The following is a 72,089-nucleotide window of genomic DNA, read 5'->3' on the forward strand; positions in this document are numbered from 1 at the left end:
ACATACTATATGATTCCAACTATCTAACATTCCGAAAATGGCAGAACTAGGGAGACAGTAAAAAAGACCAGTGGTTGCTGGGGTTTGGAGGTTGGGAAGGATGAATAGGTAGAGCATAGGTAGTTTTTAGGTCAGTGAATTACTCTGTATGATAGTATAATAGTGGATGCATGTCAAAACCCATAAAATATACATTTGTCAGAACCCATAGAATGTATAACACAAAGAATTAACTTTAATGTATCAAAGTACCATGTTAGTCCTGATAAAAGCCCCTCAGTGGCACCCTACTGTAAACCAAATAAAGCCCATGCTTTGCTTAACAGTACCCAAAATCTTCCATCATCCGGTCTCTTGCTCTACCCACTCTGGGTTACCAGGAGTTCCCTAAATAAATTGTCATGTTCATCTACTGTTTTTGCCTGCCCAACATCCACTTTTCCTTCTTCTGCTAACATTACCATTTTCCTTCAGGAAACAACATCTAATCTACCTCAGTTTACATGATGTGGTTGGGGCTCCCTCTCCACATTTGTATTATGGGTCAGGCACATGATTCAAGTCAGTTCAGTCAGAAATAATCTAGAAATTTTTATTAGAAACTTTAAGGAAAACAAGTTACTTTTCCATTGAGACAGCTCAAAAATTAAATTGAAACCTGAGTGTTTGTGACCATCTTTGCCACCTCATGTAAAGATCCTGTTTACATGAAGCCAACAAAGAAGAAGGCATTGCCTGGAAAAGACTAGAAGGCCAGGCTTAATGGCGTCCCTTGAATGCCTGGATCCAGCTGATTCTGAAGTGGTGTGCATTTCCCACCCACACAGACTTTACAGTGGTGCAACCCAACAAATTTGTTCTTTATGCTTAAGCCAATTTGAATTGGTATTTTCTTACAATCATGATTCAATGTTTTTCCATGCTTCATTCTATTTCTCCTCCTTACCTTCTTTCACTCTTCCAGATTCAGTTCTAGCACCACCTTTATAAATGTTTCTAGACTAGTTCTCATTTTCACTCTGGCTAGAAAAGGCTCCTCTCTTCATGAAGACCCACAATACTCTATTGTGACGTCCAGAATATGCTATCTGTTCTGCATGAACAGATTGATTTCAAAAGCATGTTTGACTAAATACACTGATGGGACCATCTGATTTGGATACTAAGAAGCCAACAAATCCCAAGTATTCATGATAACATACATTTATAGTAATTAAAAATAAAAAACACCCTCAATATCCAATAATAGAGGAATTGTCAAGTAAATTTTCATATATCCCTGTGTTTAATATAATGTCATCAAACACATTAAACCATCAAAACTAACATTTATAAGGATATGTAATAATATGGGTAATTACTACAATGAAAAAAGAAACAAGGAAGGAGACAAAATTGTAAGCACACTATGACCTTAAGTATGTAAAAAGGATTGGAAAGAAAACCATAGTCATGACAAAGCATTATCATTTGTTAAGCACTTAGTGCATGCCAGGTGCTGGCATGCATTTTCTCATTTAATCCCCAAGGACCCTATGATGTAACTATAATTATTTCAGTTTTATTAATGCAAAGACAGACTTGAGAAAATTAATCAACTTTCCCAAAATTTCACAATCTCAGGTATAACTGACACCAAGGGCCATGCTAATTATGCTATGCCACCAGTAAAATTATTCACCAAGTTTTTGAACAATTTTTAAAATATCTGCTTTTCTGTAGTTTCTAAATTTCCTAAGTTAGAATTATCTTTCTAATTAAAACACACACACACACACACAATACTTTATTTTTTTAAAGAAGGAAAAAGCATCCAAATGCAAACAAAATGTTTTGCTTTTCCTTAAAGTGGAGTGTTAGAGTGACACAGCAGAGCATCAGAGAAGAGCCAGTGGAAAAGAGCTGACAACTGAGTGCAGTTAGAATTCTCAAGTTTCTTCATTTGCCTTTCAACAAAGTCTCATTGCCAGAAATTGTGTGAGTCTGTAGTGTTTAACCTTTGGGGGGTCATGAGTCCTCTGAGAATCTGTTGAAAGCCATGAACCCTCTTCCCAAGACAATACAAGAAGCACATGCATGCATCCACACACGCACACATTCTGCATACAGTGTCAGAAGACTGATAGATGCAACCACACCTATGGATGTGCCCCAGGTAAAGGGCCCTTGATGTAAGGTAACAGCATAAGGAATCAACTTTTGTCTGATTTGTTGAAGCTTAGCTCTATCTCTGGCATTACCATCTACCAGGGATGTCCAACCTGTGGCCCATGGGCCACATGCATCCCAGGATGGTTATGAATGCGGCCCAACACAGAATTGTAAATTCACTTAAAACAGTATGAGATTTTATGTGATTATGTGTCACAATGTATTTAATATGTGGCCCAAGACAACTGTTCTTCCAGTGTGGCCCAGAGACACCAAAATGTTGGATACCCCATTACACGATAAACTATAGATGTCAGTTTTTGCAAAAATGCCTTCTAAGGCAGTAGGGATGTACTATGAGGTCTTTGTTGGTGGGAAGATGAATTTCAACAAAATTTACCCACATTCTTTACTGAGTCCCTGATAAGTGTCTGAGGATGACTAAGAGGCAAACCTACAGGCTTTCATAGATATGAACTCACTAGGGAAGTCATGAAAACAACACAAGGGGAACTCCCAGGAGTGTATTACTTTACAGTTGGAAAGCATTTCACACCCTTGATCTCAGTTGACCCCCTACAGCTCTATGAAGAGAGAGAGGGTCATTAGCCCTACTTTGCATATAACCCTGGTCTCACTTTCAACTTCACCTACAAGAGCTGACTATATTTGGCCAAACCTCAAGCTTGATGCAAGTGCAATCCCTTTCACCATTCCACCGAGAAATCCAATTTAATTAAGCAGGTCATAATTTTTTTTAGAATTATTGAAGATTTATGAAGTCCCTGGGAGAGTCATCGCACATAATACACAGCTCCACAAAATTCCAGATAGATCTCTCCTGAGTCTCTCCTCCTCTCCACTCCCCATATCTGCCCCACAACGTCCATAACTCTCCTTTCCCTCTTTTATAACATAGAGTAGCTTCCTTCTTTCACATGAATAAGGGGCTTATTAAGGCATCTTATCAACAAAGCTGATGTTTTCAGACATTTGCCGGAACTTTTTAAATTTGTTTTGTTTTGTTTATCTTGCCACCCAGCATCCACCTCACTTTCTCATGGTAACAGCCCCCATTTTTCTTTGGGGAGTCATTCTTCCCCAATTCCCAGTCCATCTTGTCCCAGAAGAGTTGATACCATGATCATATGACTCAGGCTAAGCCAATCAGAGCCTCACATTGCCTTGGTCATGGTTATTGGCTTGGGAACACATTAGTGACTCTCCAGATTCAAGGAAGCCCCTTAGACTGTCAGCTGAGGTCGCTAAGATAAAGGATTTGATTTAGTCAGAAATGAATCTTAGAGTATATAAAATCTAGAGTTGCTGTCACCATCTGTCAAAAAATAAAGCCAGAGACCAAGGCTACACAGTAAACATAGCTGAAAGATGGTATGGAACCACGTCCTGATGATATAATTTGGGCCAGATGTCAGCAATTCTGAAGCCAACTGTAGGAATGGTGGCCACAAAGATATATCCACATTCTATTCCTTGGAACATGTAAATGTTACCTTCTATGGCAAAAAGTGAATATTATCTTACATGGGAAAAAATGTGATTAAGTTAAGAATCTTACAAGGAAGAGCTTATCCTGGATTATCTAGCCCTGAATGCAACCACACGTGTCTGTGTTGGAGAGAGGGAGATTAGATACAGACAGAAGAGAAAACACAGGCCTACAGAGGAGAAGCTGATAGGAGGATGAAGGCAGAGATTGCAGTGGCATGGCCATAAGGACTCCGACTGTGGTTCCAAGGAATGCCAGGTAGCCGCCAGAGCCAGAAGGGACGAGGGCCCCCACAGCCTCCAGAGGGAGTGTGGCCCTGCCTGCACCTTAATTTCAGACTTCAGACTTCAGGCCTCCAGAACTGCAAGACAATAAATTCACCAAGGTCGTAACAATTAAGAAACTACTACATTAATGCTATCCCTGACTTTTTATTTTCTGAGCCAATAAACTCCCCTTTTTTCTTAGGCTGTTTCACGTTGAATATATTTGTCACTTGCAGTAGAAAGGCTTTTAAATGACACAGCTGGTCTATCCTTACAAATGAGTTCTCATATAGCCATTAAGATAAAGTTTTTCACCATCTCTTTACATACAAATGAGAAAACTTTTCAAAAAGATGAAATGATTCTCTCAAGGTGATATTATAAGTACATCCAACACAAGATTCGCAAGTATAAAAACCAAGATTTGTAACTTGACTCAAACTTAGTTCTTCTGATCCATATGCCATGTTCTGCAGGGTATATTTTCTTCATATACATATGGGTCCATATGATACAGACAACAGCATTATCACCAGCACTATTACCTGAAACAGTTAGCTGACTGACCCATCAAAATACCAGCCAAAGAGTGAAGTACAAAAGACCATTTTAAGAGTTTTAGTGCATCCATTCCGTTATGGCCTCTAAACTCCAGGCTTGGAATAAAGAAAACTACATGGAACATTTCTTTCTGAAACACATTACCTTCGGCCTTTTCCCAATTACCTTCACTGCATTGTGTTTTAAGGTCATGTTCTTGACTTTTTGAAGAAATATTTATTACTACTTTTACCACAAAAATATTGTTAAAGTCATTACATACTCCCCATTTGAGTATTCTCTATGTAAATCTCATTTGAATAATTATTTTTTATTTTTTTATTCTTGTTTATTCTGTTACAGTTTTCCCAATTTTTCCCCCTTTGCGCTCCTCCATCCAGCCCACCCTCCTCTCCCACAGCCCATCTCCACACTATTGTCCATGTCCATGGGTCACTCACACATCCAGTAAGTACTTACAATCCAGTACTTACGCAGTCCAGTAAGTGCTAGAAAAACCTCTTACTTCCCCCAAAAAGAACTGGTATGCTCCTGCCATTTTGATAATGAAGTGTATGTCATTGACAGTTTTCTTTTTTGCTTTGACTTCCAATAAGTTTACAAAATGCAAGTCCCCCCAACATCTATATTAATTAATCCTGACAGTAAATATGCATATTTATGTTCTTTTTCCCTAGATATGATTTTTATCTTTTGTTTAGAGTGGAATCCTACACGAAGTATGCGATGGTTAATTTTACGTGTCAACTTGACTGGGCTGTTGGGAGCCCAGATCTGTGGTTAAATGTTATTTCTGGGTGTGTCTGGGAAGGTGTTTTTGGATGAGATTAACATTTGAATTGGTAAACTGAGTAAAGTAGATTGCTCTCCCCAATGTAGGTGGCCCACACCCAACCCATTCAAGGCCTGAATAGAATGAAAAGCTGTGTGAGAAAGAAATCTCTCCCCCTGCTTCATTGTCTTCAGAGTTGAGACATCAGTTTTCTCCTGCCCTTGGACACCCTGGGTCTAGACTGCTCAGCCTCCATAATCATATGAGCCAATTTCTTTTAAAAAACTGTGTGTGTGTGTGTGTGTGTGTGTGTGTGTATTATATATATATATAAAATATATATAATTTGTTTACATATATACATAAATGTATATAGGTATATACACATATGTATATATGTATGTATATACACACATGTATATATGCATATATATATGCACACACATATACAGGGTGGGAGAAAGTAGGTTTACAGTTGTTCATATGGAAAATAATACAGTAATAAATACTACTAAAAATAAACTCTTTCACATACTCACAACTGTAAACCTACTCTTGCCACACTTCATGTATGTGTGTGTGTACATATATATCTTCTATTATATATATGTGTTATATATATAAGACACACACAGGGTCTTCTATTTGATAGATAGATAGTCTGGCAGAAATAAGGCCTGCTTGAGTGTGGTTGGTAGGGTATATGTGTGTGTGTGTGTGTATATATATATATACACACACACACTTATACATACACACACATATGTGTATATATAACACACATATATACATATATATGTATATACACACACACATATATATATGTATTTGCATAAGTGTATGTGTGTGCCCACATAGTTTTGAGTACAGGGTGGTCTCCTGCTAGTGACATCTTTACAAGGTGCTTCCATTCCCTCAAAATTAATTCTCATATTTCCTATTTTCAGGCAAGGAATATGAGGCTGAGATAGTTCAGGCAACTCACCCAGCCCCACTGCTAGAAAATATTAGCTCTGGGGCTTGATCCCAAACATTCTGGAGCCAGGAGATCCTTGGACTGGTTGAAGGGAAGTGTTGATCCAAGGGAAAAGAATATACTTTCCCTTTAAAGGACTCCCTTGCTATCACCTAAAGTATAACAACCTTCGATGTGAGTGTTATACATCCCTGCATAACTGCCTGTAAGGGGAAAGAACAAGATCCTCTTTGAGCTTCTGATCGCTCTCTGGTTCCACAAAGGAGCTCAGCAATGAAGCCAAGAGCAATCTGGTGTCAAAGACCTTCATTGCTCATCCCTTCAGGGTTGCACCAGTCTAAATGACACCTTACTAAGAATTAGAAGAGCTCTTGGGGACTTGAGGTGCCCCTGTGTCTTAGTGAGTTGGTGACTGTAAACAGTGTGACCTCAGGGCCCACTTGTCCCAAACCAGAGGACTTTGCTGGTGCTAGGCAGGCATTGACTTTAAACTTCACAATCCTTTCCCCTTTTATTTCTCTTCCTCCTCCCTTTTGGATAATTTCCCCCTTTCTCCTCTCTAGCTGCTTCTCCTCCTACACCCCATCTGCTTTAGGATGGTCCTTCTAAGACCACAGTTAGACACGACATCTAGTTGACTGGCTGACCCTTATTCTACCATGCTCATCCCTAGAATTTAGAGCTCCCTTCTGAAGTCTATAATTCAGCACAAGCATCTTAGTCTCAAACACTGGGTCCTCCCATGAAAACACTGCCAAAATCACAAGCAAAATAAGAATTTTTCACACAGTGAGACCAACTTCCATTCCTGACGCAATGCTTGGGCCCAGCTCAGCCAGGGAACCACTGTTTTCAGCCAATCAGCCCAGAGATATAATGACATTTTTAAATAACAGCCAATATTGAGAAATTAGTCTTTATTGTTAAAATAGTTTTTGTCAGGAATCACAGGCCCAGCTCATCAAGCAGTGGATTTGAGAAAGCACTTCCTATACAATAGCATGAAACCACCTGTTCTGAAGCAAACCATTTCAATCATCACTTAATGCTCAGAGTCAATTAAGTAAACTGCGGATTAAGAAAGGAAAAGAGGAGCAGCCAACAAATAATTTTCACACATAACTGAAATGAATCAGAGCATTTAATTCAGCATTTCTTCTGATCAACTGTGAAAAACTGATGCAGCCGCATGCACTTATGGTAGCCATAATAAAGCATATTCTTTTGTGCTTACGGAATAATTTAGTGTGCTAAACAGCCAGCTGACTCTCCATTTGGCTGCCCTGGGTTGTCAGAAGCAAGAGGTAAGAGGTATGTTTGTCTCTCCAGCTGACACAATCTAGGGGGTCAATAAAAGTGTTAGGGCACTGAGCAGGCATGGGCTCTCACTAAATTTGGAGCCACTGTTCGCCTGCATTCAGTCTGGCCCACTCGGCTAGGCTTCTGCCCAGGTGTCTCTGGCCTCTCCTTAGGTCTGTGTCTCTTGACAGCAGTTGTGGAGAGGGTTTGTGTTCTTGCCCACTGGGGTTCTTGGGCCTTGTACAAATTAGGGGGTGTTTCTGAGCATGCTGTGAGACAATTATGGAGTTACCCTATCATGATCTCCAGGGTAATTCTTTTTGGGGTTTTTGTTTTGTTCTGGGGTTTTTTGTTTTACTATTAAATTAAAATCATTCAGATGTAGCAATTATATGAAGTACTTTCATGCAAATATAAAAAGCTTCTACATGGTATGCCTCTCCTAATTATAAGATGTGTGCTTCACTCGAGCTTAGTTTAAGAGGCCTGTCTACCCTGAAGGCACATAGCACCTCATGGTCTGAAGTCCCACTCAGCCAAGAAAGCCTCCTAAGTTAATAAGCTTTTAGTAGTCATGTAAAAGGAGTGACCATCTCAGGTTAGATTTAAACAATAAGACAGTATAAAAATATATTATATTTCAAATGAGCAACACAGGAACACAGTCATAAACAAAATAAGAGAGGAAATAAAGACAAAATGATCTCTCTGAGTGGCTAAAATATTAGTATAGCAGACATCTGTAAAATCTGAATAGAAGATAAATATACTTGTATCTGCAAATTTATTTTCTTTGAAACATATATTTTCACTTTACAAATAATGGTTGCCTCTGACTGGAAGATAGTTTTCTACTTCTTTAAAACTTTTTCCAGTTTTAAATAACGCATATGTAGTGTTTTCATATTCAATATCACATATATAGCATTAAATTCCACAGTGTAGACACTCACATGTAAAAACAATTGACTTACTAGGAATAAAATACAACATCTGCAGTAGGAAAGTAAACAACAATGGGAAAGTGAGCATGTATTATTTTACAGCATCTCTGAAGAACTAAGCATAGCCTAATATTCTAGAGGTGGATCATGGATGAGATACCATAAAAATTCCCAATATAGAATCCAGAGCCCTGGGAGAGTGAGGCAGTGTGTGGAACTCAGGACCTCACTCCTGCTCCAGGCCTCTTCTCCAGCCTGTATTTGGGGTGTTGGGATGGGATACATCTGGGGAAGACTCCCCATTGCTTATTGAAGATGTAAGAGCTCCCTAAGGAGGCTACTTCTTCCATAAGAAGAAAATTATGGTAAAAATATAAATTAAAACAACAATAAAATGTCATATTCCACCATCCCACAAGATTGGCAAAACATTTAATGTTTGAAAATAATGAAAAAAAAAAGAGTTAATAATGGGTGCTTGTGAGGGTTAAAGGAAATGAGATTTTCTTGTAGAATCCTGCCAGGAATGTAAGTTGGTTTAGCCATTCCAAAAGGTAATTTAGATTACTACATTATTAATCCATTAACTGGACATACACACATACACATGTACAGCTCAACCATGTCAAGTGGAGGGTTGATTATTGCAAGAGTGATGTAAACAATATTTTTCACTCAGTCTGTGATATCACAAAAAGCACAAAAATAAAGATCGTGAAAATTACATGGTACAAAACTGATAATCTGCTGGAATGAGAGAATCCCTAGTGATTATGGTAAGAGATCATTAGCTAACTGCCTTTTAAGAACAGAGGTTAGGTGGAGAATGGAAGTCAATCAACCAATTTTGTTATATTAGGACTCATAATATTACAGTATTTGCTCTAGAGAAATATTCACATCTAAATACAAGATTGCTCCTCAGAGCACCACTTGCAACAGAATGAAAACCACCTAAGAGCCCATCAGTAGAGAGTGCTTAAATGACAACAGCTACAACAGCTTCATACTATGCGAAAAGAATGAGGCAGATGTATACATCCAGACATGGGAATTCCTCCAAAATATGTTATTAAATAAAAACTTAAAAACAAGCTGCAGAATGATAAGTTCAACTAATACCACTCATGTAAAAAATGTATTCATCTCAATAAATGTGTATAAATTAATTTTTAAAGTTATAGAGAAACTGTCATGTACCGCTTAACAATGGGGATGTGTTCTGAAAAATGTGTTGTTAGGGGACTTTTTATTGTGCAAGCATCATGGAGTGCACTTACACAAACCTAGATGGGATGTAGCCTGCTGCACACCTAGGCTGTAGGGTACAGCCCATGGCTCCTAGGCTACCAGCTTGTGCAGCAGGCTAATGTATAAAACAACAAGAGATTAAATCAAAGTACAAGCCAAAGTGATTCAATCAAGAAAAGCGATAAACATGAGATATATGGGGCTGTTGCCGGCGTAATATGGCAGAGTTGTACAGCAAACATTTTTTTTATAAGTAAGAATAGACTAAAATAACTATAAAAGTATAGTAAATACATAAACCAGTCACTGATTATCGTTATCAATTGTTAGGTACTGTACATAACTGTGTGTGCTGTACTTTGATATGCCTGGCAACGCAGTAGGTTTACACCAGCAATGTCATTATGCTTTGCTTTATGACGTTTCAACCTTACAACATGATTACGACATCACTAGGTGGTAGGAATTTTTCACCTCCATTATATTATAATTTTACTGGACCACCTTCATCTACGCAGTCTATGTATGGTTGACCGCCAGGGCATTATGCTACATGTGACTGCATACACCAAAATAGTAGCAGTAGTTACATCTGAGGCAGGGGATGGGATAAAGGTGGGCGGAGGTGTCAAAAAGGACTTTAATCTGTAGTGTTCAACTTTTAGAATTTATGATGAAAATGTGTTTGTGTACAGCAGGTCCTTGCATAATATTTCATTCAAGTGGTTTCATTATAGCATTTCATGAGGAAGAAAAAAATCAGTTCCCATCCAGGGCTGCTGTCTGTGTGGGATGCACACACCCTCCCATGTCTGCATGGGTTTCTCTCTGGGGACTCCTGTTTCTAAGTCCCTTCACAAAGTTGTATGCATGCGGTAAGCTGGCATGTCTACATTGTCCCAATCTGAGTGGGTGTGGGTGCACCCTGAGATGGAGGGGGGCCCTGTCCAGGGTCAGGTGTCACTTTATGCCCTGAACTGGAATAAGTGGGCTGGGACAGGATGATTTTACTCATTTTTATTAATCTTTTTTTAAATGTTTGTGTAGTTCCCATTTATTTCAATGTTTAATCTTAGAAGTGTTTGAGATCTTTATTTAGAAGTTTGGTGATGTTTTTGTGACCAGAAATTTGCCATAGGAGCTTAACTCTTGTTAATGTCGATTAGTTCGTGGTAAAACTGGCTTTGTTATATGTCGTTTAACTTGAAGTTGTAGTTTCCAAGAACCTATTGATGACGTTAAGTGAGGACTTACTGTATTTCTCGTGCAATTAACATAATATTTTTAAAAGAAAGAAGCTCTTAGGGAGGTGGGCACAAACCCAGGTGGGCTGAACTCCCCAAGGAAACTCTAGGGTGGGTTTACTTCTTTGGTGCTTTCCTTGAGAACTCTGGAGTAAATCTTATTTAGCAAAGAGTTCCAACGCTTGCTTGTCTGTATTTTAATTTCCTTATAACTTTCTCCTGGTTATTTAGTAAAGAAACCTTTATACCTCAAGAAAGAGACGAAGAGGGGAAGGGGAAGAGAGAGAGAGAGCAGGAGAGAGGAGGATGAAGAGGAGAAAGCATGAGGAGAAAGCACGAGGAGAAAAAGCAAGGCAAGTTGGGGGAAGCTAGAGAGACACAAACTCACCCTTGTACCGTGCAAGAGAAAAGGGCTCCTGCCTCAGGATCCTGGCCCTCTCACTTAACTGCTAGTGAATTTGAGCAGGTGTTTTTGTTTTTGGACCCTGGTATTTTCTCTTCTGTACATGAGAGAGTTAATAGGAAAGCTTAGGCAAGCTGGCTAGCTTGGTATCTGATGCATAGTAGGGAGTAAGAAAATAGTGCTTCTGACAGGGCTACGTACTGGGAGGTGAGGCCATGAGGGCAAGGTGCTTGCTCTTCTACGTTGAATATGATTAATCCACCTGATGAAGGCTGACCAAGTCATTCTATCTGTTATTTGACAAAGAGAAGGAGGGAAGGAGATTTCATCAGTGAACCTGAGCCTGAGATCTGCAGAAATCCAGATATAAGATGCATCCGTTCCTTAGGTTATCGTTATCATCGGACTTGACATTTGCAGCACCTGATAATTTACAAAGCATTTTCCTTCCATTACCTAATGTGATTCTCACAACAACTTGGTTAGGTTATATGGGCAGATAATGTTTACATTTCCAGAGAAGAGGGGAGACTCGGGCAAGCTAAGTGATTTGCCAGGGTCACAGGAGTAGAACAGGGATTCAAACTCAGTTTCATGTGGTTACAAAGCCTGTGCTACTTTGACTGCACCTCTGTACCTCCCTATTGGCCACTTCAATAATACGAGCGATGCATGCAGGTAGGGTGGGCAAGGGGAGTGTGGGGGATGGCAGTGGGGGCTACAGGACAGTAATTTCTGCATTGTCTTCCACGACACTACTAGTTTACCACACACCACTTTCTACTCCGAGCTACTCCAAAGAAAGGACAGCAGACACCGGCTTCCTTTGTGGGAAAACTCCCGGTTAATTCAATCTTGTATATAATCGAAAACGATCATGCTTGCATCTTCCTTATCTGCTTTGAGATGCCATTCATGCCAGGCCATTGTCTGCCTTTTTCCTTGATAAAATTTTCCCTCTTTTTGCAACTCTCCACTCCTTCTCTGAACACAAGACACAGAATTGGTTTACCCCATATTTGTTTGGGCACCTCTGAGTCCTTGGAGGATATTCTGAGATCATGTTCCATCCATGAGTCGTTTTTTTCCAAGATCCCCTTTTAGTGTCAGAAGCAGACTGTTCCTTAATCTGTGGGGGATTAAATAGATTTTCCTTCTCCTTATGTGTGAAGTGAACTGTGACCACTTGGCTTTGGTGCCTTTGTTTCTGGCCCGCAAGAACAGAGTGAATTTGATGAGGAAAAAACTTTTGGGCTGGTTTTCAAGAACCCAGTGAAAAGTTTTAAGATTTGTATGTTCTCAGATGCTGTCACATACTATCAAAGATGAGAAAGGAAGAGGAGGAGGACAAGGAAGGTGAGGGGGAGAGAGAAAGAGAAGAAGGAAAGAAGGGAGAAAAAAGAGAAAAGCCTCTTTTATATCAGAAAATGTTGACATTTTAAAAAACAATGTATTTTTTCTGCCTGTGCAAAGCATCCAAATCAGGACCTATAAGAGTCAGCCCAGAGTCACGTTTCCGTAATGTCTTTTTGCTTCAATAATATGCTAAAGTAGTTATAAATCCTTTGTCTGAAAGAGGGGAAGGAAAGACGAATTTTTCATCCCGGCAACTTGGATAAGATAGGGAGCCAAATACCATAATGTCTTCATAAGTCCTTCAACAGGATTACTTGAGACTGGTTTTCACTGCCAAAGCAAAATAGAGAATTAAAGCAGTTTACTGCATAAATTAGATGAACTTGGCCCAATTTCATCAAAAAAATAAGAATTTGGGGAGCTGGAGGAAGTTGACTTTCTTTGCCTGGGGAATAGCCTCATTCCTCCACTCCGTTTATCACTGGGTATCAAGTTCCTTTAAAAAGTAAAGTAAGCAGGTAGGGATGTATTGTAACTTATGGATATTTCTATTTTATTGTTTCAGAAAATTAGCATTGAGTATTAACTATATGCTAGCTACTTTACATATATCATTTCACTTAATTCTCATGATACCTCCCCAGAAAAAAATAACCTGTATTTTTATTTGAGGAAACTGATGTTCTAGAAGGGATTTACTAAGCTGCTCAAGATAATAGAGCCAGTGGGTAGGGGGAAAAAAGGATTTGATCTCAATTCTACAATTCTCATTCTCTTTCCCATTCTTTCTCTCTCTCTCTCTCTCTCTCTCTCTCTCTCTCTCTCATACACACACACATTTTTTATTGTATGTATCAAAAAGGGAGCATGTAAAAACTAATGGGAAATCCATGTGTTATACATATAATAAATACACTTTCACAATGGTTATTGTACAAGGCATTTGTGATGTGCGTTGTCATGAAATTATGCCATGTATTCAGCCTACACATTCAAGAGATGAATGTGTAGGCTGAATACACATGAAAGAGATTCCCGTATCACTCTGTTTTATAGACATATCAAATGGAGTGCAGGTGACTTGGCTTAGGGTGTCATGAGCCAAATGACAACTCAGACTAAAAGCACCTAAGCTTTTGGCTCTCTGGCCTTAGTTTTTAATGTGTTATGGTTTCTCATTATAAAAGACAACCCCCTCCTCCACCAGGGTTATTCTAGACCAAGATACCATAGACTATTTTGTTGATTGCTAAGCAAATTTGACTTAAAACAGAGGAGGGGCGCTTCCTCAATGTGGTGTGGCAGTTAAGGGAATTAACCTAAGGGTCTAACAGACTGAATACAAATTCACTCTCTGCCTCTGAATGGTCGTGTACCCAGGACAAGTTATTTACTCTCCCAAGCATCCATTTCTGTACTTGAAATGTGAGGATAATAAAAGTACCGCACTGGTTTACTGGAGCATAAGTGAACACATTTAAACCACTTGTTCATGATACCTGACATATTGCAGTTATCATTAGAGGCACCCTCTGACAAAAGAAATAATGTCAAGCTTTTAAAAAAATTGGTCAATGAACATACCTTCTTAAAGTTAAGCAGAATATTAAAATTATTCTTCCAGAAAGCATAATCTCTTAGGACTAGTCTGTGTGTAGTATAGACGAAATTACAGAGTTGAAACTGAAGTTAATTTTTATATTCATAATTTCTCTTTTAGAAAACTCAACACATGAACCGTCAATACAAAGTACCAGTCATAGAACAATTGTGTCACAAAGTCATTATTTAATCTGATATATACTAGGAAGCAATTTTCTCATTTCCAATTTTGTTCAGTTAAATAGCTAGTCACCATCCTGTGTCTAAAAATATTATATAATCATAGATCAATATTATATAGCTTCTCCCTCCAAGAATGCATAACAATGACTTTGTTCCTCCTATAATTTAACTAATAATACTTTTATTGGGCTTTAGTTATGGGGCAAAGCTATAGAGAATATACTTAACATTTATTACAGCCTATAAACATAAATTAAGGAAGGAAAGATTTAAGAAAAAAAGGACTAAGTGAATAAAAAATTATGTGAGGTGGCCTTTTGTACTGCTCTCACCCAAGTAAAAAATAAATTTTTAAGGATGAAACAAAGAACATTAGCGCCACCTGAAGGCAAAAGTCTATTTGGAAAGAAAGATAGATATGAATTGTGGGAGAATATTAACACTAAAATGGGCAGCAGAGATGGTCTAGTCCCGTGTGGTCATAAATGGTAGGTAACATGCATGTAACTGTTGAGCACTTAAAATGTCGCTAGTCCAAACTGAAATGTGCAGCAAGTGTAAAACACAGATTTCAAAGACTTACTATGGAAAAAATAATGTAACATCTCATTCATAATTTTTACATTGATGACATGTTAAAATAATATTTTATTATTATGAGATTAAACAAAAATCTTATCACAATTTTAACTCTTTATTTTTATATTTTTACATAGCTTCTAGGAAAAAAGTTATATATGTAGCTAATATTATTCTTTTTTTAAGTTTATTTATTCTTGTTTATTCTATTATAGTTGTCCCAGTTTTTGCCCTTTTGCCCTCCTCCACCCAGCCAACCCCCTATTCCCACAGTGAGTCCCCACACCATTGTCCATGTCCATGTGTCGGTCATTCATACGCTCACATTATCTTTCTATTGGCCAATGCTGATCTTGCTCTTGTCACTCACGATGTAGGCCATGGACCAGCAGCGTGGGTATCCATTCATTGCCTGAGAGCTTCTTGGACATGCAGAGAATCAGGCCCCATCTCTACCCTACTGAATAAGAATCTTCATTTTAACAAAATTCCCAGGTATCTGGTACGTATATTAAGGTTGAGACTTGCTGGTGTAATCCAACCACCTTGTTTAACTAGTAAATGAACTGAAACCCAGAGTGGGTAAAACAGCTCGTTCCTGGCTTTCTAGCTGGTTGCACTAAAGCCTGATTCCCCAGTGGTCTTAAAACTTCCAAATACCCCACCCTCCACTGCAGACCCTTCTGTCTTTTAAAGTAAAAACAAAATAGACTGCTGCTTCACCAGCAAAAAACCAAAGCATATTATTATAAAAAGATTAGAAAATATTGTGTCCTCAGGAATATTTATAACAGAATTCTAGGGTATTCTTTAGCACTTGTGCAACTGAGTCACTCCGTAAGAATGTAGAAAAGCTGTGCTTTCTGAACTATTCCTTCAAAAAAATACCCTTTGGCTGTGGGAAAAAAGGCCAGAGTTTGTAATCAATAATGTGCCAATCACTGAGTCAGTAAAAACAACTTAGAGACTGACTCCTTTAAGATAAGTAAGAAGGTGAAAGAAGGAATTTCAGTTTTGTGACTCAGCTCCTTGTGGGTGGGGCTTACTCATTCTTTGGATGTCCAGCTCCACACACCAGTTTAGCACACAGAAGGCTTTGAATAAATAGGGTGAACATACAGATCAGTTTCCTAGATTAGGTTCTAAACCTCAGGAAATGTTCCCTCCTTTACATTGTCTGCTAACAATGTAAAGAAATTCAGGAAAACACTTAAGTAGGAAATATAGCTAAAATTAGTGCTTTTTGTTAAAATTTTTCTGTAATTAAGCAGGTTATTAGGAAAAAATTCAAATAGATACCAACTTGGATCATGAAAATATAATTCATTGCATAAAAAGAGGAGGTTCCAGGTAAATTAATATTGACAAACAATTCCAAGGAACAGAAGTTGCTAAAATATTTTCATTCACTTTTGTAAAGATTTTTACTAAGACAGATTAATCAAGCCTAATCAAGTTCCAGTATACCATGTATATGGCTCAAATGTTTTTTTCTCCTAAAACATTGCTTTTTTGTGTGCCAACTGGAAAATGTAGATTTACTTAGGAAATGAATTTCTGTTATATGAATTGAATATACTAAGTAGACTAGGAAGCACATTATTGAAATGATTTTTTAAAATGATGTAAGTCATATAGGAAGGAAAGTTTAACTCCCACTCTCTTCCTTTCAATTGTCCTGTTTCCTCATGTTTTATCCATTACTCATGTCAGGTTTTGTTATTAACCTAAATAAAATAATAGGACATCAATCCTGCTTGTCATATATAATAACAATGACTGTTGCACATAATTATTAGGATGGTAATAATAAGCCAAAATATTAACTTATATATCCTTAAATTGGCAATAACACTATGCTCAGCCTTACATTTCTTCTATTGATATCTTGAATAGATACCGAATGATTTATTCATTCATTCAACATTATTTGTTGAGCACCTATATGCTGGGCACTGACAAAGGCACTAGGAAAATAATAACCAATAAACCAATCCCTGCTCTCCTGGAGCATTTATTCTCATGCAAGAGACAAACAATAAACACATACATGGTACAACAGAGTCTGATGAGTGATGTGAAGAACACTAAGGAGGGAAATGCTAAGGAGGGGGTGTTGCTATATATCTGATGGTCTCTGTTAATTTTGAGTGGGAACCTGAAAAAAGCAAGGGAGGAGGCAATGCAGATATCTAGGGGAGAGCTGCCTGATCAAACGGAACAGAAGCGCACAGGCCCTGAGTCAGGGGCGTGCTCAGCAGGCTGAAGAACAAAACAGAGGCCAGTGTGCAGGCAGTGGAATGAACATGGGCAAGAGCAGGAGGAGATGAAGTCAGAGAGGTAGCAAGCGTCAAACCAGGCAGGATCATGTACGACTTTGGATGTGCCTTTAAGTACCAGGAAAAGCCACTAGAGGGTTTAGCAGAGACGTGACATAATCAGACTTAGCCTTTAGAAGGAACCACTGTAGCTGCTGTGTTGGAAATAGATTTTAGGGAACAAGACAGAAGTGGGAGTTAGAAGATTATTATAATAATCCAGGCAGGAAATGAAGGTGGCGTGACTTGGACCAGGTCGATAGTAGTGGAGAAAATGAAACGGAATCAAATTTAGACATAGTTTGGAGGTAAAAAACTAGCAGGCTGTTCAGGTGGATTAGACGTGGTGTATCAGAAGACTTCGAATTTTGGGGGGTAATGGAGATACCAGTTCATGATGAAACAGACATAAGTAGATTTGGTTGAGGACAAGGGTGAAGGAGGAAAGATCAGAGATTGGTTTTAGAGATAAATTGAAGATGGTTTTAAAATATTCATTCTTAAAAATTAGATAGACTAGGAAAGAGTTCAAGGGAAAGGTTGAGGCTGGCGTTCTTCTTTCAGCCCCTGAGACATGAGATCACCAAAGAAGTGAGTGGAAATGGAGCCGAGAGAGATCTCAGGACTGAAACTTGGAATATCCAACACCGAAAGGGGCTGATTGTGGTTTAACTGTTAAGATGTTTAGTGCTGTCATCCCCCATCCAATATGCTGGCTCCTGAGGGTATAGCCCAGTTTATGTATTCCTCACTATACACTTTGCCCATGGTGAGTGCTCAATAAATATTTGGTAAATGAGTGAATAAAGTCAGTGCTAACTTAGTACCAAGCACTGTTTGGAGGGGTTACCAAGATAAAGAAAGAGAAAGTATGGAAAGACCATGTGTGACATCATTTCCGGTCCCCATCACTCAGCACTTCCCATGGGAGAAAGAATGACTCACCTGCTCAATGAATTTGAGAAAGGAAACAGAGAGTAGGAGGCCCAGCAGGTTCTGGGCTCTTGCTATTCCTAAAACATAAGTCTGAAGTTCTAAGTAAGATTGCATTTGGGGGCTAGGAGAGCCAGAGAGGAGTATAAACTTCAAATTGCCCTCCAACTTCAGTGTGCTGTTGTGTGGTCTTATGCAACTGGTTTCTTTTCCTTACACTGCTTTAAATGTTCTCCCATATCATAGCATGCATCAGTCCTTTTTTCCTTCTTATGGTCCAATACTTTCCATTATAAGGATATGAACATTTTATAGACAGTTTTATAGAAATGTTTACAGACATTTGGATTGTTATGTACCTTTGACTATAATAAATAATGTTGCTATGAACACTCATGGTCAAGCTTTTGTGTGGATATATGTTTTCAGTTATTGTGGTTATATACCTAGAAGTGAAACTGTCAAATGATATTTTTATGTTTAACTTTCTGAAGAAATTCCACAGTATTTTTCAAGGTACATGCTCCATTTTACGTTCCAACCAGAGGTGTATGAGGGTTCTGATTTCTACACAACACTTGTTATTATTTGAATAGTCATCCTACTGGTTGTGAAGTTATAGCTCATTGAGATTTAGGTTTTCATTTTCCTGATGGATGGTACTGTTGAAGATCTTTTGATGTGCTTATTGACCATTTGCATCTCTTTCTTTATTCCTTCCCCCTCCACACACAGATTAGCTTGGATCCTATTTCAGTTGTACTGGTTGGCCATATATTTGTAAAATTAACTTGAGACTTTAAGTCAAACATGATAGTTCTTATCCTTCCCCCAAACACAAAGATCTTAAGAGCAATTACCACTTCATTCCATCTTAACTGTTACTTATTTTATTCCAACTTTATTTTTTACACTTTATAAGTTTGTCATTATTGTTTTTATAAAGCCATTACTTACCTAGTAATTTAAGTAAACACATTCACCAATTACATTGTTTACCACTGTTGACTGCATCTCTCTCTCTCCTTCTGGGTTAATTATCTTCTTCCTAAAGAATGTACTTTAGTATCTTTTACAATAAGATCCTATGAGTAATAAATTTTATTTCTTTCATTTAAAAAAATTTTTGTATTCTTGAATGATAGTTTTTGTATAAAATCTGACAGTTACTTTGCTTTAATATTTTGCAAAGCAAAGTAACTATCAGATTTTGATTCCACATATAAGTGAAATCGTATGGTATTTGTCTTCCTCTCACTGGCTTATTTCACTTAGCTTAATGTTCTCCAGGTCCATCCATACTATTGCAAAGGGTAAATTTTTCCTTTTTTATGGTTGAGTAGTATTCCATTGTATAAATGTCCCATAGTTGTTTTATCCACTCATCTACTGATGGACAGACACTTGGGCTGCATCCATATCTTGGCAATTGTAAATAACGCTGCAATGAACATAGGGGTGCTTATGTTCTTTTGAATTAGTGTTTTGGGTTCCTTCGGATATATTCCCAGAAGAGGGATAGCTGGATCGAAAAGCAGATCCTTTTTTAATTTTTTGAGGTGTTTTGTTTTCACACTGCTTTCCACAGTGGCTGCACAAATCTGCATTACTGCCAATAGTGCAAAAGGGTTTCCCTTTCTCCACTTTCTTGCTATCACTTGATTTATTGATGATAGCTATCCTGACAGGTATGAAGAGATATCTCATTGTGGTTTTAATTTGCAGTTCTCTCATGATTAGTGATGTTGAGCATCTTTTCATATGCCTGTTGGCCATCTCTATGTCCTCTTTGGAGAAGTGTCTATTCACTTCCTTTGTCCATTTTTTAATTGGGTTGTTTGGGGTTTTTCAGTGTTTTTCTTGTGACTGATTTCTAATTTCATAGCATATGGTAAGAGAAGATGCTCGATATGATTTCAATCTTCTTAAATTTATTGAGACTTGTTTTGTGTCCTAACATGTGGAATTTAATGAATAAACTGAACTAACAAGGAAAATGGGAGCAGGCTCATAGAGGGAGAGCACGATGACGGCAAGCGGGTGGGTGAGGGGTAGAGGGATTGAGTAAAAAGGAAGAAAGACCCATGAACATGGACAACAGTGTAGTGATTGCTGGGGGGAGGGGGTTATAAGGGAAATACATGGTAATGAAAAAAGTCCAATAAAGAAATTTAAAAAGAAATATTCTTTGCTATAGTTGATCTAATTATTACTCTTCTAGGTATTTTTTTTTATTTCCTGGCTGCACTTAAGAGTTTTTAATGTGTGTGTTGTCTCCTGTGTTTATTTTTACCTCTGTATGTAGATGTCTATTTTTATTTATTCTACTCAATCTTTACTATGTTTCTTAAATATGAAGATTCACAATTTTAATCCAATTGGAAAAAATCTCAAACATTACCTTTTCAAACTTTATCCATTTTGCATCTTTCCCTTTCCTTTTGGCCTCCTGCTGATTATATATTGGCTCTCTCCCTTACTCTTCCTTGTCTTTTATCTGCTATCATTTTTCATCTCTATCAATTTTTGCTTCCTTCTGGGTATCTACCATAAATTTAGCTTCCAGTTTTCTAACTGGTTATTTAATCACTTTTTTCCTTCTATTTGGTTCTATAAAACTTGCATGATCTTTTCCTAATAGTGCATTCTTTCTCAAGTTTTGATTTCTTCTATTGCATCTTTGATCATTTGAGCATAGTTATTTTATATCTTTCAGGCTTTGATTCAATTATCTGTTTCTTAGTGGTCTGTATTTCTGATTTTTGTCACTCGTAGTAGATTGATCCCAAATGAGTTCCATGCGTTTTAAGGAGCTCATCTTTGATGTGAGTTACTTTTCTCTGACAGTCTCTTCCAATCTCTTCCAAGTGGTTTGGCATTTGCTTACACCAGGCAGAAATATCAAAACCTTAGACCAATTTTCATGTTATTTTCTCATCTGAGAAAGACAACTAAAAATAAAGAGAGAACCTGTGACTAGGAAATTGGATCTAAGATAAACACCTAGAAAACAGACAGGTTGATATTTTTCTTTTACCCAAAGCCCAAGCTACTTCAGACAAGACTTTTTTTCATATGCCTCTGCCAATATGTAGATTTTTTTTCTAACTCATCTTTATACATTTAACCATAGAGGGCTACAGAGAAATTTTATAAACAATTTATTGTTTCTATAAGATGTAGATGGTAGCAGCAGAGTATCACTCCTGTCATAACAAATGGAAAGCAACTTCCCTGGCCAGGTGCTCAGTTTTAAGAGCATCGTCCAATCACACCAAGGTTGTGGGTTAGATCCCTGGTCAGGGCACATATATGAATCAACCAATGAACTCATAGATAAGTGGAACAACAATTAGATGTCTCTCTCTCTCCCCTTCTTTCTTCTTTCCTCCCCTCTTCTTTTCTCTCTAAGTCAATAAATTAAAACAATAAAACAATTAGAAAACAATGGAAGCAAAAAAAACCCCAAAAAACTATTTTAAGACATTTAACAGCTGTAGAAACAAAGTCTAGGGGAGTTAAATCCCAGAGAAGGAAAATTCCTTCCTAGAAAATTGGCAGTCACTTCTCTTCTGCCACCTTAATTCTTCAGGAGAAATAAGCTATAAGTAATAATAGAAAGATAACTGTAAAATTCCAAAATACACAGATATTAAACAATATACTTTGAAATAACACATAAGTCAAGAAAACATTCCAAGAGAAATTTTAAAATATTTTTATCTAAATGAAAATGAAAACCCAACTTATCAAAATTTGTGGGATGCAGCAAAAGTAGTACTTAGAGAGAGATTTATAGCATTAAATATATATATTAGAATAGAAGAAAGATATAAAATTAATAATCTAAGTTTCTACCTTATAAAACTAGAAAATGAAGAGCAAATTAAATCCCAAGTAAGCAGAAAAAAATGATAAGAATTAGAGCAAAAATCAATGAAATTAAAAACAAGAAATTGATGGGAAAAAATCAACAAAACCAAAAGCTGGTTCTTTGAAAAGATTAATAAAGCAAATCAGCCTCTAGCCAGGCTAAGAAAGAGAGAGAACAGAAATTACTAATGTCAGAAATTGAAGAAGAAACATCTCTATAGATCTTATGGACATTAAAAAGATAATAGAAAATTATGTGGAAGCTCTTCACACTTTCTGCTCATTTTTCAGTAAACCTAAAAGTGCTCTAAAAACATTAAGTCTATTAATTTAAAAAAACTCAGACTCATTTTATTGGCAGTGTTGAGAGCAGCAGGGTGGGAAGAAGCAGGTTTCTATTCATGGATGGGGAATACTACGTACAATGACAAAAAAAATGCTTGTTCTTAAAAAATTTGTTGAATGAATAAATATTTGAAGACCTTATCTCTAAATAAGGTCACATTCTGAGGGAGCAGGGGGTTAGGACTTCAACATAGGAGTTTTTGTGGGACACAATTCGACCCATAGTGTGGTAGATGGAATGGAGGATATGTGGCAAGGATGGACTTACGTCATCTACAATGACCTAGAGCAGCTAAAAGCAAAGAGGTGAACAAAGTGTGTGAGAAGCCGGGTGTTCTCCTCTTAGCTCTGGGGAAATAAAGCCTAAGTGGCCTTCCAAAGACTCAAGCAGAATGGTGACCCAAGTTAGCTGGGGAGCAGCAGGCCCAGCAATGGTTCCAAGCTTCACGCCACGCAGGGGTAGGACACTGACTGAATTTTAAACAGAAGAGCCACATGATTTGGCCTTCCAGCTCCTTCAGCAGCAGGGTGGAAAATGGAGGGGAACAAGGTAGAGAAAGGGTGGACAAGACAAAAGGCAGGGAACAATAGAGGCATTTGTAAAAGTTCAGTCCTGGGCCGGAATGCAAACTTCAGTGCCCCTGTAAGCCCCAGCCCTTTGTGAGTCCCCTGCTGCGAGGGAAGGAAGGGCACAAGAACTGGTGTGTGTGGAATGGAAAGTGGCAGAAAGCAATGAGAGAGCAGGAGTTCAAGCTGGAAAGAAAAGCGGCAAAGCATACACCTCTCAAAAGCCCTCTCCCTCACGCCCCACTGCCGCAGTGTCCACTCATTCCCTTTTAGCTCTTCATCTATTAGGAAGCTCCCAGCAGCCTTCAAGACCAAGCTTCCTTCAGAGCTTTCACTGACCACACCTGTTAGAAAGGACCCCTCCCAGCCTCCCATTCAGCCCTTATTCTCTTCTTCTTTGTGGTTATTTTTTCCAGTGGATATGAAATTAGCATTTTTGAACAGCTGTGTGACAGGTGGTGCATAAGGTGCCTTCATTTAGACAATTGTCATTGGGTCTCCTTAAGGAAGATGGAAGCCTGTTGTACAGGTGAGAAGAATGCAGAGAGCACTAAGGCTTGTGGAGGATGTCTTCCATGCCCAGAGCTTTCCACACCTAATGCCACTCAGCCCTCACAGCAGCCCTGTGAGATAGTTTTGACTTTAGAGGCGAAAATAAGCCTGATAGGGTCACACGGCACATTGTAAGGGATGGATCGGTCAGTCTAAACCAAGTATGTCTGGGTCCAAACCCCTCGGCTTCCAGTCTATTATGCTGCCCTAGGAGCCTATGATCTTGGCACAGTGGACCCCTCCCATAGCATATCATGTAAACCCTTGCACAGTGGAGGCTCAGGAAATTTGTCCACTCATTAGTGTATTTATCCAATCATTCCACAGATATTTACTTAGCATTTCCTATGTAACTAGGCACTGTTCTAGGACCTAAGGATACAGTAGTAAACAAAATGACAAAAATCTTGGCCTTTCTGGTGTAAACATTTTCATATGGACAATTTAAAAAATGAATGCATATGGTGTAGTATGTAGTGGCAAAGGCTATAGAGAAATATAAAGGAAGTGTAAGAAGTGGAAGGAGGAGGCTATTATAAACTTAAGATTGGGAAAAGCTTCACTTACAATAGTGACAGAGTGAATAACTAACCACTAGGCTATTGTTATGGGCTGAACATATGTTCGCCTCTCACCCCCCAAAATTGTATGTTGGAGTCCTAACTCCCAGTGTGGCTATATTTGGATCAAGGAAGTAATTAAGGTTAAGAGAGGAGTCCTGACTTTGATAGGATTCATGTCCTTGTGAGATATTCAGTGGCCCGCGTTCTCTCCTTGGTGCAGGCACAGAGAAAAGTCATGTGAGGACATGGCAAGTAGTCAGCTGACTACAAGTCAGAGAGAGAGGTCTCAGCAGACACTGATCCTGCTGGACCTTGGTCTGGGACTTGGAGCCTCAAGAATTGTAGTAAAAAGCATTTGTGCTGTTGAAGTATATAGTGTTTTGTTATGGCAGCCACAACAGATTAATACAGCTGGCGCAGCAAAGAGAGAGGTAAGCAGGCAAAAGAATAATAGGAGAGAAACTCTGGCAGACTGGGATGGGCTGTTTGGCGGAATGTGTAGCTAGCTAGTGCCTTGTAGGTCACTGTTGTGATTTGGCTTTTACTCTGAACGAACTAGGCTCCCAGTGGAAGGTTTTGCACAGAGGAGGGACATGATATACTCATATTTTGAACAGGAATACTCTGGCTACTGTGTCTGAGAATAGATTGTAAGCAGGACAATGGGTGGAAGTAGGGAGACTAGTTAGGAGGCTAGTATAATACATACAGTAGAGTAGAGAGATAGAAGTGGCTTGGACCAGGGTAATAGCAATGAGGTGTTATGAAATGGTCAGATTACAGATATACTTTTATAACATTTTTTATTGTGGAACACAATAAACATACATGAAGTACATTAGACATAAATATACAGCATAACAATAATCAGAAAATAAACACCCATGTAGACACGACAGATCATAAATAGAACATCACTAGAACACTCAGAAGTCTCTGACATAGATAATCTCTTTCCAAACACAAATTTCTCTCCTTTTTAAGTGACCTGCCTTTGATAACAATCATTTCCTTGCTTTTATCCCGTTTTTGAATTTTATATAAGTAGAATTATACAATGTTTAGTTTTGCATCTTAACTTTTTTCAGCCAACATATGTTTGTGAGGTTAATCCATGTTGCATGGAGCTGTAGCAGGTTCATTTTAATTGCTCTTGAGTATTGGATTGACTGAACACAGCTCACTATATTTATCCATTCTCTTGTTGATAGATACTTGAGTTGTTTCCAATTTCGAACTATAACTAACATCTTTTGGTTATTCTTGTCTATGTCTCCTGATACACACGGTTGTGCATTTCTCTAATATACACCCGTGAATGGAATTGCTAGGCTACAGAATATGGTGTCAACTTTACTGGATAATGCCAACTTAATTTTTAAAGTGGTAGTAACCATTTATATTACCTCAGCAATGTTCAATGACCCCACTTGCTCTAGAAACCTTAACACTTGATATTTCAATTGTTTTCATTTTAGTCATTCTGATACAAGATTGTATTCCATTTTGGTGTTAATTTGCAATTCCTTGATTATTAATTGGTTGATTTTTTTGTATGTTTATTGATAATCTTGAATATTTCTTTGGGGAAGTACCAGTTCAACCTTTTGCCCATTTTTCTATTGAGTTGTCTTTGTTTTATTTATTAATTTGCATGATATGAATCCTTAATTGGTTATATGTGTAGCAAATACCTTTTTCAGTCTATGCCTTGAATTTCATTCTGTAGCATCTTTTGATGAAAACAAGTTTTTAACTTTAATGTTTTAGAATGTATTTATATATTCCTCTAATTGTTTTTTATATCTCGACAAAGAAAGTCTTCCCTACCATTAGGTCAGGAGGTCTCCTATATTGCCTTCTAGAAGATATCGGAGAAAATACTCTCTTATATCACCTTTTAGAAGATTTATAGTTTTGCTTTTCACATGAGGGCTTTAATCCACCTGGAATTTATTTTTTTTATTTTTATTTTTTATTCACTAATACATTTTACTTATTTTCCCTGAGTGATTTAAAAATCTTCTCATCTTGCTTGACTCTTTTTCTGCAGCTAAACTAAAACTTAATAGTTTTTCTCCTAAAAAAATGTAATGATATTCTCTCTTACAAATTGTTCCCTCGGATCTTCCTTGTGAGCCTGCTTCAAGGAAATTCATGTGTTAAATATACTTGCTCGCAGTTTGGCCATACCAAATGGTTGTTTAATCAAATTTCTGAACCTCACACTGAGCTGATCTGTCTGCGGAAAGTATGATTGGACAGCCAAGACCACTGGGTAGTCGAAGAGAAGACCACACATCCTGAGCTCCCCAGTCTGGAGTGAGGGGAGGACAGCTGACAACTGGATATGCAGTGTTACCAGACATCACCGGCCCCAAACCATTGCTTCTGCCTGCCACTGCCACAAATACTGTAGGAATGCCATTTTCTGCATACTCAGCTTTAATCCTCAGAGTGTCATCTGGTCCTTTATGGGCAGAGGTTACCCAAAGTCCACATGGAATGCCAAAATTTCCACAAGGCTTCTTGATCTTTCCACAGTGACCAAGATCAGAAGTCGAGCCCATCAACACTACAGCCCTGCACTGACTTTTCTGATTACAGAAGTGACTCCTATACCTTCAACAACTCACACAAAATTTTTCTTTACCATCTGGAGCTTTTCAGGAGTTACTTCCTTGAGGTCACGATATGACTATTTGTCTTTCCGTTGACTTCTATCTCTTGATGGCCAGAATCTCCAGGAATCACTATTAACAACATCAGCAAAAAGAATTTCTTTGGTGGTGACATCAACACCACATTCAGTCTTCATATCCACCAGTGTACAGTGCAACCAGGATTTCTCTAGTGTTTCAGAAACAGCCTGTGTAGCATGACTCATGAGATCCACCTCACTCTGGCCTATAACAAGTCCAGCAAAGCAAAATTTTGAAGCAATGAACTGTTCCTCAGACCACTGTGGATCGTTACTGGCATCATCCTTAAGAAACATCTCCATTTTAGGAGGGTTAAACCTATACCCTTCCTTAACACCAGGATTTCTTTTGAGAAAAGAACCTGTTGCTATTCTTCTACAAATCCATGCAACTGAGATCATTTCACACTTAGGTTCAATTAAAGCTGTCTCCCCACATTTTCTGGTGAAAGCAGTTTTGATACCTGCTTCCTGTAACACCTGAAAAAGACAACTAGTAATTTTATTTGAGATTGCAGCTTTTCCTTCCAGGTCATTCTTTCTGGCTGCATTTCCTGCTGAAATCTAGTCCTTGGACTACAGCAGGACTCTTCCTGGATTATCTAACAATTCATAACATTTTTTAAAAAGTTTTTTTATTTGTTTGTTTATACATTTATTTTTAGAGAGATGGGAAAGGAAGAAAAAGAGAGAGAGAGAAACATAGATGTGAGAAACATCGATTGGTTGCCTCTCACATGTCTCAACCAGGGAGCCCGCAACCCAGGCATGTGCCCTGACCAGGAATCCAGCCAGTGACCCTTTGCATCACAGGACAATGCCCAAACAACTGGGCCACCCAGTCAGGGCCAATTCATAGACCTCTTAAGTTTTACCCTCATAGAGTTTTTACCAATGTTCAGTACCTCAGCTGTCACCATGATCATGGGTGGGTTGGGGGCAGCAGCCAGGCTAGGAGGAGATGCAGTACTCTATAAATGGAGCGAGGAAGGGATTCTGTTTCTTTCTCTTTCTCTCCTTTTCCTCCCCCAACTCCATCTCTATCTTTGATTTTCTCATTTGACCTAGTCCCATTTATGGTACAGTTCATTCTTTCCCCACTGATGGATCATGCAACCTCAACCATATATCACGTGTTTATATATATGGGAGTCTGTTTCTGAACTTGCTATTATGTTCCATTGTCTGTTTCTCTCTATAGCTGATTCCATGCCACACTGACATAATTACTACAGCTCCGTAGTAGTCCATTTTTTCTTTCTTTTATTAAAATTTATTTCTCATTATAGTCGACATAAAATATTAGTTTCAGGTATACAGCACAGTGATTAGACATGTATATGCCTTACGAAGTGGTCAGCACAAGTCTAACACTGTATCAGTCTTCATATCACATAGAGCAAGTCCTCCAGCCTTATTCTTAATCTTCAAGAATGCCTTGGCCACCTTTAGCTCTTCCTTTTTCTATATAAATTTTAGAATCAGGTTAAGTTCCACAGAAAGTTGAGGTTTGATTTGGATTTCATTTATTCCATAAATCAGTTTGGGGAGAATTATCATCTTAACCATATTGAGTCTTGCAATTTGTGAGCTTACTCTCTCTCTCTTTTAAAATTCCTTCCTTGCCCTGGCTGGTGTGGCTCAGTGGATTGAGCACCAGCCTGTGAACCAAAAGGTTGCTGTTTGATCACGGCACATGCCTGTGTCGCCAGCCTGCTTCTGGCTGGGGGCATGTGGGAGGCAACCAAATGGTGTTTCTTTCCCTCTTTTCCCCTTTCTCTGAAAATGAATAAGTAAAATCTTTAAAATAAATAAATAAATAAATAAATAAATAAATAAATAAATAAAATGTCTTCCTTAATATCAGTAATATTTTATTTTCCTTGAAGAAAACTTACATATCATACTAGATTTATTCCTAGACACATAGCATTTCATGCCATTGATGATAGTACCTTTGAAGCATTTACTTTCTGAAGGCTGTTTCAGAAAGCTTATAGGACCAAAACCAGGAACTCTTAATGCTATGACCAAAGATTGAACTTCTCCACAGGCTACAATAGACACTCAAGAGTATTATGTTTTCCTGAAAAGACATTCAATTTTTTTTTTAATTTCTTTCTGTTTGTTCCTGAGAAATAGAAGTAATCAATATTTATAAATTGATTTTTTATCCAGCAACCTTACTACATTCTCTGAGTAGTTTTAATAGCTTTTATATAGACTCTATTGGAGTTTCATATTATCTTCAAAAATGACAATTTGTTTCTTTGCATTCCTTAGGGCATTTACTTCTTTTTCTTATTTACTGAATTGGCTAGGGCTTTCAGAAAGGCACTGGCTCCAGAGGTGACTCACTTATGTGTTTTAGATTCTTCTTTTGAAGGTACCATCAACAGGATTTGCTGACAAGTTGTACTTAGACTATGACAGGAATCAAAGTTGAGTTTAAGGTTTTTTGCCTGACCTCCTAGAAGAATGGTCTTGTCACTCACTGTAGACAAGGCCAGAGGTTTGTTGATAATATAATGAAGGTAACTAAATGAAGAAAAGCAAAAACTAATACTTATCGGCAATGAATGTTCTAACAGACTTTAAGCTGGACTTCTACTTTTGAAATAACTCACTGAAGGAAAGATTTAAACTTGTACCAGTGCTCTCAGTGGGGTTTGACTTGTGACTTCCTGTTCAACCACTGCCCTCTGGAGGGGCTCATCAGAGAGCTGGGCAAAATTAAAATCCAACCAAAAGAAATTGGGATAACTTTTCCCTCCAGCCCCAATCTTTTCTGTTTCCGGCATGCAGACATGCGCGCATGTGCACACTCACACACAGCCCCCTATCTTATTTTGCAATCTTTCCCCAGGTCAGATAATTATAAGAGAACCTCTCATCCAGGAAACATGGTTACGGCAATGCACTTATAAGCAGCTTGTCTGAAATGATGTCCTAGAAAGGTCAGCTGCATTTCTGTGGGGTTAACCTAAAGAGAAAGAAAAAACAACAAAGGGGTAACCCCTGCAAAAGAGATCCTTTGTCATACAAAAATACCTGTTTTCCTAGATGGGCCCCAAATTTCACCGTGTCTTTCTGGGTATTGAAAAGCCTGAGGTGAGCTTGCACAAAGAAGCAAGACTCTAAAGAGCTAGCACATTTAACAATCCAAACCACCCAGTTATTCATCACACCCAGAGGGTTATGTCATTGGGGTAAGGGTGGAAGTCTGTTGGGAATCATCCCGCTTGGTTTCAAAGACTGTAGCCTCGTCAACAGGTGAAAAGGTCCCAAGGCTGGAGCTGAGCAAAGAGGCCTTGGGAAAATAGGCTACTGAGGAGACAGAATCTGTCCCCCTGGCAGGGGAGCAGCCCCTTCCTCCCTTACATCACCTTGCTTGGCCCCAGAGGATGGCTGGCTAGTCAATGATGGGTAATACCCTTCAATGGCAGGGGCAACCTAAGATAGGCACAGTCGCATTGGGGGCCATCAAGGAGGACTTGGGGGACACGGAGAAAGGGCAAAAGACCCTCACCCCTCGTCTTTGACATGGCTGAAGTCCTTACTCTATCTGAAAAAAAGTCTCCTTATCTCTTGGCTGCTCTCCCCACCGCCTGACTGGGTCAGTGACACAATACTAAAGGCAGGTACAGCCCTAAACTGGATCGTGGGGTTCCTGGGGACAATAGGCCTGGAAAAGGAATGCATTAAATCCTATGAAATTTATTTTGCTAAGAATGCCCTAGAGTTAACGAGTACTGATGTTTAGACTCTAGTAAAGGGTCTGATCAGTTTCCCAAGTTTCAGGGCCAAATGGGTGACACCCCGTCTACCAGACCCTGACCTGAGGCAAATCTTTGCATTCCTTCAATCACAGCCTTTTGACATTGATTGATGAGCTTTGCTGTACACCCCTGTGCATATCGTTCTCAATAAAAGCCACTTAAAGAAAAGGGTCCGGGGCATTCTCCACTAAAGGGAATTGCCACCACCCTCTTTTCCTGGCAGACTGAGAAACGCCTGAAACGACTTACTTTATTTTCCTCCACCTGCAGGGATGCAAGGGGACTCTGTGCTGGATGTGGTAACCTCCCATCAACAGTCCACTCCGGCTCATCATTTCTACCCCTTACCTGCCACCCAACTTCAAAAAGGTAAGCTCCAAAAAGGAAGCGAGACTGTCCTGTAAACCTCAGTGACTGCGATACAATAGGCATAGAATAATAGTTTTTAGAATTGACATTTTAAAGGTATTTTAAAAATTGCCTGAGTTAAATTTTCATTTATTGCAATTTAAAATTAATATTATTCAAAATAGATGAGTCAAGAAATAGCGTTGTTACTACACAGAGTGAAATATCAGAAAAAACAACCAGGGAGTTAAAAAACTTTGCCTCTAAGGAATGGAGCTTTAGTAGGGCCAGGGCTTATGTTTTTTAAATACAATTTTTACCTCTTTCATTTTTGTGTTACTTGAATTTACCTTGATGATTTTCTACCTTACCCATTTAGATTATACACATTCCCAACATCCTATTCATTTTGCGTACGACTCGCCTTTGTCATCGATACATACACACTCTCATATTAATATAGTTGTTTGCAATCATAGCTATGTATTTTATAGTCAGCTTGTTTTCACTAAAGCTACTATTTCAGTTGTCATAAACAGCTTTCCATGCTTCTACAGTCTTCATAATTACCACGTTAACGGCTGCATGTTATTCCAATGTAATATTGTACGACAATGTAGCTCAATGTCCTAAAGTGGAACATTTAGGGTTGTTTCCTTGGGGTTGGGCGCGGGGGGGGGGGAGGATGAGGCCATGAAGACTGGTAGGCTCGTAGTCTTGTTAGTTTCGCTTGTTTTGAATTGTATTCTGGGGTTCCATCTAGGAATCCCTGAGTCAGATTACAGACAAAGCGACCACCGAGCGCCTGCGAGACCTGGTCCCAGGATCCCTAGCGGCCGCGGCGGCGTCCTGCGGGATTGCGTGAGTTCTGGGAGGGGCAGAGCCTGTTTCCACCTCACCGTGCGTCACCGACGTCCTGCTCGCCTCCGACGCGCGGCGTGCGAAGAGCCAGTCGTTCGCCGGCTGGAGCTACAGGCACCAGAAGCAGCGACACGGGCGCGCAGGCCATGGTTCTTTGGGGTGTAGCTGCGCTGTCCGTGTTGAGCCCGCTACGCGCTGTGTGGCTCACACTGGATGTTACTACCGGGCTGGCCCTGCTGCTGCAGTTTGTGCCGCTTGGCTCGCTCCCCAGCAACGCGCTCTTCCAGGACCTGATCCGCTATGGGAAAACCAAGCTTGGAGGCCCACCACGTCTGGCTGCCTACCAGCGCTTTGATGTCCCCAAGAGGTAACTGCGCCGGGGGCGTGAGTCCTTCCTGGCAGGGCGCGGAGAGCCCGGGGCGCCCGTCTCGTGCAGCCGGCAGGGGGCAGCAGAGGCGGGCGCCGGGCCGGCGCGCGCGCTCGGTCCCGCTGGCCCGAGCGGGTTCCCTTACGCGGCGGCGGTATCTCGGCCGCGTTGCCGAGCACTGCCCGCGTGCGCTTCGTGACCCTGGTGGCAGGATGCTCCAAGTGTCCGCCGACATCGAAGAGCTGAGCTAAGCGCACTATCAAGCACGCAGGAACGTGAACTTGTGGCTGTACAGAGGCCTTTCCTCGGGGGAAATGGCAGAGCTTTTGAACTTAGGCTTGGTTTCCAGGCCGCAAATTGAAATCTCCATTGTCTCCAAATTCTCCCTTTCCCCTCCCCTGCACTCTTAAGAGCTCATAATCTAACTTGAGGTCGCCATAACTCACTAGAAATGAGTTCAGGCCCGCCCTTTTCGCCTGTTTCCCGGATCCTCGATCCTCCCAACCCTCCCAGTCCTGAGAAAGGGTGAGATGCTGGTCCCCACAGGCGGCCCCACTTCCTGCCGCTGCGCTGACCCTCAGAACGACCTCGGCAGATGACCCTGGAGAATATTACGTATGGTGGCACGTGTTAGGCAAAACTAATCCTGAAGCTCCATTTGACTTTTACCAGAACTCAACCAAAACCAACCATTAAGGAGTAAACCTTTAGGGTTTAAACAGAATGCTTTGAGAAATTGTAAGAGTTGTTACAGTTTGGTTTGGGGTTTGTTTGTTTTTTTTACTTGAATTCAGAACATAGCTGGTAAGAATCAGCCAAACATTTCTAGATGGTAGGAATATAGCAGTGGCTTTTATGTTTTAATCTTTAAGACACATCTTAAATTGTCATTTTGGAAGGAATCTGGAGGAGTGTGTTCTGAGTTCTGGCACAAAAATATTCTGGATCACCGAGAAGAAGAGACACAGTATATGTTTAATCCTCCTAATTCTAGGTCATCTTACTTTGTCACGGTCTAATGAGACTGCTTGATCTGTACATGATGCATTGAAGACTGAGGAAAAGCTCAATGACCTTCAGGCATTTTGCAGTCAGAATGATTCTGACTTGATGCAAATAGAGAAAAACAGCGAGTGACCCTCAAATGAACCTGTGCGCCATATTAGGTGATTTTGTTTCAGCAAACCAACATCATCTTTCACATCAAATTAACATTGCTAATTGTAATTGTTATTGGTTGTGGTTTTATTTCTATTTCATTCATAACTGTAATTCAAACTGTAATTTTTAATTGATTGCAAAATAGGCATTGTACTTTTATGAGAGTTGAAACTGGCAGGAGTTGATACCTAGTTTTATGAGTTAATATTTGTCATCTAAGTAATTTAGATCAACACAATTTAGAAAAACACTGAATCAGAAGACCTGTAAGATGTCCTACAGCCCTGAGAGCCGGTAATTGTGCACATCTTCCATAACAGCTCATGGCTATTGCAGCAATACTGCTCAAGTTTTAAAAATCTTTCACATACTTAGCTCCTGTCAGCAGTCTAGGATCTCTGCCAGCACCTGGAGCCACACCCTCCCCTGTCCCAACATACACACCCCATTTTGGAATTTGAAACCAATCCAGTTACCCAGAGATTAGAGAGATTACTAGTTGAAGTTCAATTAAATTTAACGTCAGGAGGCCTCTTTTTCCTATGAGTTAATCTGTCCCATCACTAGAAAGGGAGTTTTGAAATCTGAACACCTGTAGGATTCAGAGTCTATTAAAAAGCATAACCAGACCTTGGGGATGGGGAAAAGAAGAGAAGGACACTAAAAAATTGTCCATCTATCTGCATAAGAAGTGGCTCCACTCTGATGTTTGTCTACCTTGTTTTCCCTTTGCAGGTATTTTTCTCACTTCTACATCCTCTCAGTGCTGTGGAACGGCTTTCTGCTTTGGTGCCTCATTCAATCTCTGTTCTTGGGGGCGCCTTTTCCAAGCTGGCTCCACACTTTACTCAGGATTCTTGGGGCTGCGCAGTTCCAAGGTAATCACAGACATTGTGTCCTACTCCTGCCTTTCCTGCCTGCAGCGAGCTGTTCTCAGTATTTCATGCCACTCTCAGGCTCCTCCTTGCGGGTGAGAGGAAAAAGAGGGCTGCAGGGGTCATAGTCATCCCCAAGGGGATGTCCCCAAGTCTTTTATGAAGATCTTGGCAGAGCTTAGAGTTAGCTCTTCATCCCACACTTCCCAGCAAGCGCTGGGCTGTGTACGGGACTGGCTGTTCTCCCTCTGATATTTTTCATACTGTTGATACATTTGGACTTAGGGGAAAAGCTTTTAGGATTCCCTCGTGTTTGCCTTGAAGCATTTATCATTTATATAGTTCAGCAAAACTCATGTCTCAGAACTCCAGAAATTTGATATAAAATTACTTTTTGATCACTGGTTAAAAGTGTTATGCCATCATATGGCTTTGGTTTTATGATAAAATTGGCTATAAATAGTTGTTGACCAACTGATTACAAAACAGTTGTTAAATTTGTCCCAGATAAAGAACAATTTTAAAATAAGGAATTGAAGGTGAAAACAACAAAGTGGTCTTAGTTAATGTTAGGCAGCAGGTGAGGGACAGAATTATAAACAAGTTGTTCTGGTGACCTCTTTGTCCTTTGTCCCAGCAGCCAAACCATTGGCTCTCTAGGAACAATGCTTTTCTGTATAACCAGGGAACCTGTTGTAAAAGGTGACAGCCATAAGAGAAGACTTACACAAAACCTGTTTGGCAGGGGAGGATACCTCAGTGAATCCCATGTAATGCAGTCAAACTTCATTTCTCCATTTGCTTTGGTTTTTTTTCTGATGACACTTTTTTAAAGCACTTTACATTTTATTTTTCAATTATAGTTTACATTCATTATTATTTTGTATTAGTTGCAGGTATACAACACAGTGGTGAGACAATCATATACTTTACAAAGTAATCCCCCTGATATTTCCAGTACCCACCTGGCACTGTACATAATTATTACAATATTATTCATTATATTTCTCATGCTATACTTGACATCCCCGTGACTACTCTGTAACTACCAATTTGTACTTCTTAATCCCTTGACCCTTTTTACCCGGTCCCACAACCATCAGCCTGTTCTCTGTATCTATGAGTCTGTTTCAGTTTTGTTTGTTCATTTATTTTGTTCTTTAGATTCCACTTTATAAGTGAAATTATGTAAGCGAAATCATCTCTTCATTTATTTTTGTGGGACATGCTGGGGTTCTGGTATCTGGAGAGTTGGTTGTAAGTTTTATTTGGTTATTCATTTTAACCTAGTCCTAAAGAGTTTAAATTAGGTTTTACTATATTTAATATACAAAAACAGGCAAAGCTAATCTAAGCTGTTGGAAGTCGGCACAGGGCGTACCTTTGGGAGGGGAGGACGAGGGGCAGTGCCCAGAAGGGAACATGAGGGGTGCTGGTCCTGTTCTGTTTCTGGATCTGAGTGCTGGTTACAAGGGTGGGATGGGTTAGTTTAGGTAGTAACAATTCATTACATTGTATTCTTATTGTACCCTTGTGTGGAGCATGGGGGAATGTGTGTGATACTCACTTTTAAAAAAATTAAGTTTTATGTCATTTTAAAAGCCAGCATTTCTTCTGACTTCTTTTGGGGTAAAGGGGCGAGAGGCAGGTAGGAATATAGATCTCAGGGATCACAGTCCTTTAAAAGTATAATTTCTTTCTTTCTTTCTTTTTTTTTTTTTTTTTTTAGCATGGAAATGAATGCATAATTCTCCCCGTCGCAGTCACGGTTCCCTTTCTGTTTCTGTGGGTGCCCGTGTCTCTAGTTTCCCCGACCCTGGGCCTACCAGGCGGGGTTTCTCAGCAATCATCCCGGACCTCTTCCTGATGCCTTCATTAGTATCAGTGCCAGGGACCATAGCCCCACAGACCCTGGTTTCTGAGGGCGCAGACCTCCCAGTGACGCCCATGCCGTCTGGAAGAGACCCAACTTTGTCACTAGCTTATCGTGCAACCTTGAGTCAAATTTTTGACTTCACTTAGCCGACTTCCCCACTGCTTAAAAAAAAGAAAAGGAGGTGTTAGCTTAGATAATTTCTAGGGCCCTTTCCTAGCTCTCATTTTGTTTAATACTATGTGTAGCAGTAGGGAAAAACATAACAATGGATTAATCCTGAAAAGAGAAACGCTGAATGTGCTGCTTTCTAAATTGTAGGGGGTGAGCTGGCGCTGTCTGCATTCTTAGTGTTAGTGTTTCTGTGGCTGCACAGCTTGCGAAGACTCTACGAGTGCCTCTATGTCAGCGTCTTTTCCAATACCATGATTCATGTCCTGCATTACTGTTTTGGAATTGTCTACTATGTCTTCGTCGGCCTAACAGTGCTGAGTCAGATGCCAATGGACGGCAGGAATGGTGAGTGGGCCCTGGGGGCTGCTACCTGAGTTGCAGGGGCCAATGAGGTACCCTTCAGGCGAAGTGCTCCACCTAGCCTTGGGGATGATAAAGTGCCAAGCATTCAGGGCCGTGTAAGCATGGCGAAAAGGGATGTGAGGTTTCCCTCAACGGGAGTGAAGTCAGTGAACTCATGTGGAGTAAGTCTGGAAAGGAAGAGGAGTGTGGTCAAGAGCTGAAGGGGATGGGTCAAGTCAAGGAACATGTGTAAAGGGCCCATGGACAAGGACAGTGTGGGGGTGGGGGAGGAGTGAATGTGGGAGAGGTGGGGTGGGCAAGGCAGGGGAGAGCAACGGGGGAAAAATGGGGACAATTATGATTGAACAACAATCAACAAATTTTAATCAAAAGAATAAAAATAAAGCCAACTTCATAGAAAAAAATAGAATGCTTGTTGTCAGGTGCAGGAGGGAGGAGAAAATAGGTTAATATAGGTCAAAGAATGCAAATCTTCAGTTATAAAAAGAATGAGCTCTAAGGATCTGATGGAGAGCATGGTGACTCTAATTAATCATATGATATTGTACGCTTGCAAGGTGCTGAGTAGTTAAGCATTCTCACCACACACTCCAAAAAGTTAGCTGTTAGCTCTGTGGTGTGGATTGTTAATTGTGAATCTTGGTAATCATCCAATAATATATATGTGTATCATATGCTCACATTGTACATTTAACATACATGATTATATTTGTCAGTTATTTCCAATGATTCCTCAATAAAGTGTTTAAAAGAAAAAATAAATAATCTTAGAAAATTAAAAAAAAAAGAAAAGAAAAAGGAGTTGAACAGGAAGCAGGGGATACCCAAGGACAGGAGGAATGGTCAGCAAAGAAGTTGCTTCACCAAAGCCTCAGTCATCCTAGGATGTTTGTATAAAAAGATAAGGGGTGAGACCGAAGAAGGAGAAGGTGGGGTGCAGGGTTTAATCATAGAATAGCAGAGGAGGAGGGGGAGGCCTGGGCTCATGGTGCATGCTTGTGACTTGAAGAGGGAGTAGGGAGCCATTTGGCTGCTGTTTAGGTCTTGCGGTTGTTACCTTTACACAAAGCTTTTCTGTAAGAGAGGCCGCCTGAGGGGAGAGGACAGAAGAGCACTGTGGGACATCAGAATTGTGCCTTAACATTTTTGAGCTCTTACTAACCAGGGAGGGACCCAGAGTCATGACTTTTGTTGATGAGGAGGAAATGAAGTGCGGTATTTTTTTGAGCCTGTGTGAATATCTAACATATATGACTATCACTATAAGAATCAAGTTATTTTGGGTGATTGAAACGAATGCTTAGTGCTAAGGTTAACTTGACTTTGCAGCCTTAGTATCTGTCAGCCCAAACACTGGCAGGTAGATGATCTTTCCTGACTGCTTCCTCTCAGCCTGAGGCTTCGTACATTCATCCGCATGCACTGAGACCAAGATCTAGACATTTTCAGTCCTCAGTGAGCTTTCTCCTCGGGTTTGATATCAGTATCAGTGTGCCCCTTTTTCTTGCTGTGGTACAACCCAAGGCCTCTGTGGCTTAAGGAATGATTTTCAGGTACATCTTACTGATGATACTTCTCATTTCATGAATGATTGGCTCCAGCCCCTCAGCCAGCATCTTTCCATCGAAGTCCTCTGAACTTAATCAAGTCAGCTTTTCCTCCCTGAGCTTTCGGCTGTGGCATTCACGTTTGACCCAATGTCATGATTTGAGCTGTCTTTCCTGGTGAATGGCATGGGTTTTCCACCCACAGGACCTTGCCTAAGCACTTTGGTAACTCACCAACTTTCAGTCTGTTCGTTCCCACTGGCATTACCAATCTCTCCCTCCTGTGTAGATGATGAAAGAGAGGCAGCCGCTGCACCCACAAAAACAGCCTTCTAGACACTCCTTCCTGGAGCTGTCTTTGTGTCACCTATTTGTCCTTCAAGAGGTCACCTGTGGTCATTTGGGACAATATGGGGGGAAGTGGTTTCCGGAATTCATTGAGAGAGAATACACTGGCAGAAAAAACCTTGGGGATAAGATGGGCCTGAGTCTGAAGTCTGGTTTATTTAACCTCTCCGAGCCTCAGAACCTTCATCTGTAATCAGGGATATATACTGATTTCAGAGGGCTCTTGTGAAAATGAAAAGAAAGAATATCTGTAAATGAGCTAGATCTTCACATCTCCTTGCCTTTTTTGTCTAGAGAACCTCCCCCACCACTCTCCATCACACTGTTCTGTTGTGTTTTCTTTTCCTCAGAGTACCATCTCTGCCTGGTATTATCTGGCCTACTGATTTGTGTGCTCAAGTCTAGGAGCCATGGCCACTGGAATGTGAGTTCCTGAGGCCTGGGATCTTGCCTGAGGTACTCACTGCGTTATGCCTCATGCCTGTAACAGCACCAGGCTCAGCCGGCGCTCATTCAGTAACTAATGAGTAAATGAATAATTAAATACTACACAGGTTAGACTCTCAGTAAATATGGGCCTTCCAAGTGCTTCCCCTTTCCTGTGTGATAATTCCAACTTACTCTCACAGATCTTTTTTCCTCACAGGTAGTTTCTCTGCATTTATAGTAGGTAACTGGGTAGCGATGTGAACGCTCAGACACTTGCTTCAGCTTTCAGTCCTATAGTGACTTATTCTTAAAGCCCTTTCCATTTAAAGCGTGTTTTTCATATTTTGCTTGTTTTTAACTTAGAAAAAAATAACTTTTTAATTAAATGACTAACCCTAGTAGATATTAAGAGACTATAAGTAGATTGTTTCTATAGAGCAAGTTTTTAAAAGAAATTAATACAGGTAGACTTTGGTGGACTCTTCCTTAGTCATTAGCTGTCAGCTGAATCCTTCTTCCAGGTACCCACATGGAATAGCATGATCCTTGCTTCTCTCGCCTGCATCCACTTTGTAGAGGCTCGCTCTTGGCTCCAGAGCCTCAGGCTCGTCCCTGTTGTCAGTGGACAACTTTGTTTCTTGAACCAAGTCCCTGCCTAGGCTGACTGCTTCCTGCTGATCATAGGGAAGACTTCCATTTGCTTTTCCAATGCCAGTCTTTAAAAGGCCTACATTCTTCCAGATGATTGGAGAATAAAGAGGAAGATAATACCTCGAGTAGGTCTTTTCCTACAAATGAATCTCTCTGACTAGGTTCTGTCTAATCAGAAAGGGATACTGTGTTTTTCATCTTGGAGTTTATATTTCTCCTCTTTTTGAGAAGCCCCATCCTTAGCCTTCACTTCCAGTCATTTCCTTGGTCTATCAAGTCAGCGTTCCACCTTTAGGGTCTCCCTGACAGTGGCTGAGGACAGTAGCTCAGGGAGAGGTTTCAGAAAGTGTCCTCCTGACAGTAGAACAGAAGAAAGAAGGTATAAGACCAGGCTTAGAAATAGAAGCGCAGAGCTGCCTCACCACAAAAGAGACGGAGGCAGGGCTGAACTCTGTGCCTAAAGCATTTGAAGAAAGAACAAGAGAATGTATCCTTATGGAATTCTCAGCTCTGGGCCATTGAAGCTTCTCCCCCTGAGGAGTGACTCTCCTTGGTGTACTTACTCCTGTACTTGGCGAGTTCTATCAAGATAATTTCATATTCATGAGGAACAGAATAACTGAATAATTGTGTCTACTGACTGTATGAATTTTTAATTCCCCAAGCTTCTGAAATTTGGCAGCATTGGCTAATGAGATAATTCTTATTTCTGTAGTCTATGTAACAGGGAAAAACCTCTTGATGCAAGCTCGGTGGTTCCATATCGTTGGGATGATGATGTTCATCTGGTCATCTGTCCAGCAGTATAAGTGCCACGTCATTTTTGGCAATCTCAGGAAAAATAAAGCAGGTAAGGCATCTTGTAGAGCCACTGCATGTGGATTTTAATCCTCTGAAGTCACACCTGTTTATGTTCCTTCATTCTTTTCCTTCCTGCCTGCCCAAATCGGTTGACTAATGTATCAAATACTCATTTTTGGTAAGACACCACTCTGGGTCTTGATTTTCCCATCTGCACAATGAGAGCATTATAGTCAAAGATCTCTCTGGCCCCACTAGTCCTGGTTTTGATGATTCTATTCTGTGCCCACATTTTGGGGGCCTGCTTTGCACATACGTGTCCAACTGGTACATGAGCACTAGTATGACTGTGCTGTGTTAGTTTCATTACAGTTAAAGCAAAAAACTTGACTTTTTAGTTAGCTTATGTTGACTTATCACAGGTACAGTTCTTACTAGGCTTTTTGAAATGCTAAAAATGGAATAGTATTTATTGAGTGCTTATTTTGTGCCAGGTTGTATTCTGAGTGCTTTACATATAGCTTCACAATGCTCACTTGAGATGGGTACAGTCTTATCTTCATTTTACAGATGAGGAAATTGAGGCGTAGAGTGGTTAAGCAAGTTACATAGCTAGTAAGTATAGAGCCAGGATTTGAACGTGTGCAGTCTCACTCTGGAGTCTGAGCCCTTTTTTTTTTTTTTAAATGTTTACATCAGTAAAGTGAAACTACATTTTAAGAGACACTGGATGTCATTAGTTTTGATGTCATTAGTTTATTATAAAAGAGATACATAAATTATTTACATGGTGAAAGATTTCAGAATTTCGGTAGAATGGGCAGCTTCACATGATGCCATTTCAGTAATGATTTATTTCAGTTGCCATACTTTCCAAGAACATTATCATCTCTAAATAAGAAATAATCCTGCCCTGGACGGGTAGCTCAGTTGGTTGGAGCATCGTCCTGTATACCAAAAGGATGTGGGTTCAATTCCCACTCAGGGCACATACCTAGACTGCAAGGCACAAACGGGAGGCGACTGATAGATGTTTGCCTCTCACATTGATGTTTCCCTCTCTCTCTCCCTACTCCTCTTTCTAAAGTCAATAAAAGCATGCCCTCAGTTAAGGATTAAAAAAAAAAAGACTAGAAAAAGAAATAGTCCTTGTTGTCTAGAACTACTTTGGTGCCTTCATATTCTGGAAGAACTTTTATCTCCAACTTTCACAGTAACTGGTTGAATCTCTCTACCCGTTCCTTTGGAGCCTGAACTAAAGTATCGAAACAAAAGTGTTGCTTGCGATACCTTTCCTTGAAATTTTTTTGGAAGGATAATGCTTTCTTTGATGATAATTTCCACACCATTCCTTTTAACTCATACTCGATCAAACAAAACTTTCTAAACACTTGCCCTGCCTTGACTCCGTTGGTACCCTGCTCTCATGCCCAGCCTCAAGGAAAGAGACCTGCAGTCTGGCTGCGGGCCCCCAGAGCTGCAGAAAAGGCTGGCCAGAGCACCAGGGGCACTGCCCCCTGCCTTCCACCCCTGGTGGGTGGGAGGTGGGAGGTTGAGGGGGAAGGTCCACCTCATTGGCCCAGGAGGCCTTTCTTCCCCAGGGCTTTGCACAGAGCACTGATAGGATGACTGGGAGGTGGAAGAAAAGAGGAGGCCTTTCCAGGCTTTTGGGAATCTGAACTCTTAATTTCTAGCTTGGGGGATGGTTGGCATGACAGGCTTTCCTTTTGTGCTTATTTACACGTGGTAGTGTAACCTAAGCAGCGGTGTTTTCACGCGTCATAGATTGACAGTGGAAGTGTGCTATATTGGTGGTTTGCACACAGGTCTGTCATACTCTTTTCTAAATAAAACTCTTTGTAAATGAGTTGGGGACTGATATGGTCAAACTTTCTTTTCAGAGCTTCATATGTTCAGGAAGTTTTCTTTTTTCATTCCAGGAGTGGTCAGTCACTGTAACTACCAAATCCCTTTTGGAGACTGGTTTGAATATGTTTCTTCCCCAAACTACTTCGCAGAGCTGATGATCTACATTTCCATGGCTGTCACCTTTGGGTTCCTCAACTTAACCTGGTGGCTAGTGGTCATGTATGTCTTCTTTCTACATGCCCTTTTTGCTCTCCTCAACCACAGATTTTACAAAAAGATGTTTGCCTCCTATCCGAAACATAGGAAAGCTTTCCTACCATTTCTGTTTTAAGATTATCTCAGTAATGAAGAATGCAAGCCAGGTGACAAGCTCAATCCCTAAGGGCAACCAAGTCTACAGACCAAAGTGCAGTTTCTGCAGAACTGTTTGAAATTCTCTATTTTTATACCAAAAAGCCTTCACTGAATGAGAAAAGCAGTACCCTCAAGGGAATGAAACTGCGAAGAACTACTTCTGGAAGACCCGGGAATCCTGTATCTGCTTTCCGAAAGGCTTTTTAAAACCAACAGACTGCTGAAAACTGGGTGAAACTTCTTGAAGCTAGCTACTTCAAAGCAAACTAATCAAGAACATGCAGACAACTTCAGACATACAGATGCAGATGCAGAGGAAGAGGTAAGATCATCTGTGGCTTTGTTTTCGTTAGGAACAAGTGAACTGAATTTCATGATAAGGAATATAATAGGTACTCAGTAACTGCTGCATTTCAGTAAAAACAGAATAGCTTTTGAAAATAACAATATATAACTTCGCACCAAAGGATGCAACGAATGATGAGTTACTTGAAGTTAATTTTTATTTTCACCTATTGCCACAAAGATTTCTAGTTATGGGATCATGACTGTCATTTCCATTCACCTACCCCTCATATCATAGCCCATAGAATGAAACCTCTTCTATTTAATACTTTTTTGCTATGCCTTAAAAATGAAAGCATCTGAAAATGAAGTAGTTTTCTATTCCTGTATCAAAAACCTTCATGAATGGAACTGACTTGCATTCTGGATTAGATAGTGCTGTAGTCTAATTCATATGTAATTATTCAAATTGGATTAATGTCTGCCTGAGTTTATTTTAATGAATGGAATCAACGTGGTGTTATTTATGAGTAAAATTTATACTTAAAATATCATATTAAAATACCCATGATTAAATCAAAGGGAAATAAATGCATTATTTGGGGGGGGGGGGTGGGAAACCTTGAAAAATAATTCTATAGCCTGAACAGCGCAGCAAAAAGTTCACATTCATCCAACATAAGATTAACTGGTTTATTGACTGAGGTATTAACTTTATTCTGTTATGTATGTATAATATTATAGTCTACTGGGTACTGAAATATTGCACTCATTTGTCCCTTGCTATGGAAAAAGGAACCTAATTATTAACTAGGTGCATATCAAACACTCAATCTAAGAATATCCTCCCCTTTTTTACCCCAGAGTAGTAACCCAAAACTGTTAAACTGAGATTCTTTTTACTCTAAACTTTAATATATGCCTCTCTAAGCACATGCCAAAGTTCTTTTTTTTTAAAAAAAAAAGGATTGTTTAAAAATTGAGAGAGGAAGGAAGGGAAAAATAGATGTGGGAAAGAAGCCCAATACAAGAACCTGCAAGAACATGAAAACTAGATCCACAAATCTCTCAGTGTGCTCTGGCCACTTAACAAAGTGCCAGAGGCGAAGGCTAAGGCTGTCAGCTCCTTTATTCGGCAGGGAGCCACAGAGTCATACATAGATTTTACAGATCAATTGCAGGAGGCTATTCAGAGACAGGTAGAAAGTCAAGAAGCTGCAGAAACCCTTTTACTGCAGCTCGCATATAAGAATGCTTATGATTGTAAGGCAGTACTGGGCCCCGTTAAACTTATGACCACTGATATCAGCCAGTATCTTAAGGCCTGTCAGAATGTTGGCACAAGTGCCACCATGCCACCTTACCTGCTGCAGCCTTTAAAGGAGAAATCAAGTGCTTCAAATGTACCGTTCCTGGCCATACTCACAAGATTGCCGCTCGAAAGGCCCAGTTCAGAATAGGGCTCCACCTAGCAAGAACTGTCCACATTGCGCAAAAGGAAAACATGGGCCAATCAATGTAGATTGAAATTTGACAAGGATGGAAAGCCCCTTTCCCCTCAGGGAACCTTGTTGCACTGTGCGGTGGCTAGACGGGGTATACTGCTGCGGGGGAGCCCCCCTGGGGTCGCCATGTTCAGGCCCTGGCAGCACCGCCCCGTGGGGGCGGGGCAGGAGCATGCCACAGGGAGTGCAGCGCTCCCTGAATCTGAGGGAAACTGTCGGGGGCCAGCTGAGATGGGAGCAGGGCTCTGAATTCCGCGGAGCCTGTCCTGGGGTTGTCATGGATGAGGGGAATAAACATGAATCATTGCAAACACTTCTCTGTTTGCCAGAAGAGCAGACGTGGGCCTTTCCCGCTTAGTGGAGAAGCCCGTGGCACCTTCCCTCTAGTGGAGAAGACCCCATCGCCCTTTTTTCCAAGGCTTTTACTGAAAAGCTTATCAGTGAGGCTAGGTAACAGGAATGCATAGGTTATCTCATTACATTAGTATGGTAAGTTTCACAAAGAATGCATGATGCTCTTAAGAAAACAAATGGCAGGAACACACTGATTTACATGTGTCTGAGAGGAGACTAGTATAAACGAGAGAGACTAAAGAGCAAAGTAGGCATGAGGGCACCTAAGGATATAGGGTAAGGTCTGTAAATAATGTAAATATCCTTCTCAGCATGAGGTGGCCAGAGCTTTGAGGGAAGAACAAAGCACGCTATTAAGAATTTACTTTTAGGCCTGATTTCCTTGGCAACCGCCAGATATGATTTAGGGCTGATTCCTGCACCTTTTCGAGCCTGAGCCAGGTGTTGAGAGGGAACCACCAAGAGATAAGGAGACTACTTTCGGCTAGAATGAAGACTTTGGCCATGTCCAAGCCAAGCTGAGAGGTATGGGGTTTTTTGCCCTTTCTCTGTGTCCCCCAGTTTCTTGTCTGCTGCCCATAATCGGCCAATGCCTGGCTTAGGTGGTCCTTCCCTCGAGAGGTCTTACCCGTCATTGACAAGGACCCTTACAGGGCAAAGCAGAGAGTCAGGGGCTAGGCTCCTGCCAGGGGGAACAGGTTATGTCTCCTCAGGAGCCTGTTTCTCCAAGGCCTCCTGATTATTTCCACCCTTGGGGACCTCCAGCCTGCTGGCAGGGTTACAGTTCCTGAAACTGTAACGGGGCACAGCCAGGGCCCCCCCACAGGGGCTATTTGTAGTGGGGTCTGGAGATTGGGGTGTCCAAGAAAAATATATGCTCCCTACCCCAGGGCGGGCCGCCATGAGGGATAGGAGCCTTGAGCAGGGCCATTGAGAGTCATTTTGCATGTCAATAACAGGATAGCTTCATTCCTCATATGCAAAAAGGGTTATTTTGCATATCACCAAAGCTAATCAGGAAGGTTTAAAAGACTTAATGCAGAATGTAACTAGAAAGGAGGAGGAGAGACGGGGGCCTGGAGGAGAGAACAAGGGACACAGTCTCTGGGAAATAGTGTGAAGACCACGTGGGGAGAAAGGGGAGAAAGGACTCTTGCTAGTGGGCCAGGAGACGGTGCCACATGGTTATGGATTAAGAGCTGGAGATTGTGGCAATGCAGCGGATGGTGCTGAGACCCGCGAGAGGCCTGCCTAGCCGAGCCCCAGACTTCTGTTCCTTTTCTTCTGAAGGACGGTACGCCTGACAGGCCTGACTGGCCTAACTGGGAAAACGGGGGTGAGGCAGGACGGTGTGTGTGCTGGTGATTGCTTTAAAGGGATTTGGGGGTTTAAGGGTGACATTTAGCCATTAACCAAACCTGTATAACTTTTGAATAAATAGTTCCTTTCCTTTTCACCAAACTCTGCCATTCAGAGCCATAATTCCAAGGGCAGTGGACAAAGGACCTACAACGGAGGGACCCCAGGGAAGGGGGGTGTCGTTTTGGTAATAGCATCTGGGCATCCCCCCTCCACGAGTCCATTTGTTCAGTAACAAAACCAGACAGGGCTTTTTCCCAACAGAAACGAAACGAAGAGGGGTCCAATCAGGGATATCAGGCTCAGGTCTCTTCTGAGTCCCAGATCTCCAAGCCGCCACAAGGAGAAGCACAGGACTGGACATTGCCACTACCCAAGAGCTCATTTTGAAAGAACAAGGTAACTATTGCTCCCGCAGGAGTCCAGGGGCCATTACCATGGGGAACAGTTGGGTTGATATTAGGAAGATCGAGCCTCAGTTCAGGGAATTTTAGTTCAGCCTGGGGTAATTGACTTGGACTATTAAGGAGAGATTAAAATAATGACTAGGGCCCTCAGGTTTCCTGCAATACCTGCTCAGACCCATGTTGCCCAACTCTTCCTCCTTCCTTATACAGTTCTACAGGTTCAAGACATTAACAGAGAAGGAGGTTTTGGCAGCACTGGCAGTCAATTTATTGGACTGCCTCTATTAAATAAACCTGTTCTTGAGGTGAAAATTAAGGATAACATCTTCCAAGACCTATTAGACATGGGTGCAGATGTCTCCATAATTCCTAATTCACAGTGGCTCCCCGATTGGGCGTAGGAGAGGCCAACATCTCCATAACCGGCATAGGAGGCATCTCTGTGCCACGAAGGAGCATTTGGACCTTCAGGTGCTACAGTCCTGATGGGCAGATACAACGCACTCAACCCTATGTCCTCTCTGGTCCATTTAACATCTTGGGGAGAGATCTCCTTACTCAGTAGGGAATGCAAATTACTCTTCCTCCTTTTCCCTGGTGGCCACTGTTCAGATATCTCCTCTACCTCTCACCTGGTTATCAGGCACACCAGTGTGGGTCCATCAGTGGCCACTGAAAGGGGAGAAATTGCTCAGGACACAAGAACTTGTCCAAAAAAATTAGAAGAAGGGCATATAGAGCCAACCAGTAGTCCCTGGAATACTCCCATTTTTGTTGTCCCCAAGAAGTCAGGCAAGTGGAGACTCATTCATGATCTCCGAAAAATTAATGTGCTCCTACACCCTATGGGCTTCCTTCAACCGGTGTGTCTCATCTTGCCCGCCTACCCAAAGATTGGCGGCCTTTAGGAACTGATCTAAAAGATTGCTTTTTTATTATTCTCTTAGCTGAGAGAGCGAGGAAGTGGTTTGTCTATTCTGCTGCAGTCATCAGTAACTCTCAGCCACTCCAGAGGTTTCATTGGAAGGTCTTACCCCGAGATTGTGGTAAATAGCCCCACGGTTTGCCAGCATTTCGTTCATCAAGCTTTACTGCCTATCTGCCAACTGTTCCCTGATTCAATTACATATCGTTACATGGATGACATCCTAATAACTACTCCTTCCTCTATGCAGCTAACTGAAGTTTATACCTACCTCCAGGAGGCAGTATCTCAGGTTGGGTTGATTATTGCCCCTGAGAAAGTTCAATATTCAGACCTTGGAAATATTTAGGCCTATTCTTCTTCTACCAAACAATTCGGCCACACACGGTACAAGATCACGCCTCCAAGTCCTCTTACTCTTAATTCTCTCCAACAATTGTTAGGGGTTATCAATTGGCTATGACCCAGTCTAGGAATTATGACTCATCAGCTTACCCATTTGTTTAATACCCTCAAGGGGGGCCCTGATCTGAATTCTCCTTGGGTCCTATCTCCCCAGTCTTTACAAGAGCTTAGTCTAGTTAATCAACATATTGCTAATAGAAAACTTACCAGAGTAAACAAACAGTATCCAATTAGGCTGTTTTATTTTCCCACCTTAGGGACTCCCACTGGCCTAATCGGCTAGCTTTTGCCTCAGTTAGGAATGATTGAATGGCTGTTCCTCTCCCATTGTAGAGGGAAGACCATGACCCTGGAAGCAAATGCCATTTTGAGCCCGGCTGACACATTAATGAATTTCTTCACCTTCTGTAACCTACTTCATGCCAAAAGCAATGCCCCGCCCCATAGAATCCTTCCCACTTAAGCCAAGCATAAAATAACTCTAGGATAGTAATTTGGGGACCAGACTTTGCCAGGTTACTCCACTGGGCCCACATGCGTTCCCTTCCCTTCACTGCTCCTGGTGTCGACGGAGTCCTTTCCTGATCTGCTGTAACGCCATCAGCCCCAATGTACCATCGCTCCATATATCACAACCTTTTGTCTTTGAACTCTCAAGGGCCGGGGGAGGAACCAGCAGCTCTTTGGCCACGACCCAACATTTATTCAAGTCCTCTTACCTCAAATATATTTGCTGCAGCTCATGAGCCGATCTGTAGACTTTTAGTGTGCCATCGCTGACTTTCTTGGAAACATAGAGGTCAGTTTGCCCTCTGAGAAGTTACTCCAGAATATTCCAATTTTGAATATCCATCCTAAGGAGGAGGTTCCAATACCTCAGGCCAGGCCATTTTTGTTGATGGGTCTGGTAAGACGAAAAAGGCTGGTAGGCTGGTAAGAAAGGGGAGAATGGAAGCATCTCTTTTCATCTAACCGTTCTTCTGCGCAGCGCACCGAATTATCAGAAGCAACAATGGCCCTCCAACAATGGCCTAATGAACATCTAAAAGTAGTTTGTGATTCTGGATATAGTGTTTCCATCTTTGTCCACATTGATCACGTGCTTCCTAAGGGATCCATTGATCCCCAAGTGCTCAGTTTATTTTTACCCCTGCAGACCTTCCTAGACAGAAGGGAATAGCCTCTGTTTGTCACGCATTTGTGTTCCCACACGGGCCTTCCCGGACCCATGTCTGAAGGGAATGCTCGGCCGACGCCCTTCTCAGTGTTGTGATAACTTTTCAAAGAGCCGTCGCCGCTCGTCGATGTTTCCATCAGAATAGTCACAAGATCCACAGGGAACTTCACGCACCCGATCCTCAAGCCAAACAAATTGTTAAGGAATGTCCTGATGGTCAAGCCTTAGGCAAGGCCCTGCCCTCTAGTGGGACCCAGCAGAGGGGCCTCAGACCACAGGCTATTTGGCAGACTGATGTTACTCATTACTCTCCCTTTGGAAGGTTTTTGTTTATCCATGTTTCTTTCGATACCTTTTTCGGGGCTTTCCGTGCCTCCACTCTCACAGGAGAGTCAACTAAGAATGTAAATGCCCATTGGCATGAGGCGTTCGGTCACTTAGGCTGCCCCCAACAAATTAAGATTGAGAATGCCCCTGGTTACCCGGCACAGTCGACTCAAGGATTTTTACACAGATGGGAAATTCAGCACAAGTCAGCTGTTCCTTATAACCCTACCCGTGAAGCAATTGTAGACCAAGCTCTTTACACCTTCCAATCTCTCTTTAACTAAAAAGGGGGAGGTGGGAGTCCTCCCCTCAAAATTTATGGATGATAGCCATGTATACTGCTACTTTCCTTAATGTGATGATTCTTTTACTACTCCAATAGAGAAACATTTGCGCTGGAGCAAGCCCAGAGAGGGGCCCCGGCCCTTAGTATTGTAACCCCCTAGGAAAGGGAAACTGGGAGGGACCAGTAGAGTTGCTCCCTGGGGAAGAGGGTATGCATGTGTTTCCATCACCACAGGACTCTTGCGGCGACCTGCGAAAAAGAGTGAAGCCCTACCATGGACCTCCCCTTTCTACCGGTCTGCATAAAAGAAGCCGAGAGCATTCGACACCTCGAGGATCTACCCGAGCAGCTGTCCCAGATGGCACTGACTGAGAGACAATGCAGAATCTGAAACCGCTGGAGGAACCACCAGAAACTGAGTGCTGAACGCCTACGTGAGCCTAAGGAGGTCACGTGGGGAGATCGGAAAAGTCTTAAGAGCAAAGCAGAGACAGTCTTGCAGGACCCAGGGCTTCCAAATACCCCTGAAAATCAGGTTTTAGTGTATCTCTCTGTAGTTTCTGCCAACTCTGTGAGGATAATAACTCTATGCATCATTTTCGTATGCCTGGGAGGCTCAGGGGTTGGGGCCAGTGACCAGTTCATTTCTTGGAGTCACATTTTAGACCCACTTGTGTTTAAGTTATACACCTGGTGGAATCGGGAATCTCCATCGTCAAGAATAATACCAAGTGGACAGGATGTGCACTTGGCATCCCCCTGGTGGGCCTCTGCAAAGAACAAAGCTTAGATGATCGACCCCAATCATACTGTCTATGTTTCTGATCATCTGCCCACATGTTTGTCTACTTTGTCTGTCCTACTGTGCCTGCCCATGACCTTTAAATCGAATTCCTATGTCTAAGGAGCAGAGAATCCCAAACAAACACCTCCTTAATCAGAACAATATGTTTTGACAGAGAAATGATGGGGAAGAAGTCCATCCCCCAGATATACCTATGTGTGAAATTAAGTCCAAACCTGAAGAGCCCATTGTCTGGTCTCCTTGTAGAGATCAAACTCCTTCCTTCATTGACATCCCTGACACCCCTGTAGTCGCCGAACATTGGGCTGCCCAATGGAGGGTGTTAGGCCCTGTTGGATAGGCAACAGTCCCTGCTGATCCGGCCACCACGTATTCCAGCAGAGGCTGGTATGGAGAGGCCGGGAGCGGCCAGTGAAGGAATGCTTTCGAAGGATCATAACTGTTCATGGTATGCTAACGCCCTGCAAAGGGGGCTCCCTATACTAACACCTTGAAATGGGGCTGCCATTTGAACAAAGCACTTTGGGCCAACTAGAATGCAGGGAGTACAGTACTGGAGAAGGATAAAATGACCTCAGGACACCTAACAACTCCTGGGTTACAGTCTGTACTTCCCATCCTTACTCGTTTCTAGCTGTCCAGGGGAAGTCCCCGTTGTCCTTAAACAAGGAATCCTGGACATTCACTTTGAATGGCAGCCCTGGGTCATATATGCCAGTTGCCTCTGTCAGGCTACTGTAACGTCCCTTAGGCTTACTTCCATTTTTGTCATACGGAGGCAAACAGAGACCTGACAGCTCATCGACGTCCCTGAGAATGGCAGGATTCAGGGGGCCTAGCAGTGCTGAATAGGGCGCTTGCCCAATTTAGGGAAAGACGCTTGGTAGGTATGCGTATTGCTTGCCTCGTATCTGCTCGTGGTATTGCTGCCTGTGCGGCAGCAGCTAGCACCGCCCTTGCTGAATCTGTCCAAACTGCTCACGCTGTTGATGTTCCTCTCGCTTCTGCTACCCAGGGAATGATTCAGGAGACCCAAATTGATCAGGGGGTCCTCTCCAGGGTCTCAGTCATAGGATCGGCCATAATATGGCCAGGAGAATGGCAGGATGCTCCTGTCACTCGCCAACAACTTAGGTGTGACTCAGGTTTCCCTGAGTTCTCTGTTGCCCCCCTTGAAATGGAACTCTTCCCCACACTCTTGGGAGGAGATGCAAAATCACCATCGGGGGTCTTTTCGGCTTACCTTAACGGACAACTTGATCCACTGCAGCTTGAAATGCACCCACAGCTCCAGGACATTGAACAGCCTCACTGAGCAAAAGGTGTTTCAGATCCTTCATGACAACTGACAATGGCTTAATCTGAAAACATTGTTTGAGGGACCGAATTTCTGTATTTGAGTCATGGGGGCGACGAGATGCCTCCTGACCGTAGTCACCTTTGATACTTTGAGATGCATTTGCAAATTGGTCTCCAGGTGTCGTGTGTGTGAAAAGCAGGTAGCAAGCTTCATCAGACTTCCTACCGTGTCTGCCTGAACAAACAAAAAAGGGGAAGATGTGGGGAACCACTTTGTGTGGTATCGGAACTAGTCCTGCGCAAGCGGGGACTTGGAAAGGGCCGGTTAGTCTTGACCAGGAAGCTGGGCATGCTGGAGGCAGGCAGGATCTGATGCTAACACCCAGGGTTCCCGTGGGAAATCAGGCCTGAAGAATACATTGTACCCTTTGAAGCTTGCTTCGTTTTCCTTTGTATCGCCCTTTTGGTATAAACCAAGTGTTTAAGTGCACGGTGTAAGGAGGAAACTCCTGAACTTAGGAACCGGGACACACAGACGCTTTCGCGTCAGCATGCCTGATAGACCCTGATCGAAGACAGATCTCTGTGTTTCTTCCATTTGTTATCTCTAGCCTTTTGACATGGATCGGTAAGCTTTACATGCCTGATGTATACCGCCGCATGTACTGATTCCAATAGAAGCCACTTCGGAGACGGATGCAGGGCATTCTCCACGAGAGGGAATCCCCGCCCCTTTCTTCTGGCAGACAAACTGTGTCTGGAACAATGCGTTTCTTCGGTGACGGCTGCGAGGACTCCGTGGCATGGGGACTCCTTCGAGGGACAGTTACTTTATAAGGTTGAAAACTCAAACTGAATCAAGACATTTAGCGCCCACTTAGCTACGGTAACTTATACATAAAAATCAGTAAACAAAAACAAGAACAACAGCATGTACCTATAGAGAGACGATAGGAGAATTTAATTTTGGGATCACAGCATATTTGAAACCTCCTGGAATTCTAAAATAGAAAACATTTCACCGGTCTAGTTTGTAAGTCCTGACCTAGAGGCCCCAGTGAAGCATAACTCCATGGGCCTGTCACGAATGAGTGGAGGAGGAGGAGAAACATCCCTGAAACTCATCCACTATAAAATCCAAGGCTCTGCTGTGAATGAAGCCATAAATAACACCCAGTCCTGGCTTCTAAAGAGCTTAGTTACCATCCATGGGCTGGGAAACACCTAACAAAATACACCCACAGGGAGGAGGGAGCCTGGCTCCCAAGTAAGGCAAGGAGGGCAAAAGGTTGCCCAGATCAAGGCCCGATTTTGTTTCTACTATAGGGAAGAGCAATATAGGGTAGTAAAAGATGTGTGAGAGCATGTGTAGGTGTGTAGGTATTTACACACCTACATACAATTCGGACTTTGAAAGCGAGGCGTTTCTCCTTTGACTGATATGCATCCGTTTGGACTGACATGTCTCCAGGTTAGTGGGGAAGTGCAAACGGCAACATTAGTGGTATACATGGATGACAACTTCTCACCCCACAGGGACAACTCACAAATGGGAGCAGAAAGGAAGTGCAAGTGTAAAGAAGTGTTTAGAAAATGAAAATTACTGTGTTCCTGATTTACTGGCCTTGCTTAGAAACACGGTCATCGGAGAACTGAGGGTGAGAGGGTATTGACCCGATGCGCGGCTCTGTCAGGCCCGCGGCCCCCTCTTCTGCCCATGGCCCTGGTGATGACCAGCTGAGGCCCCTGTGGATCTCTAGGCTGTGGAAACAGGACAGCCATAAGCTCGGAAAACTCCGTGGCAACCGAAATGGAGAAACCGAGACAGACGGCTGAGTACAATGGCCGAGCAATTGACAGCCAGGTGCAGGTGGTCACCAGCGCAGAGGGTCCCATGCCTGGCAGGGGATAAAAGTGGGGAAGCAAGGAAAAGCTCCCCTCCCCTGGCCTTTCCTTGCTGGAGACAACATCGAGGCCTCAATTACATTTCAGCTCCAGGCCCAGAAAAGCAGCAAAAACAGGTGGGCAACACCAGAACCCACTGCAGTGACCAAAGACCCCCTGCCCTGTACCTGACCAATCAGCGGAGACCATGACCCTGAAAGGGCACACCCGGACAACTGAGGACTGTTCTCCTCAAACCCCCCTGAGAACTCTCCTAAGATTCCCACCTGCAAGAAAGAGAGAAAAGCCTCAGGACAAAGGACTCAGGGAGCATGGGCTCTCCCTCTGGGGAGCTGCCAATGCCATTTCGTTCCCTTTCTTCTCCCCTCCGCCCACTTGTTTCCTCACAGGCACAGTCTCCTCAACTCTGAGGCAATGGGCGTCTGGCAGGGCGTCCCAGGCTAATCCCCAGAACCTGTCCCCAAAGCCCCCTTTATATCTGGCCCTCAGGGCCAGGCCCCTGTCCGGTAACACTGAGGCCTGTCTCACAACCACATCCTGCTCAGCTGGGAGAATGTGGTGCTTCTGAGCTGAATGAGGGCTCCCCATTCCTCTGTCGGAAGCACAGAACAACTTCAGAGTCCCCGGGGCGCTGGTGGACAGAAGGCAGCCAGGTCCCGCAGGCCCCGGCCATCTCTGTCCTGCACCTGACGCTGCAGCGAATCTGCGACCTATGCTCACACAGCGTGGGCACGACCCTCCTGAGCCAGCCGCCTGTGAGACTCTGTCGGCAGCTGGGGCGCTGGACCCCAGTTCAGTGCTGAGATGGGAGAGGCAGGAAGAGCCCTGCCCTGGGAGGTCCTTTGAGGGCATCGGCCTCTACCCGGGGGGAGCAGAAACACAGTGACTGTGCCTGGGAAGCTGTCCGAGTGGACACCATGAGACCCTTGTCTTCAGGGACAGCTTTGCAAAAAAGGTAAGAGCTGAGGAGGGACACCTGGGGTCTCCTCGACCCAGTTCTCCCTGGGCAATGTGCTGGATGGCTCCAGCACGTAAGACTGAGGGTGTGGGAAACGGCTCTTCCTTCTGCTTCAGCCACAGTATTTATGGGCTTCAATTTGGCAAATCTTGTGTCAGAGGAGAGTATGAAGCAAGGAAATGTAACAAAATTCATTTCCTGGGAAATCAGTCCCTAAGAGGTGACTGCCCTGCTGTTACTTATTTATTGTTTCTTTATTAATTATTTATTCTTTCACCGTGTTATGTATTTCTATAACCTACATTTGCCCTCTTCCTGTATGAAAATTTACAGCACGTTTCCCGTAACCAAATTTGCATTTTTCTTTATTGATGAAATTCTTCGCAAAGAAAACTTCTTGAGCTCATTTATCCTGGAAAGGTAAATCCTTCTTTTCTCTACCTACATCTCTCTCAGAATAGTACTGGCCTACGAAGCCGCACAGAAGGTCCACCTGTAGTCAGAAATGCCTATCAAAAGCGGAGAATCCACAGAATTCAGAAGGGGCCTGGAACACCGAATACGTTCAGGACTTAGGTCTGAGCTGGAACGGTTTTAGATTCAGGCAGCAGGGAGCAGTGGGTAGAGATATCTGACAGGGGTCATCAGGCGTCAGGTGGGAAAGAGACAGGCCGTTTATGAGCTGATCCTGGCACCTGGCACGCGTCCTCCCACCCTCTCCCCAGTCCCACGTTACTGTTCGCATCCGCCCCGTTGTACAGCCCCTCCGCCCAGCCCCACTGTCCTGCCCGCCCGCACAGGTGCTCAGGTTCTGTTGTGGGCTGGGCTTCCACGTTTCTGCTCCGAGTACAAAGCCCAAGGGAAAGAGCAAAATTGAGTGGAAGCTCTTTGTTTTTCCAAACCGTTGTAGACGGGTGTGTTCCTGGGTGTCCCAGTGTAGATATTGGGGCCCTGAGCGAATGCCTCTGTTCCAGTGAAGATACAGGTGTTGAGGTCAAAGGAATCAGCTCGATTCTGTTCACTGTGTGTGCGCTGTGTGAATTTCTCACATAGCAGGAAGAGATTCCAGTTTGGGAGGATTTCTTGAATCTTTGCCTCAGAGGACCTCGCCACTGCTTTAGTGTCTTTCTAGAAATTGTGGGGAGTATTGTAATACATTTTTGTCCTTTCTCTGTTTTTCTTCTGCGTGGATCAGTTTAGTAGAAGGAGAAAAGCTTGCACTTCTGAACTTTAATGTGTCCTCTTTGATTGCTTCTGACCGTCCAAACGTGTGCTTTCCCCTGAGCTCCTCCAAAAACCAGAAAAAGACAAAGAAAATTATGTTCCGAAATTATTTATTGAAGAATGCAGATCATGTTCTTTCTCATCATAATTTTGTAAATTCATGATTTACTGTGTATTTTTGAAATGACCCCGTGATTTTGGTTTCACGTGTTTCTCAGCTGGTGCAGAAGGGTGAGTCCACATTGGCTGGGGCTCAGCAAACAATGCATTGACTAGAGAGAGTTGGCATGTAACTTTCTTGTTCATTTGTTGACTTTTCTCTGAGGATTCTTACCTGAGGGGAGGGCGCACTTGCCCTCCTGTTTGGACTCTACCACCTCCGAGGCGCGGGGGCTGCATTTCTCCTCTAGCACGGAGTTCTGAATCACTGGGCCGTCCTTTCCGTCAACAATTCCCAAGCAGGGGCAAGCCAGGTTTTCCTCTTCCGTCTGATGCAGGTGTTGGCGGCTGTGATCCTCACTTTTTCTGCACTTTCACCTGAGTTTTCTGCTTTACTTGCCCACAAAAACTCTAGCCAAGCCATTTTGACAAAGAGTCCCTTCACTCGAGGGCTTCGAAGCTGGGAACCAGGGCATGTTTGGTCGCTTTGACAGATTGAGGCTAGTTTCTGCCCGAGATGCCTGCGGATTCAGCGTGGAGAGCACAGAAAGGACAGCGTGCGACTGGACTGCGCTGGGGGCGCTGTGGGAGTGAGTCCGGGTGCGGCCAGCAGGGGACCCCGAGCCCAGGAAAAGCCTGCTGTACAGGTTTTGCTGACTGTTAGGGTGATTTTTAAATATTATGTTACACCAGTGGAGCAAAGGATAGAAAAACTCAAAAGCGGGAGCATTAGGACAGCGTTTCCTGCTCTTCCTGTGTAGCTCAATGGACGGGGTGCCCGGCTTGCGAACCCAAACGGGGGCTGGTTGGATTCCAGTCAGGGCACAAGCCTGGGTTGCCAGCCAGGACCTGGGGTGGGGGCGATCCAGAGGCAACCAAATGATGTTTTCTCAAACCCTGATGTTTCTCTCCCTCCCTTTCTCCCTCGTTTCCCCTCTCTCGAAAAAAAGAAATAAATAAAAAATTAAAAAACCCTTTAAAAATATTAAAATATTTCAATATTAAATATAAATATTAAGTGTAAAAGTAAAAACAATTTAACATTAAAATATCATTTTAATAACAATGTAAATTTTTAAGTTTTTAACATTCATACTTTTGAAACAGCATGTAATAATCCTCCACTTTATTAAAACTGTATGATATTTATAACAAAACAGGAATATAATGTAGGATTACTTTTTTGCTTTTAATGGAAACAAACACATTAGAAATTTCAAGATCACTTATTTTTAACTGCCTATATTGTCACGCTGGGCACTTTCTCATGATTCCATGACAATACTGAATAACTTATCTTTAAGATCACGTTACTGAAATGTCTTCACCGGACACCACCTTGACTATATTGTTCAAAATAAAAATGAGTGTTGTGTGCAAGCGGTGAGGATATTTAGCGGGTCACACCCTTTTCTTTTCTTTGGTTAGAATTCTGTCGATGGAATGACGTTTGCCAAAAATATATTTGCACTGTGCCCTCTTTCTTTGCAAGCCTCTCAGGAACGTACAAGTGGAAGTTCATTTCATGTCTTTAGAACTTTGATCTTGTGTTCATCAGTGCATCTTTGGGCACTGATTTTCATTGTTTACATTCCCTGAAAGTGTCATTTATCTTGACGACTTAGATTGGATGCCCTGTGCAATTCCCTGCTTGAGGGAAGGACTCTGTTACTAACCGAGCAAATGGCTGTGGAATCCGTGTGCCATCTTCGGTAGCTGAAAATCGTGAATGCCTCGTTTCTCATCAGGCCCTCCCACCCCTTCCCCACTTTTCCGCCTTGATCCTGGCCTTTACAACTTTTTAAATGTATTCTTTGCCTTAAAATAATATCACCAGAGGTAGCCTGAACCTGAGGATGAAAGACGGGGTTGTTTAGCTCATTTATAATTCATAGAACAGCCATTTCTGGTCAGACAACTGTCCTCCATGATGGTTCTCTACAAAGTGTGCTGTGAGATTTCCCTCATGAACGGTTCGGGCACCAAACTGTAGGTGGAAACCAGGGCTCTGTTCCTTCCTAGGCCTACAGACACCCCTGCCCTAGAGCTGCCGTCTGCTGGAGACTCAGCAGGTGCCCCCGAGAGTGTCAGAGGAGCTGCAGGCAGAGCTTCTCTGGCCGTGGCTATGCTTGGCTCACACAGATCATTGTGTGTCACATTAGTACTGATGGCAGCAGCTACCATTCACTCTGTTCAGACTCGCCACCTGCAATTTGAAAACTTTAGTTCATCTTTCCAGTTTGCCATGTGGCAACTTCAAAAAATTGTTTGTTGTTTGGAAGAGGAATTGAAAATCTCTCATTGAATTTCAGGAGCTATGGACAGATTCCGTCAGAAAGCGAAGCTTTCTACTGCCTTCTGGACCCTCCTTCAGCGGTGCTAAGTGTGTGCCGCAGGCAGTGCTGAGGGTGCGGCGCTTCCCTGATTCCAACCGGGCCGGGGTGGGTGCTCCCGGAGGCGGGCAGTCACCACCCTGCCCGACATCCCTGAATCCACATTGCCAAGCACATGGGCTGTCCCCTATGTGCAGGGAGCACATTTTGAGTGACAGAATAATGTGGGCTGTATGGGTTAGCCCTTGAAATTCACTTTTATGCAGCTATTATCTGCAGACTTTCAGAAAACATGAGCTATGGCTCCTGTAAAGGAATGTAGGACTCCAATCTCGTGTGTTAGCTGCTTAAAAGGAAAACATGGAGAGGTGAGGCAGCTTTTACTTCAGTGCAATAAAAGAGGTGTCAAGTGGAGTCCCCGTTCAAGCCTCTAAGTATGCTTACTAGAATTCCAGAGAGAGAGAGAAAGATTGAGACTCAGGTTTTCGTTTTCACGTTGCGTCTCATTTAGGTGAATGTATCCTGTTGGATTGAGACTTGTGTCATTTTCCATTGTAATCGTAGAAAAGAAGTATGGAAGTTAGGACATTATATGTGGGCCATAAAAAGATGGGGAATTGGGAAATATGTGGGAACAAAATTGGGATAAATACAGAAAATGATCGTCCAGGTCTATTTAAGAATCTCATTTGCAAGAGGACGCTCAGCGCAGCAGGGTCAAGGCCCCCAGAGCCGGGCAGCTGCAAGCCCGGCCTGGTCGGGGGCCCGCAACCTCCTGACGCTGACACTGAGCATGATGTCCTTCAGCTCGATCTGGACTCTCAGCTGTGACCGGGTCCAGATCCTTGGTCTGCCGAAGCAGGGGACCGTCATCGTTCTGCACCCAAAGAGGGGACCGTCTGCCGAGATTCCCTGCCTGAATGTTGAGAATGTTTTCAGGTCCCCGGAGGCAGCTGGATGGCCGTCCGTGCCAGAAACCTCAGGCCACTTCTGCCCCCAGGTGATGAGCCAGGAGATCTTCAGCCTCCTCAGCCCAAAGACTGAATTTCCTCTCAGGAGCTGATCAGTTGGAAGATCTGGAGAGCAGGGGGTGCAGGAGGTGGGGCAGGAGAAGACCCCTGCCCTGGACGGTGAGGACTCCCGCCAGGCTGTGAAGGGGTATTTCCAAAGAACCAGAGAGTCTGCAGCTGCGGAGGCTTTCTACATTTTGGATACTAACCCCTTACCAAATGTATCATTGGCAGATACGGTGTCCCATTCAGTCGGTTGCTTTTTCCTTTTGTCAATGGGTTTCCTTTATTCCTATTACACTGATCAGTGAGCCAGCCCCCCAGGGACAATCTAGGCGGGGACATGGGACACCCCGCCCCTGCCCTGAGGTTGGGCAGCATGGTCACGTTCCAGCCTTGCCGCGTAGACCCAGGCAGCTTCTGTCCCTGTCTGCTCCCAGAGCAGCCCCTGGTTTCACCCACAGAACCCACAGGTCCTCATGACAGCATTTCCTGGAGGATGGCGAGAAGTGAGGCGACACCCAGCTGGGGTGGATCAGAGCGAGTCAGGGTGGTGTGGGAGGCCTTCGCGTCTTAGTTATGCCGTCCACTGGGTGAGGGAACATCAACGTCTATTTCCGAGGATCTTACAGACACTATTGCTGAGCCTCTCGACAGGAATTGCAAGGCAGTCTTACTTATGTTATTTCACAGAGAGGGCAGGTCACTCGCCCAACATCTCCCAGCCAGAAGGTGGTGGCGTGGGGCTGCCTGCTACCCCAGTCGATGCTTGGCGTGGACATGGGCCGATGACAGGGACGTGCGTGAGTGTCTGGAATGGAGATGCCCCTGGCGCACCATCCGTGAGCCCGTGGGTCTGGGGGCAAACTCCAGGAAGATGCGACCTGCAGGACTGCGGTGACTCTCCGTGGCAGGAGGAACGCAGCAGCAATAACAACCACTGCCACCCTCGAGGGATCCCTCAGAGCGGCGTCCACGCTGGTGATGGAGGGAGCGGATGGTCTCCCAGCGGCACAGAAGGGGCGACCCCTGGAGGTCCGGCTCTCCAAATACAGCCTTCCCACCTCACCCCTTTCCAGCACCAGGCCTTGCACGGCTCCGCTGACGTCACGCACCTCATGGGTCGTCAACAGTTCTGCAGGGCCACCCTGACCCTTCCTGTTGCTGTCCTGCTCTGCCGGCCCTGAGGTGTCACATGGGTGGTTCCAAGCGGGTCACCTTGACTCCGAGGATTCCAGACAGTCCGTGACCTTTCAGTTATCTCCCTTATCTTTGCTGCGGTCTCCTTTATCTTTGTGTCCCTGACATTCTGTGAGGCCTTAGGTGATAAACGCGTGGGCCATCAGCCATGGCACCGGGAGCCAGCTGTGTCAGTGGCCTGCCTGCACCAGATGCCATGCCCAGGGTCGGACGCAGGACTGGACATGGGATTTGGAGCCAAGATCGGACCGAGCTTGTGAGGTCAGGGCCGGCTACCCCTGCCTCCTCTCAAGAAGAGAGCCCACCGTGCCCAGTTGCTCTGGCCCTCGCAGCATTCCCATTCCAGAGGGCGCAGCACTGGGCCAGGTGGAGCCACAACCTTTCCTTTACCTGCGGGGGTGGCAGGGGCTGCTGGGAGGCAGCAGGGAGGTGAGGAAGGGCTCCCTCCAGGCTGCGGTTCCAGTGGGCTGCTCTGGGTGCAGAAGAGGTCCTTCCGGTTTTGCACCCTGGGGAGCAGTTCAAAAGGAAATGGAGGCTGATGTGCCCAACCCTCTCTGGAAAAGGTTGTCCCACGTCTACTGGGACCTGTGTGCATTGACTTCATGGCCTAATTCTCAGGCAGGTTTCACAAACGTGGACTCTGAGACGCAGAGGAAACCGAGGCATACCTGAAGGCCACCAGGCGAGCCCTGGGCCTGGGCCAGCCCTCCTTTCTGTGCAGCATTTGGGCCAGGTGAACCCTCAACACCTGCAGCCTGGCTGTCCCGCTGACAACGCCCAGAGGAGGCCCTGGAGTTGGCCCCCCTCCCGAGTGGTTGCCCTGCTCCTGACACCCCTTTTCCTCATCTCCTCAGAAGAAACTAAGGCGTCAGGGATGGAACTGAGGCTGTGTTTCAGGAGGAGCAGTGAGGACAATGTGCCGTGTGGCTCCACTCTTGGCTACAGTGGACCCTCCACCTGCCCGCCCTGGTGAGGTCACAGGTGAGGCCGGAACCCCGCACTGCCCAGGCCCCGTTCCATCACCGACGGGGAAACGCCCAGAGTTTTTCAATCGCCAGCCGCCCAACGTGCAGACAGCGTTGCAGAGGGAGAGATGACCTTGCAGAGAGGGGTGAGGCACAGATCAGCCACCCCCAGCCCTGGGGGCACCACCCCTGGAGCCTGGCCGCTCAGGCAGCTTGCCGCCGGCCCGCTGAACAAAGGCACAAGCTATTTGTGCCTGCGTTCCGTTCTTCTGAAGTGTTGTCACCTCAACCTCATGGCAGAGAGTCCCCACAAGGGCAGGGGCCCACCAAGTCCCTAGTCACCTGAGGCACCAGGCAAGCCGTGGCTGTGCACAACCTGAAACCCGAGCCCGGGCGCAGGCCTGGGTGCTATAGAGACAGCGCTGCATCCTGGATTCCTAGAGTCGTGATGTGTCGAGAGTCCCTGAACTGCGCTCCTCCGTGAAGACTTTGCTCGGGGCCCTCCCTCACGACCCTCAGAGCAGCTGCAGGCCTGGTTTCAGAGTTGCATCCTCCAGTTTTCCCTAGAGCATAGGCTACAGGTAACACATTTATGGAACTTGTGTCTCTCGAACGGGTGCGCTCTCAAGCCTCACTACTCAGAGTGCGGTCTGTGACCCAGTAGCATGGGTCTCCCCGGGGAGCTGGCTGGCCCTGCAGACCCTCAAGCCCCGCCCCGGACCCACAACATCAGGACCTGCCCTTCAACAGGAGCCCACGTGATTCGTGGGTATTACAGTTTGAGAGGCAAAGTGTCTTCAGCAAGGCGACCAAGGTGGCAAAGGAACGGCAGATGGCGCTCGTGCTCACCTAGCTTCCCTGTGCTGGGTTCTGGGACTTCTGGGGGTGCTGGCTGAGGTCAGAGCCTCTTGGCTCTGGCGGGCAGCCAGGCCTCTACACAGTCACCGCCATGCTGACCAACTAGTACTGGGAGGGAAGAAATTGCAAACACCTCTGGAGTGTGCAATGCCCCTCAACCCCCGCCCCTCGACACCCCCCTCCCTGCCCCGCGAACACACAGGACAGAATCTGCCCCGACTCTATGCTTCAGAGCAAACTTGCGAGTGCTTCTGGCTCCTCCAGATGTGGGGCCGGGGCCAGAGCCAGGGCTGGGACCAGGCATCCCTGGCTGGCAGCCCCAGGCTGGGAAGAGCTCAGACGGAGCCGTGCAGCGGTGGGGAGCAGGCACCACTGCTTGTGGTGGGTGGAGGTAAGGCTCTGGACACTGGCTTCAGGTCCAGCTCAGGGGGTGAGGGTGCTGCACAGCCAGGGCTGGGGGGGTGGGGGGGTGGATGTGAGCAGAGGCCAGAGCTGCAGGGCCCTGAAGGCACTTCAGCAGGTGACTGGGAGGCAGCCATTACCCATTCCCGACAGCAGGGGGCAGCAAGAAGACAGGCTGCAGAGACCCACCAGCTAGCTGTTCCCTGGGCCTGAGCTGGGGGCGGGCTTCCCCTGCCGGGGTTCAGGAAGCTTTTGCTGGAGAGTGACCTGGTTTGGGAACAAGGCTGCCAGGAGTCCCTCTCTCAAAGCCCTTGGGACCCAGAAATGGCAGGCCCAAAACTCCCTGTGTCAGGCCACACTCCTGTCCCCACAGCCCTCCTGTCTCAATGGGCTCTGCCATCCTTTGCGGAGTGACTGAGTGACCTGACAACCTGGTCAGGGTCCTTGCCGCAAGGCAGAGCCTCTCGCACTGGTTTTTGCTGCCCCTCTGGCGGTGGCCGCAAGGGCACTCCAGGGCTTGGATGTCTGGATCCCTCAGGTCTCCCGGAGCTGCTTTCTGAGCTGTTTGGACCTGAACTACATAGAACCTGTCGGTCCAGTCCCACTTGACAGATGGGGAGACTGAGGCCTGCGGCAGCACCTAATCTTTCGTGAGCTACCCAGGATCCACAGTCTGAGGCTGGGTTCCTGGTACCCTGGACTTGGAGGCCTTGTCAAGAGGGTGCCCAATTAAATTTTAATTTCAACAGGTAATCTGTCTGTAGTCACATGTCTCATGCAATATTTTATGTCTGATTGGCTGTATATGGAAGCCCTTCTTGTGAAGCCATGGAGCTGGTCCCACGCAGCCCCGGGGCAGGTTAGGAGCAGGAGGGGCAGCTCCCAGGCCGCCCCCTCGCCAGGGCACATGGCCCGCTGGTGGAGACGCCCCTCGTGCCCAAAGACGTTGTGCCTCAGACCTGCTCCAGCCCCAGCCCCCCGAGCTCGTCTGCTCGGAGGCCCACAGACGCCCCTGCTCTGCCCGCACCACCAGGACCACAGCTGAGGAAGGTCATCTGGACTCAGGTTCCACCTCAGCAAGCCCTGTGGCCACAGGCATAGGCTGTCCCGTCATGACCTAATGTCACTGTGTCCCTGAAACTGCTCCTGGGAACTCCTCATGGAACTGGAGGGGAGTTGTTTTTCGGGGAGGTGGACATGGAAACGGGTCAGCTATGGAGCGCGTCGGGAGGGCCCCCCCACACATGCCCCCCTGCAGCCACAAGCACACGGCATCCGAGCTGTCCCCACTTCCAATGGCTGCTATTCTTTGTCCCCAAGAAGTGAATGAAAACTCAAACTCAAGGAGCTCAGATCACCAAGGCCGTCATAGCCCCGGGATGCGAGTCCCCTGGCCCCGCCAAAAGCAACTCCAGGGTCAGCTGGCCACCACAGGCCAAAGGGTGGCGTGCGGGGGCGGGGGACAGGAGGAACACCCTCGTGTGAGCCTGTCTGCGGTCAGGAAGGACCCTCTCCCTCCATGAGGCAGCTTACAGGGTGGCCATCGCATCTCTGAACCAAAAACTGGCATTCAGGTTTTGACAGGAAAATGATATTTTTCATTGAAAAAATTATTTGTTTGCGATGCTCTAAAGAGGTGGAAGAAATCATATGTATTTATAGGTTAATGCATATTAAGGCAGGGGAACAGACCCCCTCCAAAGAAGGGACAGGGCAGGGGGAACAGGGGACCGTCCGTGGAGGAGGCAGGCAGAGAGGTAGGAGACCCTCCATGGAGAGGCAGGGTAGGGTGGGTAGGGGACCCTCAATGGAAGGGGCAGGGTATCGGGGTTAGGGGACCCTCCATGACTCGGGTCGAGTCGGGACAACAAGGGACCTTTCATGGATGTGGAAGTGCAGGAAGGCCAGGAGAGGAGGCACAGGTGACAGGAGATACTGCCCCATCCATGGAGGGTCCCCTGTTTCCTTTCCCCTGCCTCTTCCCCAGGCCCCCCGTGCCCTCGGCCCTGCTCCTCCCATGGTGCCTGTCCCGCTTGCTCTTCCCCTTCCTGGTCTTCCATTTCCTCTGTGCTGCTTCCTCCACGGAGGATCCCCTGCCCCCCGCCCTCCCTTCTTCATGGAAGGTCTGCTGTTGCCCTGCCCTGTCCCCGCACTCACAGGCCTCTGAGGGACAGTGGCTCCGGGCTACTGTCTTCAGCTCTCCTGTCTCCTGGCCGCGCTCCCCTCTCGGTCCCTGAAGCCCACCTCCCTCTCTTCATCTGTCTCAATGAGTGATTTTCATCCCGTGTGCCATGAAGATTGTGAAATCGGGCAACATCTGACTCTTTAGCCAGGGGCACTGACTTCTTTCCCTTAGATTGTCAAATTTAAAAAATGACAGCATGGTGTCAAGTGGGAGTCTAAAGAATTGCCTTTCTGTGGTCTGTTGGTGATTTCAGAATGTAGGAAACACAGTGGTCAGTTCATTCGAGATATCTAAGAAAAGAGAAAATAGAGGGGAAAAAAAGAAAGGAAAAAAGGAAAAAAGAGAAAAGAAAAAAAAGGTAAAAAGTCTTGAAAAGAGACCAGTGCCCCTGACTCAACAGTCAGATATTGCATGTTTCCAAAATCCTTGCAGCGCACCAGTGTGCCGTGGCAATGGTTGAAAATCACGGGTCTGTATCCTACCTCCTTTCAAGACGCATCTCCAATATCTTTTCCAATGTCCAATCCCAGTGTGATCTCCAGAGGGGCAGGGGGTCGTGGGAGGCAGAGGGAGAACAGGGCACGTGAATGAGGATGGAAGGACACGTGGGGTGGGGAACACACACTGTACAGACGAGGCATCTCAGCCTTGTGTCCCTGAAATCTGTGTAACTTTATTAATCAATGTCACCTCTGTAAGTTCATTTCGAAGTAATAAAAGGTCGGCCTCTGGGAGGGAGTCGATCATGAGGGGACGTCCTCATGAATGGGACTGACACCCTTATAAAGAGGCCCCAACTGGACTTATTGGGGGGTCGCTTTGTAAGTTTTATAAATGTATAAACACTATGCTCGACACCTGAAACTATTATTGAATGGCAACGCTACTTTAAAATGAAAGAGATTGAAGTATAAAAATAAATGAAATAAAATAAATAAAAATATACCGTATGTTGCCATGTATAAAACACACTCTTTTGCCCAGGTTTGTGAGGAAAAAGTAAGGATGCACATTGTACACACGTATAATGATTACGTACCGTGGGCATGATAATCTCGTGTATAATGTACCCAGAAAGGTGGGTGCGCATTATACACGGGAGCACATTATCCACGGGAAATAGGGTAAATCAGAGTCGTCTTTACAACTATAAATCAGATCAGTCATTCTGCCTCTGAAAGCCTTACTGGCTCCTGCAGCAGTGGGCTGTGCAGACAGGCCCCCTGATGGGACGGACAGCCACTGCTGAGATGGGAGCAACCTGCCTTCCTCCTCCCCGCGCCTCCTCACTGTCCTGGCGGCACCTGGCGGTGGTGCAAGGCAGGACTGTGCTTCCTTGAGAGTGTGCTCAGCGTTCACTTTGGCTGCTTCGTTCTAGTGTGAGATAGGACACACACACGCACACATTTTCCTTAAAAATCTTAAGGGTTCTGACATTGTTCTCAACCTTCCCCAGAAACCTTCACATGCCACCCCCCACCCCCATTCTCCCTGCACCCTGCCAGCCTGGCTCAGCCAGCCCTGGGCACTGCGGGCCGAGACGGTGCTGCCCAAGCCGCCATGGAACATGCATCTCGTCAGCTCTCTGGACAGAACTGAAGCTCCCTTAGGAAGAGGGTGGAGGTAAGCGTCTGTATGATCGCCCACACAGAGGGGCACTCAACTTTCCATGACAGGGTGACGGCATCATGGCTGCAGGGCGTCACCCATGCTCGCCCTCCATGGCTGCATCCCAAGAGACCCCTGACCCGCACGCGGCAGGAAGCCGCTCCCTGGCCCTTAAGAACCCAGGGACCCTCTGCGGAGACCTTGAGCTCACACAGCGGATCTCGGACTATGGACCCTGAACTCCTTACGCCCTGGAATATGTGGCCTATTTCAACTTTTCAACTCCACTCTTCCAAAGAAAGTCAGGTGTGGGCACCTTGCCACCTGCTCAAACATGTGTGAGCACCGAGCCGAGGGCACCTAGACCTGGTTCACCCTGGAACGTGGGCTGAGGGACTTCAGCCCCAACACTGACACCGAGTTCAAACCTGTATCATTCTCCACCACTCGCCTCCTCCGGAGACTCACTGAGAACCTACCGCACGCCACTCCGGGACCGCCGGAGGCGCTTCAGTGAAACCCCCCCCCGGGGGCCCCCCCCCCCCGTCCCCCGCCCCCCCCCCCCGGCGGGGGCCCCCCCCCCCCCCCCCCCCCCCCCCCCCAGGGGGGGGCCCCCCCCCCCCCGCCAGACCGGTCATGAAGCCTACATCTCATAGGATCACTGAGAGCTCTTTAAACAGTGCTGAGTTCTGCAGGATCCTCAGGTCCCAACCCCTCTCCTCTTCACAGATAATTTTCTTTTCCTTTCTAGCTGTCATGCGAAGCGCATTTTTCGTGGTGGAAGAGAAGTGAGAGCCAAGAAACCCCGCCACTGGCTGACGGGAGGGGAGTCAGGCGGTCTGGCTCCCTCCTCAGGGACATGAGGTGCGTATCCACGTCGCCCCGCCGACTGCCTCCCCATCTCACTTCTCCGAGCTTCCTGGGACAGACTCAGACAGGGGACCACGTTTCTGACACAGCACAGCCACGTGCGGCGTCACTGTAGCAAATGCAGACTGTCACATCAGTGACCTTAGCAAGAAAGATGGAACAGTTACTGATTTTCACTTCATGTAGGGTGTATAGTCAGGCCTTTCTGGGAATTGACTTAACTTCATTTAAACCTCCAAACAGCCCGTGTTGCAGTTACTACTGTCCCATTGTGCAGATGCGGAAATGGAGGGTTAAAGTCCTTCTCAAGGTGGTAAGCTGAATTCAAGTTCAAATGCGGAGGCCGGAGCCTGACCTCCTCGGCTGAGGCGCAGCTCCTGCGGGTGCCCAGGAAGGGCCGAGTAGAGGCTGGAATGTAGGGTGGATGCAATGAATCACCCCAAGGGGGCAGCTGCGTTCCTGGGAGACAGACGATGAATGGACCGGATGGTGACCCTCACTGCAGCCACGCTGCCCGTCCCCAGGCCACTCTGTGGGCACCAGGAAATATGGGGATGCCCCAGTGCCTGCGCTCACACACCCTGTCCCCGGTGAGTCCGGCCCCGGGCCCTCGCTGCTGTGCCCATGAAGGCCTTCCCTCCTGTCTCCCCTCCCCCACGCAGACCCAGGAGCTGCTGCTGGCCTCTGTCCTCCCCCAGCACAAGAGGGGCCCTTCCCTTCTCTCTCCTGGCCCTGCTCCTGTGCAGACACGGCAGCCATGGCCTGGGTTGGGGGGTGGGTTGGGAAGGGGGTGAAAGCTCTTACCATGTGGAGGAAAACACGTCTCTGGGGAGGACCTGCAAAAAGCGGCCCCTGTGCTCCACCCTCTGAGGGGGACCCTGCTTCTTTTCCTGCTTGGTTTTCGCTCTTGCCAGTTTCCCTTGAAAACCACCCGGTTATGAGATACTTCCACACAGCGTGTGGAGGGAGAGAAATCTAAGATTCTGAGAGAAACCGGAGCTACTAGCTGGAGGGCCGGGCAAGGTGGCAGGGACTCCAGGAGAAGACGCGCTGGCGGAGCCTGGGCCCACACGGAGCCCACCCGGCGGCCAGCACGGGCTCTCGCCATGCTGGTGCTGAGGTCGCCCCCAGGGGGCTGGGGTAGACCTGCCTTAGTGTCCTTGCCGACTTAACCAGCGACCTCTCTAACTCTCTGTAGAACCCCGTTCAGTGAGATCGAAGGGCATCACATCCATCACTAGCTTCATCCAAAGTTGGGAGGGAGAAAATACCTGAATTTGAATAGGCACAGAGATCACATGGAAGAAGGCCAGAGCTCCAAAGCCCCCCGCCTGCCGACCCCCTTGCCCTGGATTTTAGATCTGAGAACACTTGCATTTTTGCAAAGGAATCTATTTTCCTCTTGTGTTTTCAGTTTTTCCTATGTTTCTTATGTTACTGACTCAATTTCTTGTCTGAAAGGTAAACAGGAGCCAGTGAGGAGCAGCTCTCAGGCCTCCGCATTGCTTGGGTCGGGGGGGAGGGGGAGGTGCTAATTCAGCAGGAGTTCCAGCAAGCGCACAGGCCCAGCCCGGCCTCGGCCACCGGAGACCAGGCTCGGTTTTGTGCCCCTCTCCGGGTGCCCCTAGAGGGGTCGGCCCGTGCCTGCCGATGGCCCACCGATCCTCCCGGGTCTGAGGGTACACGTGGAGACACTGCCACCAAATCCATGCTCTTGGGAAATTTCCTGGCGGAGTGTCCAGAACTGTCTGCCACATTCCACGGCATGTGAGACATTTAGAGTATGGCCTGTGGAACCAGCTCACGGAAGCCTTCACTCCGCTGAGGTTTTCTAGTCTGACCAGGCGCTGAATCTGCAACCTTGGCGCATTCCGACGATGTTCTCTAACCAACTAAGCTATCCAGCCAGGGCTGCAGTTTATTCCTTGACATCAGGGCTTACTTTATGATAACTCACCTAGCTATACACATAAAATGTATATTATAAATCCTAAAAGTGTTTTTAATAAAGTAGCTTAAAAATTGTTTGACTATAGGTGACATCTGTTTGCATTTTAAAATAGAAGTTTAATGAAAATGTATAGGGTTAAGGTCCCCAAATGCAATATATATATGATTAACTTTTTAACCATGAGAATTGTCAAATTAACACAATTACATTAAAGCGCAGGAGAAACTATTTAATTGTCAGTGATGCTGAGTGAAGTAGGACACAATAAATGCAAAGGACTGTACATTGTACTCATGACATTTGAAAGCTTATTCTAAGTTTTAAAATGTTTATTATTAGGTTATAGAAATAAAATGAGCCCATCTATTCCTTATAGGAATACTACGATTAGCCCTGGCTGGTGCGGCTCAGCGGATTGAGTGCTTGTCTGCAAACGAAAGGGTCACCGGTTCGATTCCTAGTCAGGGCACATGCCTTGGTTGCAGGACAGGTCCCCCGTAGGGGGCACACAAGAGGGAGAAGACACGTTGATGTTTCTCTCCCTCTCTTTCTCCCTCCCTTCTCCTCCCTACAAAAATTCATAAATCCAATTTTAAAAACGACAAAAGATATAAGACTATTAATTAGTTGTGCCCAAAAATGTTTCTAGAACCTGCAAAAAAACACAAATTTTTGAATAAAACCAAAAACCCTGCCCAATAACTATGGAAAGAAATTCTCTATGTGCCAAATCTACCTTGGAAACTCCACAAAGCTTCAGTCAATGAAAGGGCAAAAATCACGCCTTTTGAAAATCACAGCAATTATAAATTCGTCTTACCTCTACTGATTTTCTCCAAAGGCAGCAATGGAGGAGCTAGCTGTAACAACAATATTTGTTCAATGAAGTATCTTCATGAGAAATATCAGATCTTCATACCTTGCTAATATATGCATTACAGACTAGGAGAAATACGCCCATTCTTCTCCATCTAAGCTACACAGAAATGGGGAACTAGGAAGATTTCCTGAAAACATCTAAGTATCCTGCATTTACAGCACACCAAATCTTCTAAAAATCCATTTCAATACAGAAGGCTAACTCCTACAGAATGAAATCCTAGAGCTGTATTGCTCATTAACGTACACTCGCTGGGGCAAACGTGCTTTCAACATGTTCCAGGCTCCAGCCCTACAAATTCGGGGCTCTTCGGCCCCAAACCCAGATACACCTCAGAGCGGTAGAACCCCCTCCACCAGCACTACCAGTCCCTCTCTCCCTGCCCTTCTCCATTTGCTCCTCAGTCCCTAACTGAGCTTGGAACGCGAACAAGAGAAGGTGGCTTTGGATAGAGGCTTCTGATTAGAAGGTTCCTGAATACAAAAGAGGCCTCACCTGACAAGCAAATAGCTCCTGGCAAACACCACGTTAGTTCACTTGAGGTCTATGGAGAGCTACTAAGAAGATACATTATGTAACAGTATAAGGCCTAGAGATGTTTTTCCAACCCCGAAAATGAAAACTCAGAATACCAGTTGAATCACAATTCCAGCAGTATAAAACAGACCCCCAGAGCCCAAAATCACCTACTCAGCAATATTACTCATATATTATTCGTATACATTTTTCTTTCCTTCCACAGGGATACCAAAGGAGAAGAGGAGGAGCAAGGGATAGAGAACCTCCTCGAAAAAGTAATGATGGAAAATTTCCCCAATTAGAGGAGAGAAAGCGTCTCATGGATCCAGGAGGCACAGAGGACCCCACTCAAGAGGGACCCAAGGAGGTCCAGGCCGAGTCACATCATCGTTAAAATGGCAACTATCAAAGACAAAGAGAGAATCCTCAAGGCAGCAAGGGAGAAGGAGAAATTCCCATACAAAGGGGCCCCGATACGGCTAGGAGCTGACTTCTTAACAGAAACATCACCAGCCAGAAGGGAATGGCAACAAATATTCCAAGTCCTGAAAAGCAAGGGCCTCCAACCAAGGCTGCTCTAGCCAGCAAGGCTCTCAATGAAAACAGAAGGGCAGATAAGGAGTTGCCCAGACAAAAGAAGGCTAAAAGAATACATGTCTACCAAACCAGCACTCCGAGATATGCTAAAGACCCGAGTGTAAGAAGATGAAGGAAAAGAGTGAGAAAGAGAAAAACACAGGTACAGAGAGAAAACATGAATAAGATTCTATCAGTAATAACTCTCAGTGTAAATGGACTAAATGCCCTGATCAAAAGACACAGGGGAGCTGAATGGATAAGAAAACATGACCCACACATACGCTGCCTCCAAGAGACCCATCTCAGAGCAAAAGACCTACACAGATTGAAAGTAAAGGCATGGAAAAAAATATTCCAAGCAAATGGGCAAGAGGAGAAAGCAGAGGTTGCTATACTTAGATCAGACAAAGTAGATTTCCAAACAAAGGCCATAAGAAGGGACCCCCAGGGACACTTTATAATACTTAAAGGAAGAATCTATGAAGAAGACATAAACATTGTAAACTTATATGCTCCCAATATAGGAGCCCCCAACTATATAAAGAAATTGTTGGACGACTTCCAAAAAGATATAGACAGCAACACACTGAGAGTAGGGAA

General features: G+C 44.2%; 1 protein-coding gene and 1 pseudogene across 1 annotated transcript; one reads left to right on the forward strand and one right to left on the reverse strand.

Moving 5' to 3' along the window:
• Positions 1-26,328: 26,328 nt before the first annotated feature.
• LOC129077653 (bifunctional phosphoribosylaminoimidazole carboxylase/phosphoribosylaminoimidazole succinocarboxamide synthetase-like) lies at positions 26,329-27,884 on the reverse strand (annotated as a pseudogene).
• Positions 27,885-32,055: 4,171 nt separating this feature from the next.
• Positions 32,056-43,591, forward strand: SRD5A3 (steroid 5 alpha-reductase 3). The gene is made up of 5 exons (XM_054582275.1): positions 32,056-32,304; positions 34,201-34,343; positions 36,535-36,732; positions 40,441-40,575; positions 42,467-43,591. Exons 1-5 carry the CDS (start codon positions 32,084-32,086, stop codon positions 42,724-42,726), a joined length of 957 nt encoding a protein of 318 aa, XP_054438250.1. The 5' UTR covers positions 32,056-32,083; the 3' UTR covers positions 42,727-43,591.
• Positions 43,592-72,089: the final 28,498 nt, after the last annotated feature.

Source organism: Pteronotus mesoamericanus, unplaced genomic scaffold, assembly GCF_021234165.1.
Source record: "Pteronotus mesoamericanus isolate MK-2021 breed Mesoamerican mustached bat unplaced genomic scaffold, CSHL_Meso_final contig_68, whole genome shotgun sequence".
Classification (NCBI taxonomy): Eukaryota; Metazoa; Chordata; class Mammalia; order Chiroptera; family Mormoopidae; genus Pteronotus; species Pteronotus mesoamericanus.

Bases quoted from the DNA above. Each gene is read 5' to 3' on its own strand.
- SRD5A3 (XM_054582275.1), top strand. From the start codon at position 32,084: ATGGTTCTTTGGGGTGTAGCTGCGCTGTCCGTGTTGAGCCCGCTACGC. The intron at 32,305-34,200 runs GTAACTGCGCCG...TTCCCTTTGCAG, and splicing joins CGCTTTGATGTCCCCAAGAG to GTATTTTTCTCACTTCTACA. The intron at 34,344-36,534 runs GTAATCACAGAC...TCTAAATTGTAG, and splicing joins TGGGGCTGCGCAGTTCCAAG to GGGGTGAGCTGGCGCTGTCT.